This window comes from Clarias gariepinus, chromosome 5 (assembly GCF_024256425.1).
Source record: "Clarias gariepinus isolate MV-2021 ecotype Netherlands chromosome 5, CGAR_prim_01v2, whole genome shotgun sequence".
NCBI lineage: Eukaryota > Metazoa > Chordata > Actinopteri > Siluriformes > Clariidae > Clarias > Clarias gariepinus.
The window spans coordinates 7,988,085-8,050,493 of record NC_071104.1 but is presented as its reverse complement, the minus strand read 5'-3'; the positions used below and the strand labels follow the sequence as shown (position 1 = coordinate 8,050,493).

The 62,409-nt window shown below is 37.4% G+C and overlaps 4 protein-coding genes across 6 annotated transcripts; 2 read left to right on the top strand and 2 right to left on the bottom strand.

Annotated features, from left to right (window-relative positions):
- The first annotated feature begins 9,088 nt into the window (after positions 1-9,088).
- faima (Fas apoptotic inhibitory molecule a) lies at positions 9,089-12,987 on the top strand. Of its 2 annotated transcripts, none has more exons than XM_053497247.1 (5): positions 9,089-9,150; positions 10,283-10,438; positions 11,321-11,549; positions 12,246-12,295; positions 12,569-12,987. In XM_053497247.1, exons 1-5 carry the CDS (start codon positions 9,133-9,135, stop codon positions 12,716-12,718), a joined length of 603 nt encoding a protein of 200 aa, XP_053353222.1. In that variant the 5' UTR covers positions 9,089-9,132; the 3' UTR covers positions 12,719-12,987. The 2 variants fall into 2 exon arrangements, with proteins under 2 accessions (XP_053353222.1, XP_053353224.1); XM_053497249.1 differs by lacking the exon at positions 9,089-9,150 and adding an exon at positions 9,738-9,896.
- Positions 12,988-14,904: 1,917 nt separating this feature from the next.
- parp9 (poly(ADP-ribose) polymerase family member 9) lies at positions 14,905-19,740 on the bottom strand. Its single transcript, XM_053497246.1, has 8 exons — positions 18,865-19,740; positions 17,983-18,204; positions 17,664-17,882; positions 17,471-17,546; positions 16,649-17,080; positions 16,445-16,548; positions 16,111-16,267; positions 14,905-15,853 (listed from the first exon to the last, which is right to left on the bottom strand). Exons 1-8 carry the CDS (start codon positions 19,738-19,740, stop codon positions 15,552-15,554), a joined length of 2,388 nt encoding a protein of 795 aa, XP_053353221.1. The 3' UTR covers positions 14,905-15,551.
- Positions 19,741-24,620: 4,880 nt separating this feature from the next.
- On the top strand, positions 24,621-36,884 carry parp14rs1 (poly(ADP-ribose) polymerase family member 14-related sequence 1). Of its 2 annotated transcripts, none has more exons than XM_053496550.1 (17): positions 24,621-24,804; positions 26,584-26,687; positions 26,801-26,834; positions 27,397-27,654; positions 27,836-28,063; positions 28,274-30,558; positions 30,661-30,897; positions 30,974-31,192; positions 31,756-31,822; positions 31,909-32,058; positions 32,262-32,324; positions 32,425-32,601; positions 33,555-33,761; positions 33,923-34,570; positions 35,585-35,730; positions 35,837-36,011; positions 36,086-36,884. In XM_053496550.1, exons 1-17 carry the CDS (start codon positions 24,624-24,626, stop codon positions 36,367-36,369), a joined length of 5,463 nt encoding a protein of 1,820 aa, XP_053352525.1. In that variant the 5' UTR covers positions 24,621-24,623; the 3' UTR covers positions 36,370-36,884. The 2 variants fall into 2 exon arrangements, with proteins under 2 accessions (XP_053352525.1, XP_053352524.1); XM_053496549.1 differs by having other exon boundaries at positions 32,422-32,601.
- A 1,807-nt stretch (positions 36,885-38,691) lies between these two features.
- Positions 38,692-62,168, bottom strand: esyt3 (extended synaptotagmin-like protein 3). The gene is made up of 23 exons (XM_053495783.1): positions 61,346-62,168; positions 57,719-57,760; positions 56,071-56,205; positions 55,796-55,872; positions 54,400-54,469; positions 53,970-54,059; positions 53,804-53,859; positions 53,288-53,408; positions 52,918-53,094; positions 51,624-51,706; positions 51,457-51,505; positions 49,423-49,512; positions 47,143-47,205; positions 46,743-46,802; positions 45,365-45,436; positions 45,088-45,174; positions 44,252-44,401; positions 43,599-43,951; positions 40,443-40,541; positions 40,100-40,231; positions 39,910-40,015; positions 39,757-39,806; positions 38,692-39,656 (listed from the first exon to the last, which is right to left on the bottom strand). The coding sequence occupies exons 1-23, from the start codon at positions 61,637-61,639 to the stop codon at positions 39,617-39,619; spliced, it is 2,496 nt and encodes an 831-aa protein (XP_053351758.1). The 5' UTR covers positions 61,640-62,168; the 3' UTR covers positions 38,692-39,616.
- Positions 62,169-62,409: the final 241 nt, after the last annotated feature.

The following is a 62,409-nucleotide window of genomic DNA, read 5'->3' as shown; positions in this document are numbered from 1 at the left end:
CCTACTGTAACTGGCATAATATTATGCTATATTTTATATCAGGAGTCCCAGAACTAGAGCAACATTTAAAGATTTTAGTAAACATATCTGTAACTTGCATTTGGCAGACACCTTTATTCAGAGCAACTTACATTTTATCTTATTAAACATCTCAACAGTTGAGTGTTAACGGCCTCGCTGAAGGACGCAACACTGGCAACTTGGTGGTGCTGGCGTTTGAACCTGAGACCGTCCAAACAGTAGTCCAGCACCTTAACCACTGCACTACCCTAGCCCTACTTTCATAACAGTATGTGTAACCCATAGATATCACATATCATATATAAGCTATGTATGGTGTAAGTTGAGTGACTGATTATTTCCTGTACTTTAAACTCTCCAGGCTAGTGAATATCCTTGCCAGGGTAGTGTGATAAGGCCCAGCATGAAGCAGGGTAGTCTAATCTCTACTTGACACATGACTTTGCATGTGCACGTCGAAACAACAGTAGTGCAAGTGGTATTGTTCACATACTTGTCTGTGTATCTTGGGTACATCTCATCTAGAGGAATAATAGAGACATTCACTACATGGCACGTCAGTGCCAAAATATCCCTGTCCGTCTGGTTTCTAAGTCGAAGTGCAGAAAAGGTTTGGTGATTTCATGCGCTGCGGTGTTAACAAGCAGACTGACAAGCTCTGTTTCTCTTAAACCTTTTGCTGTTGTTGTGATTATTGGCAATGAGCTGTGTCTCAAATCAAAAACAATCAGAAGTATTTACTAATCTATATAATGCAGAAGACAGATTTGCTACAGGTATTGCTGCATGACAGGGTAGAACACTAAGTATATTAAAACAATGGTCTAGATTAAAAAAATAATTATGCAATTTAAGTTAAATTACTTTTTTTTTTTGTGAAGTTACCCGGAGACACACAAGGAAACTTTATCTTTTTTATACAGTATACAGTGAAACAGACTGGTTTATTATATACTCTTTTAAATTCATTTAGCTTCTTAGAATACAACTCTTAGAAACAATTAAAAATATTAGCATGTAAATATTTGTATTTATTATTAAATTTAAAAAAAAAAGTTTCCCCAGGACTGGTTTCAGCCAAATCACCACTGCCTGGTGTCTCTTCAATATCAAACAACTAGTTAGCAATTAAAGAGGCAATGGCTATCACATGCTTTTTCCAAGATACATACTGTAAAACCATTTCGATTCGTGATCTGAGATCATTGTGAATGGTTTGTGAATGCTAATGTTTGTTTGCTGTGGCCAAGGAATAATTCATTTTGGTGCTAGCTAGCAAAACGTGCTTATTCCTGCCCAACATTGCAGTCGATGCCAGTTCTTTGTGTTGAGATTTTACCATAAAATAACATGACTACATGAGTCAGGTTTACTATTTTAAGTTGCTGAGTTTTACATTATATGCCATTTTGAATCAGCACTAGCAATAAAAATAAATAATGCAGCCTTGCTCCATGCTAAAGTGACACTGGCCACCCCTGACCACCCCAGAGCTTCGTCCCTTCCATACAACAAATGGAATAAGATAATACTTCTGATACATATAAATAAGTAAACAAACAAATAGCATTTAGAACATGCAAACTTCATGAGCCTGGTCGGGATCTGGGACAGGATCTACCTACCTACAGGGTGTCAGAACACACAGTTATAGTACATCACTGTTATGGTGGCAAAATGGGAGGCCTACTCAATATAATGCAGAGATTTAAAATGTTTTGGCTGATCGGTGTATGTCTCATGGGGTCGTTTTTTTTTTTTTTTTTTTTGTTCCAGAATGAGAAACTTAAACAACTGAGTATTTAATAATGAATTCTGACAAGATTGCTTTTCCGAGCCTCAATAGTAGGGGTGGTGTGAAGAGCCCTTAGGAAAGTGTCAATAATGAAAGAGACATGTCAACACATCTAAGGGTTAGGGTTTTTTTTTTTTTCTCGAATGTTTTTTATTTGTAATAGCAGGAAAATCTAAATTTAAACAATTGCACCACTGAGAAAGGTACACTGTTGTCCACTAGTGTAAGGTACACTGCCGATTAAAATGAGAAACACTTCTGGATTTTTTTCTGGTCTCTCGTCATACTTAGTTCATCATTATGGAGCCTTTTTAATGGGCAGCATTTGTAAACTGGACCATACAGATCCTCCAGCATCAGTTACTCATTTTATTTCAGTTAATTACGTAATCACGGTTACATGCAATCTTTGTGCAAATTTGACAGATTGGCATTTTCCTGGTTATAACAGTAAGTAGGTACTGAAATTGAAAAAGATAAACATTAACCTGTTGTGTCTTGTATCCTGTCAAAAGATAACAATAAATGAGTAGTATGAGTAATCAGAAAGGACGTTGATTAATGCCAAGAAGCTAATCACAAGACGTGCTTTGAAAGACAGGTACACAAACGCAGACAGCGAGTGTCGAGATTGTTGTTACATCGTATTGACATGCTCTCAGAATAGCTGTCTTCAGTCGGTACATGAAGGCCAAGAAAGCATCTACAAAAAAAAAAAAAAAGAGTTTTTTTCCGCTATTGTTTATAGAGATGTATGAGGCTATTGCATGAATACGTTCATTAGAATTTGGTTAATCTGTTAGGGTTTAATATTGCAAGGTAGTAGCTGTCCAGCAACAAGACAAGTTATATAAAGTGCTGCATGATGTAGATTGAATGGGAGACATGGAAGCAAGTATTTTACTGTGACACTCTATAAGTGCCTAAGGATCAATTTAAAAATAGATTTTTATAGAACAACCTCAGCAGCAACCTCATTTCCCCTCTCGTCTGTACTGATACTAATCACCGGCCTGATCATCTGTCATCATCTGCACCTGTTTCTCACTGGTTCATGCCTTCAGTTGGATGTTAAATGATTCATATGTCACTGTGTGGCTCAACAAACAATCATCTGAAACTGTTCAGGTACAAGGACTGGAAGAAAATGGGCTCAATATGTTGGGTCTTTAAGCAAGGCCCTTAACTCTATCTGCTACATTCTGTGATGTGCTACAGTAAACATGTTTCATGAAGATGGCCTTGGACTGGGCTGATGTGGGCAGTTTTTCTGTAACGGCTTGTGATTGCAGTCACTCTACTGTTTTAGAACTAAAATTACAAAGATTTTTTTTTTGCTTTGTACCCATGCCTTTATCAGCGTAAGTGAACTCTACTGTATGTTACTGTAAAACACAATAAAAATATATTATTTATACATTTAATAAAACTGTAAACTGACAATTATAATTGGTACTTTTTTCTTTCATTATTCTAATTTTTTTTAAAGCTGCCTTGCAGCAAAGTTCAGCATCAAAAGTTCTATACAGATAAATGTAAATCGAAGTGAATATGAAAAAGAAATTTCCCTCTGCTGAATTTCCGAACTCCCCACTCCTTGCTGCTTTTAGTTGCGCAAGAACATTTGAGAAATGAACCTGAATGCAGTTCAGAGCCTGAAAACGCTCACAGGTTCCAAAGTCCTCTGGCACCTGTCACAGCTGTTCATATCACAGGTTATAAATTATGTTTTGGCTTATTAATCTGTGTGAAGCCTTGTTCATGTTTTCTTGCTCATCTGGCTTTTTCATGTACAGTTGGCAAAGAGGCTTCAACTGCACTGGAAAACATATGGATATACTGTATACGGCTTTAATAGGACCCATGAAAAATCAACAAGTTGTAAAAAAAAAAAAAAAAAAACAGGAGCCAATTGGTTCCACTGCTGTGGCTTATGACTTCCTTCCTTATGAAATAATTAGCTTCCTGAAGGCAGTTAAAATGAAATTGACTATGCCTGTGAGAGTTCTACAGGGCATTGCTGACCATTGACCTGACCAACTGAAGTAATGAAGCTTGATCGTGCTGTAACACTACTGAACCTCCAGAGGCTTGTACTGTACCGTGAACTATGCATGATGGGTGCATCGCTTTATGCACTTCCCATCTTATCCTGTTGATCGCTCTGAAATAAGGCCCGACCACATGACCTTTTCCCTTGCTCCAAATACCATTATTTATGCTTCCTATAGCAAATTAAAGCCTTTTATCCCAATTAGCTTCACTAACTAGTGTTGTTGTAACAAGATCCTGGACTTTCTTCCACAAAGTTGATGGTTCAGCACTATCCTTTCAAGTTAAAATAATGTCTTGGACAGTTCCAGCAATTCCCAGCAATTTTCTGCTCGGTTGTTTTCATTGCTTGATGCAAGCCAATAATTTGACCTTTTCAAAAGGCCTTTTTTTTTTTTTTTTAAGCCAGGCGTAGATACTTTTAAAATCCTACATTTATTTCATTTATTTTATACATATTTAATTGCACCAAGGGTGTTGTTTAGCAAAACCAGATTACACTGGAGAAATCTCAATTTGCACTCTTCAACTTTTAAATCTGATTAATCAGGAGGTGTTAAGCAATTTTCAGCATAGTTCTGACCACATTTAGCAATTTGTGGGCTGAAAGCGATCACAGGCATGGGGCTCTCCCACATCCATTGTTCTTTGCGTTTTTCATTCCCTTTTTTTAATCTTAGAATGTCCTTACATTTTAACTTTCTTCATCAATCCTTATCAATCTGAAAATGCCATCCAGATCTCAGTATTTGAAGTCGACCGTATTGATATATATCAAGAACACAGATAAGGTATATATATATATATATATATATATATATATATAGTTAGTTAGTTAGTTAGTTAGTTAGTTAGTTAGTTAGTTAGTTAGGCTTTTAATTGTTAATTAAATATCAAGTATGATTGCAGTGATATTTTGTTATAATTTGCATTCATTCACACACACACACACACACACACACACACACACACACACACACACACACACACTACAGGCAATTTGGGACGGCAATTAGTCTAATCTGCATGTCTTTGGACCATCAAGCACAGGAAAAACATACAAACAGACCCACAGTGCTAACAATTTACAGTAGCTTATTATCGGTCTATCTTTGCACGTCTGCCATTTGATTTGCGAGTGATGATCCTTTCAGCTGAGAGCGGCTAACAAGTTGCTATCTGCTCTGGGTTAACAGGGACAGTTTTGAGTGAGAGAGGCCGGCGGTAACTTACAACAGAAAGAGTGACTGGATTTCATGGATATGAGAAGCTAAAACATTGGTTGTGTACCGTCTCACTGTTTGGCTGGATTAAACAAGTTTGTTGCAAAATAAACTGTAGCCCGGCTGGCTGGACTACAGACTGGAGAAGACTAAAACACATCTAAAAAATCTGGGTTGCACAACGTTAATGTACTGTACACCTGGATATTATATGGAATTTTATAAGATTCAGATAAACAAAATAAGTTTGTAGTGAGAAGAAATCTCCAGCAGCAGCACTTCACGGTTATAGGTTGGAGGTTCAGGATGAAGGGTTTTATTGCTTCTTCTAATGTGACAAGCTTCATTTTTTTTATTATCCTTTACTTGTTTATACTGGTTAGACCATGAGTGACAACGGCATTTATTTATTTAGCAGATTCTCCACTACATCAAAAGGAATTGCAAACAGATAAAACATCCTTCAACATGCTCGAAAAGTCTCTTTCTGGTGTGCCCTGGGCGGCAAATGTTCAGGTGCTTGGGCCCGATCATCGCTGCTTCCATGTCATTTCTTTTTTTAGTATTTTAGTTGAAATGTTAGTTTTTAAACATTTTAAGTTTAAAAATGTGAATCAAACACTTCGGGATGTGCTTTTGTTGGAAATACACACTACTCCACTGGCTGCTGATTTAGCCGTTCAGTTCAGTTAGTGTTTGAGCAGTTCTTTATCATGCTCCAGTCTGTTTATTTGTATTCAGCCTTTGCTGGATGTTTAATAGAGCTTGGCTGTTTGCTATCATAAACCCATTTTTAATATTTCATACAATATTTCCTGGAACATTAACTTCAAACAGAATAAAGTGCCATATGTGAATATGGCCCAGAGCGTAACGGGTGAATGCATGGCAAGATATGGCCAGGTTATAAATATGGTTTATTTTGATCATAAGGGAAAGAAGCAAGAAGGGAGGGAGAAACGTCAGGAAGGAGGACGGTGACTTGCCAACCTGAAGGTCACCAGAGTTTTTTGAGAGGTTGTTTATTCATTCTGAGAAAGAAGGCGTCTGACAAAGATGGATGTTAAGCCCGGTTATTTATTAACACTTTTCAGCAATGAAGACATCGTCAAATTAAATTTGACAAGGACAATGGCTTTGGCTTTTTCATTCACTTAAGAATTACTACACACTAAAAAAGTAATATATTACAACATAACACTAATACTGTACATCACTACACTTAATAACTCGATGCTCAGCTCATGCAAACTTTAAGCATCTTCAAGCACCATTTTCCCCTCTTCCCATCATCAAGACATTTTTGTGCACCATAATAGACCTAGTATTCCTAGCAATTGATGTCCCTATTATTATAAAAGTCTTATCACTCCAGAAAGTGACCTCAAAGAACATTATCTCAAAGCAGGTACTGATACACTAAAGAAATCCTTACAGACTCTATAGTATGCATGTTACTCGATACTAATCTGTTGAAACTCCTCCTAATAAAACAACCCTTTCTTACATACAAATAAGGTGTTTTTCAGTGGAAAATACCTAGGAAGTCACAAGATGCCAAGACAAGACTGAGGAAGTATGAAAGAAGACACATACTTTCAGGGTTGTATCAGTGCAAAGGACATAGTAGGTTTGATCCCAAACACGTCTAAACAAGTTTTGCCCCCACGTTAAAAGAAACCTGAGAAAGTGGCATCTCATGATTAAATCTTTAGTTAGGGTACTTCCTGGCAGTCATACTATACTATATATACTATACTACTGTATATCCACACTAGCACAAGAGATAGCATTACTCCAAGGCCCAAAGTGTATTCGTATCTTGAACCCCAAGGGGTTCCTGGATAATTTACACACCCCCTTCAACTAGGATAAAGTATATTAAAGATTAATGAATTAACAAATTAAATAAGCATTAGGATCACATAATCATTTTTGGGGCGGCACAGTGACTTAGTGAAGTACTGTCAGCTTGCACCTTCAGGGTCCGGGTTCGATTCCCACCTCGGGTCTGTGTGCCACACTAGCAATGCTACCTGCTGCGCCAGAGTGGGTATAGAATAGACCATGTTCTCCCCATGCTTGGAGGGTTTCCTCCGGGTTCTCGGGTTTCCTCCCATAGCCCAAAGACATGCCTATTTGGCTAATTGCTATTTCCATAGTGTGTATGAATGAGTGTGTATATGTGTGTGTGCCCTGTGATGTATTGGTACCCCACCTCGTGCCTCCTGGGATAAGCACCCAAGCCAAGCGGTATAGATGATGAGTGAGTCATTAGTGGTTAGCACTAGCACCTCCAGCATGTCCAGCAGTGAATGGGTGTGATATACTGTACCTACTAGTCCTGACCGGTGCCTGGCAAAATTAAGGTCAAAGCAGCAAGAAATATTACCAGCTCTTGAAAAGCTATTCCTCTCAATAGAGTGGGAAATAGCAGTGATAAAGATGTTGATGATAAAGATAGTCATTAGTACAATCAGTTTCCATAGTCTTCTCCCTTATATTTTATTTTTATATTCTAATTAATTGGTTGTGTGATAGAACTAATGTAAGGCCTTGAAACTTTTTGCAGCTCTTGTGTTTGGATAAATGGGATGTTGCAGTGCCCTCTAGAGTTACATGTAAAAAGCAAACCAACAAAAAAGGGGATAACTGTAAAAGCTTTTCACTATCAGTATCATCAAATAGTAACAAGTTATATTTTGTTTATTAGTTATCAAGTAATTGTTGTTATTCCTAATTATCATTACTATACTTTAGTATATCGCACACACCAACATGTGTGAATTTTGGAAGATTTTGCTAAATGCTGTAACTCTTCCTGCCACAGATATATCAGTCTTAACATGAGTTGCAGTAATAGTCTTAGATGAGTTTTACGAGGGGCGTTCAAGTCAAACCGGGACTTGTGATGAACTTTCTCGTGAATGAAGGTGTAAAACTGATTAACATTGACAGAAGACTTCATGCACAGTACATTGATGTGACTGTAGCACATCAGCCGCAGTAAAACATTTGAATAGTGCAAAAGAGGCCTTACATCAATGAATGATGATCCAGGCCGAGGTGGCTCTGAGCCAACTGCTGTCGTTCCCATGAACATTCAGGGAGTGGAACACCTGATCCTTGAAGATTGACAGATAATTTGTCGCCAACTGGTAGAAGAGACATATCTGTCTGTGGTAACTGTACACACAATCATTCACCAACACCACTTGCACATTACAGGAGCTCGGCTGAGAGTTACTTCCACATCCCAGTCTTGACCTTAATCCAAGCCATTTTGACATGTTTAGGCCATTTAAGGAGTTCCTGAAAGGCCAGGGTTACAGATGTGAATCATTCAGCCTGATCATGGCTCTGGCATATTAAGAAAACATTTTATCTTGATGCTATGCAAGCACTACTGAAAAATCTAGTGGACTGAAGACCAGACGCTGGACAGATGGTAAGACGTAATGAGATGTAATGCTCTGTGATGAGAACTTCACTAAAGTTGGGTATAAAGGGCAGGTGTTCACATAGCTTTAGCCACATAATGTAACATGGGTTATGAGATGGATCACAGTGTCTGTGTCAAATTCTTTACATGTACTAATGTTAAATGTAATTGTGATCTGCTAGGCGTTTGTTAAAATCCTGTCCAGGATATACCCAACCTTGTGCTCCAAGTCTCCTTGGATCGGCTTCAGGCCCGTGTTGCCTAGTATACAGGATAAAAGGGTATAGAATATGAATGAACAAATGAAATATGTTAAAAGTGTGCAAAACGTTTTGTGGGGGGTTATGATCAAAATAAATAATTAAAACTTTTGCATGAATCCATTTAAGTTTCAGATTATCTTATATCTCGTATGGAAGAATGAGGTATATTAAATATGCCAGAATAGATTTATTGCGGTGACATTACCACACTCAGTTCATTTACACATTGCAAATATTGTGGTTGCAGCACAGTGGTGGAGTGGTTCGCACCGTGGCCTCACGCCTCCTTGGTCCGGGTTTGATTCCCACCTCGGGTCTTTGTGCGTGGGAATATCCATGTTCTCCCAGTGCTTGGTGGGTTTTCCTCCCGTTATTCGTCTAAAGACATATTGTCTGTAGTGTGTTTGTGTGGCCTGTGATGGATTGACACCCTGTCCAGGATGTACTGTACCCCTAAGCCCGTATGTACTGTACTGTACCCCTAAGCCTCCTGCTTTAATGTTATTTTAAAGCAGACTAACCCTGCTTTAAACTTCTCTCTTGTTTCTTGGGCTTTATGATGCTGTTTGTTCACTAATGTTCTCTTACAAATCTCTGAGGGCTTCATAGAACAGCTGAATTTGTACTGAGATTAAATTACACACTACTGTATTTACTCATTCGATGATTTCTGAAGGCAGTTGGTTCCACTGGATTGTAGGTAGGCGTATCAGAGTAAATACGAATTCCTTTCTTCCACTTTACAACTATGACTATCACAATTACGTATGTGGTTGTAACTCGATAATCTGTTAAAAAAATAAAGGGATACGAATGACTACTTTTGCAAGGCACTGTACAGGATAAAGCAGCAAAGAAGATTATATAAAAACATTAAATACTACGGCCGGTAGAGGGCAGTAGCGGGTGCTTCTTTTTTTAGTCGGTGGTAATGGCGGATTGTTACCATGGTTACACATGTTGTTAGCGGACAAGATTGTTGGTGTTAGCTTGCTAGCTTTTCTGGGGCTACTGAGCAAAACTAGACGAATTATCGAGACTCCTCTGGTAATTTAAAGGAGAGGATTTATCAGTTGTGTCCGAATCATCGTATAATCCAGGTAACAAACTGTTTTTAATCTGTGCAGTATTTAGCCTGCTAGCTTACGGCGCTTAAACGCACATTGGCCGAGTACCGAATGGCTCATCACTCTGTGTGTAGGGGCGCTTTGTAGTGTATGACGTAATAGCGCTGTGTGACGCACTAAGTGTGATTCTAAGAGCAATTTGGGATACGGCCATAAGCTTGAGCGAAGGTGTTTGCTAGCTAGCTTTAGTTAAAACTGATAAAACCATTAACTGCTGGAGCAAAAGCAGCAGCTCAGGTTTAACATTAAAATGCATGGATTATGTTCCCATGGTAATTGTGTATGGTTACTGAAAAGTCTCTTAAATACACATATCTGTCTCACTGCTTGATTAAGTCTAATATCCATGCTTTCTGAAGGTATCTTGGATCTCCAGTGGTGATCTTTGGGCAAGAGGGATCATGTCTGGGGACCTGGTCGGGGTTTGGGACGTGGCCCTGAGTGATGGGGTTCACAGGATCGAGTTTGAGCATGGCACGACCACGGGGAAACGGGTCATCCATGTTGATGGCAAGGTGCGGATAATCATGACCTGTTACAGGCCAAGAATTAAGTTTCTTTGAAGTGAAGGAAGCACTACATGGCTGAAAGTTTTTCACCAGCCCATCTCATTCACTCACTTATCGTTTATACCCCTTTATCCTGTATACAGGGTCGCAGGGGGCCTGGACCCTATTCCAGGAGATTTGGGGTACAAGGTGCGGTAAACCCTGGATGAGCTGCCATGAAAATTAAGCAATTTCTCATGGAGGTGTGGGTGCAGTGGCAGCTCAGTGGTTAAGGTGTAGGACTACTGATCGGAAGCTCCCGGGTTTGCTTAGATATATATTGAAATAAAAATAGTCACACTGGATAAGGGCGTCTGCCAAATGGCAATTCATCTCATGTCATTCACACATTGTGGGAAATTTGGGAACACCAGTTCTGCCTCATCACACTCTTGTTCCTTTCACCTACACTTTTTGATGCACACAGTATTGCGATGTCCCTTCGCTTGGGACCTAATTTTCCTGACCTTAACCACAGTGATGAACTAGAACCCTGACCGCACCCCAACATCATCAGCACTTGACCTCATTAATCCTCAATTAAACCTTTTTATCTAAATGAGCACATATTCAGAATCAAGTGAAAAGCATTCCCAGATGATTGGAGTTTATTATAAGCGAAAAGGCAGGGATAAATCTCTGATGGATGTGCTGGTCGGGTGTCCACAAACTTTTGGTCATAACGTGTACAAATCTCATTTAATATTTTAAAATGTGCATGCTATTTTGTATGATAATAGTGATAAAGTTGAAGTGGTAATTATCAGATAACTCCTCAGGTATGATGTTTTTAACCGATTTGTGAGTGTAAAATTAATGTAATATTCATTTATCCATGTGCTTTGTCAGGAGGTCTTAAGAAGAGATTGGATGTTTAAATTGGTCGGTAAGGAGACGTTTTATGTAGGAAACGCAGACACAAAGGCCACCATCAACATTGATGCGGTGAGCGGGTTCGCCTACGAATACACGCTGGAGATCAACGGAAAGAGCCTGAAGAAATACATGGAGAACCGGTCGAAAGTGACGAGCACATGGCTGCTTAACTTGGATGGTGTGGACTGCAGAGTCGTCCTAGGTGAGAGGATTTCGACATATGAAGCTTTACTATGAACCATAGTGTTTAATTGTTATGATGTATGATGATGTGTTCATTTCTACATGCCAAACTGAGAGTTTGGGTAAGTTGGTAATGCACAGTGTTTAAGTAACAACACAGAAATTCCCAGTTAGAGAAGACCCAAGTCGGAAGCTTATTTGCTATGATATGATATCTATGATTTTAAAAAGTTGATTTCCTCCAAAAAGAAAAGTAGAAAAAAATTGAGAAGTACTGGTCTAAATAGTTAAAGTTTAAATAGTTTAGTTTGTTAAAGTCCAAATTGCATTGCTCCAAAGTTTAAGGGGGTAAAAATTAATGCAAGGCTCTGTAGTTCAGTGACGAGGGGTGTTCGTTTGCAGCTTCACACAACATGTCGTTTGGCTTTCCTTACAAAAGTGCTGTAAAACACCTTTTACATTCCAACATACTTCATTTAGAGTTTTCTTAGTTAGTCATGACTGGTTAGAGCAGATGCCATTAAAGCTACAGGGACTTTACAAAACCATATGCGGCACTAAGTGTCTGAAGCTTTTATTGTGCTTATGAAATAATTTTTGCATGTAGTTGTGGGTGAAACAGAAAGTGCATTGAGCACTATTATTGCATTTATCAGGATTTTACAACACGTTAGTAAATGACTGTATCGCTCTGTTTCTCTCTCGTCCTGAACAGAAAAAGACACCATGGACATTTGGTGCAATGGACAGAAAATGGAGACAGCCGTAAGTATCAGGAAAGAGTTAAGAGAAAGTATCGGAATGCTGAGAAGCAGGAACGTTCATAAATCCATAAGTGTAAATACTTTGCTTTGCAAATGCTTTGCAGTTAGCTTTGATCCGTGTTTAAAAAGTATGGCAGAGACAGTGACTAATGAAGGTCACAAAACTTTATAGATACGTCCTTACCTTTGGTCTCACCACAAATAAACAGCGCTTCTCAGTAGCAGCTTTAGTCGCACCATAAAATTGTAATATACTCTGCTGATTGTAATGCAGGGTGAGTTTGTGGACGACGGCACAGAGACACACTTCACTCTAGCCGACCATGACTGCTGCATCAAGGCCGTGAGCAGCGGCAGGAGGAGAGATGGCATCATCCACACCCTCCTGGTGGACGGCAACGAAATGGCCGAGGCCACCGAATGATTGTGTGGGATGTAGGAAGTAGTGGTTTTAGCCCTCATGTTCTTCACTGCAGTGGTTGTCCTGCTGACTCAGGCCATCTCTTTAGAATTTAAAGCAATACTGTGGTATACATGATACCTTTAGTTTAAATTCGCAATACATTCCCAGTTATTAAATTAAGAATTAGAAATGATATCAATAGAAGCACGAGAGCACTTCCTGTTTTCTGAGCGCACAGGCGTAGAGAGGTGTAAGGAATGAGACGCCCAGTAAAATCTCATCTGCACATCAGGTTTAACACTTTTCAAAGTGGGAGAAGTTTTTGGTATTGTTTTTTTTTTCTTTTTTGGTTTGTTTTCCCATGAAACTGAGTTAAAATCATCCTGTCAACATTACTTTAGTATTAGGAAAATGAAAGTGGCTAAAAAATCGCACACAGAGATTAAGCTGAGCTGGCCCCTGTACTGGTTTAATGTCTTGTCTTTTAGCTTAGTGTTTAAGGGGTGTCAGTAGAGGTATATAAGGGTTGAGTATCTAATATAGTCCACACATTATGGCCAGACGTATGTGTACACTTGAGCATCACACTTCCTCAGACCATTGCCTGAAAGTTGGAAGTCGAAAATTATATAAAATGCCAATGTGTGCTCACTCATAGTCTATACCACTTTATCCTGTATTTAGGGTCGCAGGGGGCTTGGAGCCTATCCCATGAGACTTATGGCAGAAGGGTGGGTACATCATGGACACTATACCAATCTATTGCCGGGCACACACGCACACACTCATTCACACATTACGGGCAGTTTGGGAATGCCAGTTAGCCTACCCTGCATGTCTTTGGACTGTGGGAGGAAATCTGGTGGAGGAAACCCACCAAGCATGGGGAGAAACTCCTTACAGGTGCACAGTGCTAATCACTACACCACTGTGCCACCCCAGTGCATGCTGTAGCTTTAAAAATCTTCCTTTAACAAGTCCAAACTTGTGCCAGCATGACAGTGCCGCAGTGCATAAAGCAAATTCCAGGAAGACACGTTGTGATGAGGTTGAACTAAATAAACTTGAGTGTCCTTCACAGTGTCCTGACCTGAACTCCACTAAACATCTTTGAGATAATCTGGAACGCCAACTGCAATCCAGACCTCCTCAGTCAACATCAGCGCTTGACCTCACGAATGCTCTTGTAGTTAAATGAACACAAATCCCCACAATCATGCTTCAAAATCCAGTGGAAAGCCTTTTCAGAAGAGTGGACGTTATTATAATGATTAAATCTGAGTCTGGAATGGGATGTTCAGGAAGGTACATATAGGGTGTGATGATCAGATGTTTGCAAACAGTTAGCTTTATTGTGTAGGTGTGCGTCTTTATGGCACCTGCTTGTAGTAAACTTGTAAAACTTGTACCATAAGCATATCAGACCCGATAAGACCTGCTGTCAATGATCAGATTGTATTAGAGCAGGCCAAAAATGGTATTTCATACATCATGTGATTTTTATGATTGCATATCGTATTATGTGCAGATGTTAAAAAGTATTGAAGCAATGAGTAGAAATGAGCTGCCTGGGCCAAACAAAACTGTCTGGTGCACCTTTAAAAACCTACATGCTTAGGGACCAAATTTTAAATACAGGTGTTTACATATATACTGTAGTTTTAAGGGTCCCAGCAACCTTTAATGTGTACAGTAGAGCCACAGTCTATTTACAGTACAGACATTGTGTTTACCACATCCAGTGTTTGGCAATGCTTTTGTGGTAAACCTGCTTTAAACAGTTCTTTATGAAAAAGTTTAGGGCTTTATATGTATTCATATGGCAGACTGTAAAATTTGTAAAGTGCCTACCTACAGCATATTCACTATCCACCTTCTGTACAATCTATAAAAGGTTATTATTATTATTATAAGACTGATTTTTCTTTTCAGATCAGGACTACAAGCTTTTATCACTAAATAATTATCTAAATAAAGCCTGAAACCTTTATTGGGTTTATAAACAAATGATTGCATGTAGTTTTGTGTTCTTACTGTAAATTAAAAAGTATGCACAATATTGTTGTGATTCTAAGTGTGTCTCAAAAGAGTTCATACTGGGTTTGGGTTACAAATTAAACCTGTCTGTGTATCATATTTATTATCTGCCTGCTTATTCTTTTAAACACGTCTAACATACATCAACTGAACAGAGAGTGAATACAGAATTTGAAATCCATTATATTTTATTTCTAAGATCAAACAGTACACAAAAAAATTACAAACCTTTAAACCATTACCTAAATAAGAGTGCAATTAAAAATATTATATAATTCTGTATATATCATGCAACTCATTAACGTAGTGCCTACATTTATAAATCATCCCGTCTCTTATCTTTCTTTTCATTTGTAACTTCAAACCTATATAATTAGAATGTATTTTAACTACTCATATTACTGTAGTACATGAATTGATATTGTAAGTCAACTCTTACCTCAATTTACCCTAAAGCTGAAACAGGCACAGAAGACTCTAAAGAAAAACATATACTGTATACAGTATGAAAGCCTCAAAGCTAACCAGAAAAGAAATGAAGAACAGAAAAATGACAGCTCAAAGTATTGTAAAAAGTATTACTGCCAAGTCCTGCCTGATAATATAAATCAAAATGATTATGATTTTACCGTGAAGTTTTCAATCACATCAATGTATCCACAACTCATTGGCCTAATTTATTTATTGCCTGTATACTAACAGTTTTGTTGTGTTTAGGTTTAATGCTTGACTGTTTTAATTTTGAATGAGGCATTGATGCTCAGTGAACGTATGCAAAACTTTTTTTATTATAAAAACAACATGTAAAAGAAAAAGCTTAGACAGGGCTCTGCATGGGTTTGTTTGTATTGCTGCATATAATAAGCAACTCAGGATACGCCTGCTGGCCATTAAAGATGACATGGATGCCTTGGTCATTGGTCACACTGTCATAACGAACCAAAGGGTCATTTCCAATTGGAGGAGGCACAATAATGCCTGGTGAAGCAAGGGTCTCTTTTCCAGTCAGTACTTGAGCTTCAATAAAGTAGATATACTCTTCTTCATCACTGTCTGTCCACAGTGATTTTGCTTTGTCCACTTCAGAAGTAAAGTATATTCCAGCTCCATACTTTTGTTCTGGAGGTAAAGAAAGAAGTATTAATGAAGGGTGATGATAAACTACAGTATTAAAAGAAAATAAATTTTTATTTTCTAGTAAAGACTTAAAAAGTCTTTTTTTGGACTGGCTCAGCAACAAAGCATCTTCTTCTGGACTTCTTCTCACTCTCTGATTCTCATGAGACCTCTGATTTAAGTCTATACTATGTACACTTGTTTGGTTAAGTGTTTTTTACAAGCCTATCCCATTCAGTACAGCAGTGGTAGTTTTGTACCTTTGGGTGGTGCGTAGTCCCTCTGGAAGCCCACTCTGCAGATCAGGTCACAGAACTGTGCTTTCACACACTGGTACAGATGCCGAGGTGGACATTGCATACGTTTTTTGTTCAACTCAAAAAGCTGCTTCAGAGCATGGTTCTGTATTACTTCCATCTACAGCAACCATAACCAAGAAAATCACACTTTTATAGTACACACTACCAAAAACATAGTCAGATTTAATGCACCTTCAAAGAGCCTGTTATTCAACCATGACTGGTGTTTTATTATAATAACTTATTATTTTACCCCTTTATACAAGGACACAAGTGTAAAACACTCGCAGCTTACCTTTATAATCCGCAGGCCACATTTTCTAAACTCGCTCAGCCTTTCATGTAGTTTCTTGTCATTAACGCTGAAGTCTATTTGAATCTTCTGATATTTGCTGATTGCTAATATAGACAATAGACACAGATGAAACTGTACATACACAAAAAAAACGTTTACATTTAGTGTATTGTCTAGTAATGCAATGCACTAAAGAAAACATACGTGTCCTCTCAATCTGTTGTTGTTGCCCAGAATCTTCTGCCATATATATATGCTTCAAATCGTCCTGCATGTTTTCCTCTTCACTCCGAGCAAATTCCTCTTGAGCCTGACATAACATGGCTTCTATCTCCAGTGCTGCACCACTGACCCCTCCAGGCTCACCTTTAATGATAATTCCTCCTTTTCCTTCCTTAAAGAATTCTGTGATTCTGACATTAAATAAAACCTGAAGGGACATCAGCTTTTCATGATCCTCCTGGCCCAGGTGCATAACGTGATTATTAAATATTTTCATATTGCCAGGACATAAATGCAGCACGTCTAGAGACCACCGTTTAGCCTCTCGAAGTGCCTCTGGAGAGGGGGCAAAGAGCTCAATGCAAGGTGTTGTTCCATGCAAGGTGTTGTTCCAACTTTCAGGAAAACCTGAACCTGTCAGGAAAAAAAAAAAAAAAACTGTACATATTATTTGTAATTATGGTATGAAATACATGTGTGTAGATGTGAGACTTTCTTTTATGCTATATTATGCTACAGTCTTTGATTTGTGCAAAGTATTGATCAGTTTTCACCCTATGAGGCACTACTAGGGCAAAATGTATGCCAATAGTGTTGATTGGGCTGCTTGTTATTGAACAGTATGCCAGAAACACCCTAGTAATAGAATTAATTTCAAATTTAAGATTTGACCTGTTGTCACATTGAACCTCTTTGTATCAGATCCAAATTTAATCAGTTAATCTGCTGTTTACAGTGATAGTTCCAATTAAATTCTACAAACATTTAACCACTTATTATACTTTTAATAAAAAATGTTCTCACTTTTGTCACTGCTGCTGGAGATTTGAGAGGTTTGAGGTCTTTTTTTTTTCATGGAAGTCATTTCCTTTTCAAAAGCCTAAAATGCATGAAAGACATCAACTGTATATACCAATGAATTGACATTCTGACATTTTATGTGAGTAATGTCACAGCTAATATGATATTAAATATGTTAGAATAAAAGGAAGTGCACCTTCAGTGTCTCAGTATCCGCCGGAAAAATGACAAAAAATACTTCTATTTTGAAGCCTTTATGAGTTTTAGAAAACTCCACTACTGCCTGCGTCATAATTTGAGCAACTTTATCTTTTGCAAGGCCAAGTTTGCCGGTCCCGAGAGCAGGAAAAGATATGGATGAAGCACCTTTTTTACTTGCCATTTTCAGGCAATCTCTGACCACCGAGGAAAGAATCTAGAAAAGACAATGTTATATTGTTTTTTATGAGAGATCACAATTCAAGACAGAAACTTAAAAAAGACATGCTGAAGTGAATACATAAAGGAAATCCCACCTCATTGACCCTACTGCTGCTTTTATGTGCACAGACTGTGTGGAACACTGCCTTACAGTTCAGGTTATAGCCAGCAGTTGGAATAATGGCACCCTCGGATACATAACTATGTTGTTTTACTTCCTCTTGAATCATCGGGCCTGCTTTATTTAGTAGAGCACGTGAAACCAGCCCTGGTGATAAATCTAAGTCCTGGCCTATTGTGTTCACGATCACATCTGTCTAAAACACAAAACAATGGTCAAACAGAATTAGAGGCTAACAATGATGTTAATCTCCTAACAACTGTTTTGACACAGCAAAAACTATAGAAATAAAATGAGTGCGGTAAATCATTGGAATAAAAAATTATATTTACAGGATTTATTTAAAATGCTGTAGCTCTCATGAGTATATTCGCCTAAATGACTTAATTAAGTACTGTACTTAGTAAAGTAGTAAAGAAATATAATATTTACTGAATTATTTTTTAAAAACGTTAATCATGATTAATCCACCACTTATTTCCGCACGATATAGGCAAAGGTATGTGAACATCTGACCATCAAACCTATGTAGTTCCTTCCCTAATCTGTTGGCAAAACCTTTGAAACACATAATTGTATATAATGTTTGTATGCTGTAGCTTTATAATTTCCTATGAAGTCAAAGGCAAGTGTCCTGCAAAGAGCCCCACTGAAAAAATTTGGGATAAAATGGAACACCGCCCATACCTCATTTTTGGGAAACTATATGTTCTGTAAACAGCACATACAGGTCTGATTGGTCAGGTGTTCACAAACGTTTGGACATATGATGTGTCTAAAAGTTTGTATAATATAATTAAAAACTAAGTGTTAAATTATATTTACATATGTTTTTATTTATTTATTTTTTACTTACTGTCTCATTCTCAATCGAACCATTTTTGAGGTGAAGAGTCACATTCCCCAGATGCAGACTGGGAAGTGGAGACTGGGTTGGTGCATTGCCCTGGTTTTGCAATGGCATTGGGTCAGGTCGCCCCAGAAATTCTTTGCAAGCTCTATGCATCTCTTGAACTGAGGCATCATCATGATTCACCAAACGAACTTCGAGGTCCCTGGCTCCTAGACTGCGTTCAATACTGAAATCCTTCACAGTATTTACAATAATGTTGGCACAACGTGACAGGGGGAAATTGAAAAGTCCTGAGCTTATTGCAGGGATTGCAACAGACTGCAGGTTGTGAAAGTCAGCTGTTTGCAAAATGCTCCAAATAGTTTTCTGTAAAAGGTCTGATGCATGCTTAAGCTCTGCCTTTGTCGCATTTGGTGATACACAGGGCCCAACAGCATGTATGATAATTTTACAAGGAAGATTTCCAGCTTGAGTTATAACAGATTCACCTGTTTGAATTTTACTCTTTAATTTTATGATTTCATGACTACATCTTTGGATTTCAGGCCCTCCAGCTTGACATAGCGCTAGAGCAAGTCCTGCTCCATGACTTAAGTACTCATTGGCAGCATTCACCACAGCATCAACCTTATGAGTTGTAAGATCATCTTTCCACACTGACACCTTCAGGTTCTTAAACAGCCGTTTACTGTATTTCATCTCAGGCACAATGCTTGCTTTCCTGTGAGAAAAGGATGAAGCTGTGTGATCCTCCACATTGTGGACCTGAACTGCGCAACCAAATTTTCCTTCTAGCACACGGCAAAATGCAGAGCAACTTTGTCTCAGAATCTCAATCCCTCCTTGCTGCAAGGGAATAAATGCTTTGCCATCTTCCATGACTAAAAAGGAAAAAAAACATTAAAAGAGAGAAAGCATGAGAATTATTCTGTGGGATTTTAATTTGATATTAATTTGCTTAATTGAAGAGAGATTGTGGCTGGAGATTGTCTTCTGTGCACAATAGTGATTGATTAATATAACTGAAATAATTATTTATACATTCAGTATATCTTAGTGTGATATATACAGTTTTTGTATTTCCATTTTATCTAAAAATGATATATTTGATTGAGGTAAAAATGTAAAGAAAAAATATTCAAGCATATTATTTTCTAAGGTAGCATGGCTTTTACTTTAAGATTGACAAAAAAATATTAATGACATGCATGTTAACTTGGGACACATTTTCATTGGTTAAGGCCCGAGTAACATTTTAAAATGAGCTTCTCACCCAAACACAATAATGGCTTTGAAAATCTTCTGTATTTCCCAACTATTTTTTTTGTTATATTCTGTATGAACAGATTACACCGAATACACAGATTTACAACATTTGGCAGACGCTCTCATCCAGAGTGACTGATTTTTTTATCTTTGTGTTTTCAAGGGCGCAACAGTGGCAACTTGGTGGTGCTGAGGTTTGAACCTAAGACGTTCCTATTAGTAGTCAAATTCTTTAAACACTGAGCTACCCTCTTTGTTGTTTCAAGGCAGTTGTAATACAGTAGGTTGGTTAAATTACAGGTCTCATTCTCCCTCACCTGTACAGCTGTACAATTGCACAGAAAAAATAGCTCCAAAGGGTAATTACTCAGCTTAGAAGATCATTAGGTGCCCTCTCCCCTTATTGGAGGAGCTATAAATTTCCTGCTGCTTCAATAAAACTAGCAGTATTATTAAAAGTCTGTCTCACCATCAGGCAGACAGTACAGAACATTCAAACTTAAAACAAATCTAATGGAGCACCGTTTTCACCCTAGAGCAGTTTAAGCATTAAATGCTCAGTGAAATTTTTGGTACAAATAATTTTTGCAATATGTGTAAATCTTGTGCAATGTGTCATCATCTGAGCAATATGGGTAAAAGTGCAATACATTTAACTTTTTGTGCGGTATGCGTAAATTTTTGTAAACTCTATCTTGTTTTATATGTGTAAATAACCTAATTTCATTGGACATGCCACATGTTTTAATGGGAATAAAAAGATTAATTCTATATATTCTATTTTATTGGCCTCTTAAAGCAGATTTTCCAGACCAGTCTTCCTTGTCTGCATTCATTCCTAATGCATCCTTCCCTGATTTTGTCTTGACTTGTTCTGTGCCTTGAACTCCTCGCCTGCTTTATCTGGTACTTTCACACACTTTTTTTTTTCCATCTTAACACATTTAACTTTCAGTACTACTCAGCATCTAGTTGGAGTTCTGTAGGTTGCATCACCGTCACAGTCTCACTTTCACGGCATTCCTCACAGAATCCTGTTGAGTGTTTACATAAATGTGTAAATATTGCACAAGTAAATTATATGTGTAAATAAATTATATGTGTATGTAAATATCGCACAGGTAAATTATATGTGTAAATAAAATCAGAAATTGCACTTGAAAAGTGGTATGACCTAAAAGCATTGGTAGGTATTGCCCAAATTGTCCAGGTACGTAATAATACTATATTATTGTTACTAAAGGCAGACGTTAAAGGATCTGAGCCTTCTCAGGAAATACAACCAGCTCTGTCCGTCCTTTTAGAATGCCTTTGTGCTATGTGACCAGTCAAGTTTATTGTCTAGATGAACTCCCAGATATTTGTATTCTGATACCATGTCCACTTTTCCCCCCTGGATACAGTAGATATAGGAGTCACAGGGGTCTTACTTCTCCTGAAGTCTACCACCATCTCCTTTGGTTTCCTGGTGTTAAGTTTTAGGGGATTACGCTCACACCAGAAAACAAAGTTGTCCACCACAGACAGACACTCAGAGATGTTGCCATTCTTTATACATATAGCCCATGATCCAGGAAATGGATGTGTCAGAGACAAGTGTCTATGTGCATGTTCTTCAGTTTCTCCCCCAGTACTGCTGGTTGAATGGTGTTGAAGGCACTTGAGAAGTCAAAGAAGATCATCCTTACACAGATCCCAGGTTTGTCGAGATAGGAGTAGGTTTGATAAAGCAGGTGTATTATGGCTTCCTCTACTCCCAGGAAAGGCTGGTAGGCAAGCTGAAGAGGATCCAGAGGACTTCACCAGGGTGAAAAATCAGTCTCTCGAACACCTTCATGATATGCGATGTCAGCGCGACATGCCTGTAGTCATTATGGGCACAGGGACGAGGTATTTTGGGGACTGGTACAATGCATGACGATTTCCACAATGCATGGACTTTCTATAGAGACAGACTTAGACTAAAGATGTACCGGAGGACACCACAGAGTTGGGGAGCACATGATTTCAGGAATCTTGGGTTGATTTTAACTGGACCTGTAGGTTTTGTGGGGCTGAGCTTGCTCAGACCACGTTTGACCTGATCCTCTTGAGAGGAGGGCAGATGTAGTGGCTGTTTTCTGTGTGGGAGAGGACATGGGAACAGGAGAGAGTGGATTGAAGCTAAAGCCAGGAGAAGTGTGAGACAGAGGGTTTTTCGATAAATTGTTATATTTGCATCAGTGCAGTCCTTTTTCATAAACACAGTTTATAAAATGTCATGAGGGATTAATCAGTTAAATCTTCGCTGTGATCACCCTCATCACACCAGCTGTTTCCTCTAGTGAAAATGAAGCCCTTAATACACACTATGAACGTCTCATGCCGTCGCTGTTTTAATTGGAAGACCTAACTGTCTATATAAAACTGCATAGCAGTGTGATTTACAAAATCCTTTTTTGTAATAAATATTGAATTGTATTAAATAATGTCCCAAACCGTAAAATACATTTATTAGTCTTAGAGTAGGGTTTTTGTCACTTTGATCTAGAAAAAGTAACTTTTTTAATGAATAGAAACAAAAAAAAAGAATTATATTAAAAAGATGCTTTGTTTAATTACATTAAAAGAATGTTTGTCTATATTAATAAATTTGAATAAATAGCCTAGTAGCTATAAAACTTTAAGGGGTTGAATAGAGAACCTACTGTCTTATTTATGTAGCTAAAACACTAAATTAAACTAGATAACATCATGATCAAAGTTTTAATATTTATTTTTAACTAAAGGTTTTTAAAGTCACATGAAAAAAAGATGTTCTATTCTCACCTGCTGCTCATTTGGAGACCTACTCCTATGTGACTTGAAAAACCTTCCATCTACAGTTCTCTCTGAAAGGGCAGCCTCTCAGGCACATTAACACTGTGATCCCAACATTGATTGAAGTCATATTGCATCAGAAACTATTTTTCAAATTTTTTATGTCTGCCAGTTTCCAACAAAAAGCAGCAGTATTGTCAAAGAATAAACAGATAAATGTTTGGCATTATTGGCACCCACACAGTTTATTCCATTGTCCAGCCTCATAGGTGTGTTGTTCATATTGCGAATCAATGTAAGTTTAAAGTTATATGCTGTTTATACGGTAAACAGCGTGTGTGATCAAGAAGACTCATTTGAGTACTAATTGTGAACAAGCCAAAAATGTGTTAAACATCTATGGGGGCTGAGCCCCCCTGAACTGAAAATCCTAGAAACGCCCCTGATGTACTCCCTGATAAAATGAAATAAAATTCATTTCATTATATCGCCTATTTTGTGCTGACAAAAATGGCACTTTACTGCACAATCCCAAGCCCTACATGTTTATAAAAATAAAAATAAAAAAACAGCAAGACAAAAATTGGCTAAAATGCTTTGTGCTTTAAGGGCCTTGCTCACGGGCCCAACAGTGGTAAACTGGTGGTGCTTGATGGAACCTGCTACCTTCCCATCAATTATCCAACACTTTAACCACTCTTGATAACGTAACACTACCTAAATACCATCTTGCCAGCTGAAGTCTATTAAACACTGCAGTAATTATCCAATGGAAGGCTCTTACCTGCTTGCTTACTTCAATCCAGATTGTATGTGTTTTTTGTTGTTGTTGTTGTTTTGGCCTGGTAGAGTAATTAGGTCTATTAATTGCTAAAGATGTTCCACAGTAAAACTCTAATGAAAGATTACCACGTAATAGGGTTTTAACAACAGTGCTATCGAAAACGTCACAATTAAGTTTAGCAGACGTTCAGACGTTAGTGTGCAGGAGATTCAGGTCTGCTTTGACGACAGGAGAACTCGGTCACAGATACAAACACACGTAACACAGTCGACACAAGTGGTATTCAGGCTTCCTGTGGGAATTTGACGAGAAGTATTTGTAGCAAATATTTGAAACGAGATCGATGTCCTGTGGTGAACGCAGAAGGTGTTTTACTTAAACTACACGAAAAGTGTACATTTATACTTTTACAACTTGTGTTACTACAAACACAGGGCTTTATGTGGTATTTCTTACCTGATTTTTTTTGTGTCAAAAGCAAAATACACTTGCAGAAAGTCGACAGGAGAGAAAGAAAGAAAGAGAGAGAGGCTACACGAGTGTGAAAAACAAAAAAACGAAAGTAAACTCGCTTCCTGGACTAGACCTCTGTTAGATTTACTGGAAACCGGGAACTGTTAAGCGAAACTCCCGCCTCCTCTGTACACAACACGACTCGGAACATTCCCAATTATCTCTATTATTTTCTTTTTTTTTTTTTTTTTTTTTATAAAACACGCACTTTACATACATGGATGTTTTAATTCATGGATATATTGCATCTAGGCTTTAAACCACGGATCTACTGTATGCTTGAACTTGTGTGTGTGTGTGTGTGTGTGTTATGTCGCTGTGATCTCCCGCCCTGTTGTATCGAGTAAAACAAAAGCGAAACTTTAGCACATGAACAACTCTGACTGAAAGTCCCTCAGCCATGGACGAAGAGTTTCCCTTCGCCCTGTTTGTGGAAGGAAAGTGGGACCCCAGGACCCCCAAGCTGAAAAACAAACTTATTATTTACTTCCAGAGCAAAAGGTCCAATGGAGGAGACTGTCTGGTTCAGTACGAGGTGTCTGACGGACAGAAAGCGACTGTGCGCTTCAAAACGGAAGAAGGTAACATTTTGTTGTCTATAAATATGTTTTGGTTTGATGATGATAATAATAATGAAACGTTGTTCAAAAAAATAATACAGACTATTTAAAAACTTTTAGAGATTATAAGGTAACACTGTGGACGGTTTTGTAACTGCTAGCCTGGTGCCTTTAACTGGACATGTTTTTATGTTTAGGATTTCTAACCTGAAAAAAAAAATGCTTCATTAATGCCTAAGAAACGTATATATTAAAGTCTTTCCTGTAAAAGCTGTTAGTGTCACACACAAGTCACATGCATCCTCCCAGGAAAGAGACTTAGTACTGCTTGGTACCTTAAAGGAACAGTAATGCATTTTCTCTTAAACCAATAAAAGATGAGCCAGAGGGCATGGTGTTGTGTCGTCACACCTCCAGCAAAGGTTGAGGGTTCGATTCCCACCTCGAGTCTGTGTGCATTGCCTTCATACAGTATGTTCTCCCCATGCTTGTTTCCTCCAAGTGCTCCGGTTTCCTCCCACAGTCCACAGACATGCAGATAATGTTACTGTAACTGGCGTTCCCAAATTGCTCGTATTGTGCATGTGTGTCTGTACCCTGTGTAAGTGGAATACTGGGATAGGTTCAAGCCCTCCCCCCGACTTACACAGGATAAGCTGTATATAAGATGATAATGATGATGATGATGAAGAAGTTTATGCAATTGTCTCTAAACAGATGAATTACTGGAATAAACAAATACAAAACAAATGATTTAGTAACCTTATAGTGTGGAATATTTGGTCATATTTGGATTAGCCTCTTGTCAGTCATTTCCCACATCCCCACACACACACACCCACACCCACACACACACACACACAAGCTTTACACCCTGGTAATGACATATTTTACATTATATAATTCAAATGCATGTATAATCTTCACTCACTCACTTACTCACTCACTCACTTATTCTTTATGTGACCTACCCTGTTCAGGGAGAGAGAGAGAGAGAGAGAGATAATGTGACATATTAATCTCTTAGATGACTGTGATGTATTATTTGATAGCTTTACAGCTCCAAAAAGCATTAAATGCATCTTATTTCATGTGTGCACAAAAAACTTGTGATAAGTTGAACGACTCTTTAAATCATCATAAGGAGTTTATAATGTTTTATATAATTGTTAGTCTCGATTCACTTATTTAATTAGACAAGTGATATTTTATCTTATAATAGTATTACTGTTTTATTTGGTAACAGTCCACTGAAACAATTACCACAGTAAAGCCAGCAACATCATCATCAGCAAACTTTATCACCAGCATGGCATCGTTACTCACTCACCGTCTATACCACTTTAGTGTGTATGTAGGGTTGCCGGGGGACTTAGGACCCTGGCACCCTGGACTTAGGACACTTAGGGTGTACCCCTCAACAGGGTGCCAGTCCATCACAGGGCACACACATGCACACATTATGTGGGATTGTGGGAGGAAACCGGAGTACCCGGAGGAAACCCACTGAGCATGGGGAAAACATGCAAAAGTAAATAATTTAATGCTATTTTGCTGCACTAATTGTAATATCTATAGCATGTTGTTTAGGTATGTCTCCTGGGTATCACCTCTACATGGGTGAGGATCGTGAATGTTAAACCCGAAGTTACGCACTTGTTTACATGAAATGGAAATTGGAGAAGTGTTTAACTACTGAGTAAAATATTCAAGTCTTATTGAACTCCACCTATATATCCATAAGAGGCTTATTTTTGTAATGGTACCTAATGTTTTTTTCTTTTGTTTATTGTGTTTCAGTGAGACAGAATGTTCTTGAAAAGCAAGACCATAAAATTAAGCTGGGTAAAGAAAGCCTGAGCCTCAGTGTTTATCTTTCTCCAAGTGAGGCCAAATCCAGTCAGGTATGTATTTTATTAAATTAGGTTTCCCCCAAAGAATAACTGAAATTTATGAGGAATTAACGAATTAAAATGCTTAATGGGGGTTTGATTGCTTAAAACAATTGTTTTTCCAGGAAACAAAGTCTCCAGTTGACACAGGCCAAACAGGTAACCCCTCTTTCATCATGCTCTAAACCATATTTTTTTGTTCATGCTTCCCTCTAGAGGTAAAACTGTTATGGGAACCCGTTGGATATTTTCCCCAGAAATTTGCTTTATCCAGTTAAATGTATGTACAGCACATATTTCACCCTGTATGTAAATCTGGACCAAATTATGTTTCACAGGAGTGAATAATAAAAAGGTTAATACTGTAATAATTCTTGTTATATATTGCTCTCTTTTGTATTTATAAACTCTTGGTGTAAAATTACCACGTTCATGATAACAACTAAAGATCATCTTAGATTATCTTAATTCACTGAAATATTATCTGTAGTTCCAACATCTCTTGCACATGTTTAAGTTGTTTCATGTTCTCAGTCTCAGTTTCTCAGATTATGGCTTGTCATACACCCTTTTACCCCAGATGTATGTTATGAATATTATTTTCTAATGCAAAACAAACATAAATGTTCGGTACATGTTGTTTTGAAGATTGAAAAGCACTGGTCTTTATTGCTGTGTGAATTGCATCTGTTTAGGAAAAAATCATGCGTTATCTTTACAGAAAAATTACCAACCAAAGATGAAAAGCCAACATCCACTGAATCTCAAATAAAAGAAGAAGAGGACACTGGGTTGAGTGAAGACAGTAAGGACTCAGCTCCCACATTAGCTGTGATCAAAAACATCCAGAACGTGAAACTCGAATTTCTGGAAATGCTGGTGGAGAATGTCCTCAAGGAGACCCCTGAGTCAAAAGGCGTCAGCATAGAACTCATCCCCGAGTGTAGTTGTGCTGTGATTACCTTTATGAACAGAAAAGGTGAACCATTACTCATGACATAAAACACTTACGGGAAAAATGTTCAGTACCTAAATAATTTTAGATTGTTAAAGCTCATTCACCAAAGAAAAGGAAAAAAAAAACACTAACATATTCCCCCTTTAGCCAATTTGCTATTTTTATCTAAAGTAAATGTTATAACCTTCCTTCTGGGCTTTAGATGCAGTGGACTTCATTATGTCTGGTCCAGAGAACTCAATTTGCAAAAGGAAGAATCTGGAAATCAGTCTTCTTGATAAGACCACAAAGGTGAAAGTAGAAGATTTACCTCCAGGCATGAACTCTGACTATATCTCGCTTTATTTTGAAAAGTTTGGTGAAATAGTGGGCGACGTAGAAATGCTTGAAGATGATGAATCAGCTATAATTACATTTAATGTTCATGAAGGTAAGTGTAAATATTATATAATACTATTAATAATATTATTATTATATTTTTAATAACATAAGTATTAAATATGATAAAATACTATTTTAAATATAAATTCTTTATAAGCAATGTCACATTTTATAAGCTATAGCAGAATATTTTCTTAGCATGCAGAGTAAGCTTATGTAATATTAACTTTTATAATAACAATAACTTTTTTCCGCCCAGATGCAAACGCAGTTCTCAGACATCAACACATGATTAAAAAGCACCCTATCAAAGTTTTTCCATACCATGAATCACTAGGAGTTGCCCTCTATGGTAAAGAAAGACCTACTTTAAAACTCCCAGAATTTTTCATAGAAAATATTGATGAATCTGTCTGGAAATATCTTCAAGAACATCAAAAACCATTGGACCAAATTATGCAAGATATGCAAAAGCATTTCTGCCACCTGGAGTTTCAAGACCCGGCTGTAAGAATTTGTCCTCTACCTTCCATCCTTCAGCAAGGTGCACAGACAAAGAAACTCATCCAGACCTGGAAGGAGAAGGCCTCTGCTCAGTTCACTACTGCAGTGTCCCAATATACATCACTAAAAATCGACAAGATTGAGAGAGATGCATGGCTGGAACTTGAAGCAGAAATTCAGAAAATGTTGTCATCTGAACCTGTAAGCCTGATCCTTCATGAAGGTCAAGGAACAATGATAATCGCAGGGCTTGCAGAAGATGTACGCAGAACTGGGGAAATGGCACAGAGCACTGTTAACCGGATTACACAACGAATACAAAGACAAAAGAGCAGCATTGAAGATGAGGTCTCCATGACTCCATCTATTTATGAGCTCGTCATGAAAGATGGGTTGGAGGATGCACTCTACAACACCTTTCCAGAACTGAGGCTGTGTTTCAATGCTCCTAGTGAAAAATTAACTCTATTTGGGGTAAAACAAGAAGTTTTAGAGTCAAAGAATAAAATTTTGCAAGAGGTTATCGGCCTAACCCGTGGAATAGTAGAACTCCACTCATCTGTTTTGGAGTTTCTCAATATGGCGGACAGAGAGGAACTGACCAAAAAACTTTTTTTATCCAAGGGAATTCGTGCATCATTGGAGATTAACAAAGACCAGGTGTTTCTTGTTGCTAAAACAGACAGAACTTTTAAAGATGGTGAGAATGAGTTAAAAGTGGGGCTATACCATGCATGCATTGATATAGATGACCCCAGTGTAATCAGGACAGCAGAATGGCACAATCTTGTTGACCGACTAAGTAACACAGTAAACTCGTCAGTAATGATGATGCTAATAAACACTTCAGACAGACAAGTTGTGATTTCTGGATTTGCTGAATCTGTGCAGTGGGTTCAGGAACAGCTGTCTGATTATGTGCTAAACAATTCCTGTATTACCTCAACTCTGCAGGCCGATAAAATTATTGTGAATTTTATTAAGGAGCACAAAAAGGAAGATTGCTCTAAGCTTCTGCAAGACAAAATTGATGTTAACTTTAAAGGCAATACCATCACACTGACTGGTCCAAGACTTTATGTCTCTGAGTGTCAACTTGCCTTTGAGGACCTATGTGCATCTGTTTACTGCTGTAACTTTAAAGTAGATAAGCCTGGTGCCAAGAAGTGTTTTAAGATTAAAGGAGAGATGATGGTTGAAAGAGCAAAGGTCAAAATGGGCTGTGTAGTTGAACTGGTTGATGAACAGAATTACAACCAGATTTCTTCTAACCTCACCGAGAAAAAGAGAGTTCGTACACCTGATGGAGTGGAGATCGTAGTTAACAAAGATGACATGTGCTCCTATCCTGTAGATGCTATAGTGAATGCTGCTAATGTAAACCTGAACCTAAACGGAGGTCTATCCAAAGCACTTTCTGATGCTGCAGGACCGAAGCTGCAGGAAGCCTGCAAGCAGATTATTAAAAGGCGGACGTTAAAGACTGGTGATGTTGTCCATACTGAGGCTGGACAGTTGCCCTGCAAGCATGTAATTCATGCAGTAGGACCAAACTTTGATAGATCTGATCCTCAGGAAGCAATTAAATGTTTAAAAAATGCTGTAAAGAGAAGCCTGAATCTTGCTGACAGTTTGTTTTGCCAGTCATTGGCAATCCCAGCCATTAGTTCTGGCAATCTCGGATTTCCACCAAACCTTTGTGCAGACACCATTGTTTCGGCACTGGAAGAGTTCTTTAAATTTGTCAATGGAGAAACATGCTTAAAAGAGATTCATTTGATTGACAAAAATGATAACACCATTGCGGCTTTAGAAGCTGCAGTGCAGAAAGCGTATGGAGGCAGTTCCACAAGTCAGGACTCAACATTCAGGGGCAATTCCAGCAGCCATCAGCAAAACCTGAATACAGCAAGCTCTTCAAACCGCCATCAGCAAAACCTGAATACATCAAGCTATTCGAACCAAGGGTCTTCTCAAAGTGTTAAGACGAATGAAGGGTTGACTGTTACTCTTGCAAAGTGTAACATTCAGGACACTTCAGTGAGTTAAATTATCCTACCTAGCATGCTCTTTCTTAACATTTATAATTCTTCATGATCTACAGTATGTTTTGGTAATATTTGTGTGTTGTTTTGTCTTTAGTTGGATGTGCTTGTGAACTCTGTAGCACCTGACCTGGCACTTAACCATGGAGCTATTGCACAAGCCATTCTTGCTACAGCAGGCCCCCAGATTCAGACACTTCTTAACCAGCAGGCTAAAGGCCCTGCAAATGATGGAGCAGTTTTCATCACTAGTGGTTGCAATCTAAAAAACAAGGTGGTCTTTCATGCTGTAGCTCCACACTGGAAACAAGCACAAGGTTCAGCACAGAGCACGGTAAGTTTTGTCTGTTCTACTACACCTGGACACCTGGATGGCCTGTGTAATTTTTAATGGATTCTGTTTTCTGCAGCTGGAGGGCATCATGGATGAATGTTTACGTCAGGCAGAACAGCAGAAGCAAGGCTCTATTGTGTTCCCTGCTATCGGCACAGGGAACTTGGGTTTTCCAAAGCCATTGGTGGCTACCACTATGCTGGACTCAGTCCTCAAGTTTAGCAAGACCAGGACTTCAAGTCATGTACAAGAAGTGATGTTTGCTCTCCATCCCAGTGACCATCTCACCATTCAGGTAAGTAAGGATTCCCAGAGTGTGATCTCAGTGTAAGAGTAATAAAAACTTTTTATGCTTCACGGGGAAAAGGACATACAAAAATCAACACCACAAAAAACGTGCGGACAGGAATAGATGACTGACGAAGCCTTTGGAGGGGTAATGAGCAGAGTCAAGAAGCTAAAGTTTTAAACTGGCTTTGAACATGGATAGTGTGTAACATGGTCTGGGTAAAAGGAAATTCCAGAGATAAGTAGGTAAATTTTAATTATATAACATATGTCCAGTGTCATTCACACACTGGACATAAGTTAGAGGGCTAAGGAGCAGGAAATGAAGATCTGAAAATGCAGGCAAGGTGGTAGAGTAGGAAAAGGAGAAGAAAGGAGTAGGAATATCAAGGACTTGGTGTATATGATAGGATAGGATAGGAGGAACTTGAATTATTGCTTGCAAGTTGACTTCATTTTAAAGAGATTAATGAAAAAAGTGTGAAATGTGGATTCCTGTCTAGACTGTTCCTGTGCCCACAGGCTGATCATATCTCATCCTTATTATTGTGTCTTGTTTTCCATTCCCAGGCTTTTACATCTGAATTCAACCAAAAGTTCAACATCCAGTCATCCTCAGCAAGTGACTCGAGCGAAGGTTCACTGTCAAACCAAATATATAAAATATGTTTTTTCCAGAGATGTTTCCGAGATGTTTCTTTCATGTTTATCATAAATTTCTAGGTCCGTTTTCAAAGGTCACCTCACCAAAAACAGGGATGTACGAGACTACAGTGGGAGGAGTTGTGCTCCAAGTTCTCAGTGGTGACATCACTAAGGAGACAACTGATGCCATCGTAAACTCAACCAATGATAATTTTACTCTGAAATCAGGTGAGCCTGGTAATGTTTGGATTCCATTTGTAGCAAAATGCAGATTGATAACTTGAGAATTAAATTTAGTTTAAATCTTCTTGTATAGCTTAGGTATAGTTTTATTTATACATTTGAAACTTGAGTCATTCTTTATTTATGACATGCTAAACAATGTGATTTTGAAATATAACATCTTACATAATGTATGTGTAATTTTTAAGGTGTCTCAAAGGCTATTTTAGATGCAGCGGGTCCAAATGTTGAGGCTGAGTGCCAGCAACAAGGTACAACCTGTTCTCATTAATGAAATCAGAGATCTAACATAACAGAAAGCATGATCAAAGCAATTTCCTGAAATTTACATATCACATTGCATATTAGCAGGAGCACAGCCGAACAAGGGACTGATAATGACTCAGCAAGGCAACCTGCAATGTAAAAAGATCATCCATATTTCAGCAATGAGTAATCTTACAACAATCCAAAAACGAGTTAGGCAAGCATTAGAAATGCTTGTGAAGCAAAAGTTTACCTCCATTGCCTTCCCTGCCTTTGGAACAGGTGAGTGCCAAAACTTTTATTAATTATTTATGTCCGGGGAAAATGTACTGTATTTTTTATTTTTTTATTTAACATCTGAAGCTTTGGGCAATGTCGCTTTAACCAGTAATAACCAGTATTTATGTATTACAATTGCAAGATTACAATAAAATCACTTACATTTTTCTGTTGGTTGAGAAATTAATTCCTATTAGTTTTATCCATGTGGTGAGCACAGTTTAATAATCTTTTTATAATATTTATTAATGATCAGTGCATCAGGCTGCAATTTCATCTTAGTTATCATATTGTAAAATAAGAAGATAAAAAATAGATGATAAACAATAACATTTGGGTAAATAAGAAGTCTTAGCTTTGCATGCAGGCGATGATGCTAAAACAGTTTACTTGGACTACTATTTCCACAATTTAGCTTCCACTGGATGTAACCATAACCTCTGCAAAACAATACAACATGGACTGCTCATGTTCAGGTTTATAAGTGATAAACCTTCATAAGTATTACTTTTATTCAAGCAAATGGAGGACTTCTACTTTGCTATAGTAATATTTTACCTACGGTATCTCCATTTTTACTCAAATACATGATTTGTATACTTCGTCTACCATTGTGTACAATACGCAACTAATTAGTGTTGTGATGGTGTAATGAGGCACAACAAGACATGGATAAATAATGATATGGAACATGTGATATACATATGTGGTTAATGGGTAATGTAGTTATGCATTTCTTCAGTGCTACCAGGACACGTGAAAATATTTTTTTTATTGTTTGGTCTCGTGCTGACATCAGTGGGGAAATAATTCAAAAACTATTTTGAGAATAAATGCAATAAAACTTATTTATGAATAATTTCTGGTAATTCATTCATACTGTACACATGATCCTTTAAGGACCATAGAAATGTGCTAAAAATATCTAAAAGAAAATAAATCTGTATTTCTTACAGGTCAGGGTGGAGCTAACCCTGGCAATGTTGCCGACGCCATGATGGATGCAGTAATTGACTTTTTGACCCGGACTCCACAGTCTTCACTCAAAACTGTGCGCATAGTCATCTTCCAGGCCCCCATGTTGGTAGATTTTCATCAGAGTATGTTGAGAAAAGAGGTTACTGTAAAGCAGAAGACTGAGAGTGCCTGGTCAAGACTTACAAGTAGGTCTTCCCTGATTTCCCTTTCTTTTTGTTTCCTGGTTCAGTTTAGTTATTAGAACTGCAATATGAAGCCGTTTTAAAGCTAGTGATCAAAGATATTTGTAGATAATGTGAGAAATCTGTTTTCCCAGATGTTAAACACATATTTTTAATTTCAACAGCATTTACCAAATCATTTTTTATGCCCAAGTCCAAGGATGTCACGTCACCACAAGAGAAGGACTTTTTAATGGAGAACAAGTCGATGCCTGTGTTGTGCTTCTCTATCTGTGGGCCTTCCAAGACTGCTGTGGATGAAACCATGCAGTTTATTGACAAGTTTATCTCAGAAGAACAGGCTTTTCAGTCCATCAGTGATGCAATGATCCTCAGTTTGTCTGAAAAAGACAAACAACGAATCCGAGATCTGCAACGAACCATGGATGTTAATGTGAAAATCGAGCAAAAAGCTCAGGCAGCTACAGCAGCGGACTCCGAGGAGGTCACACTTATAGTAGAGGGTCTTAGCAGGGATGTTCTGGTGGTTATAGGTGAAATAAACAACATGCTGAAAACAACCAGAGATGATGTGAACAAGAAGCAAAGCATGGAACTAACAGCTGAGTTTGTGGATTGGCAATACCAGCAGGGTGGCCAGTACCACAGCTTCGACCTAGCTACAAACTTTAAACTAGAGCAAGCATGTTCTCTGAATAGTCAACAAGTGGACATCAACTTTCAGGGACAAATTTACAACGTCAAAATACCTGAGGGTCCTGCTGTGAGTGGTGGGACACAGATGGAAATCAGGCGTGTTGACAAAATGAGCGGTATGTATTACTTCTACAAAGATTAAAATTATCTAGGTATTTTTGAATGATGAGTACAGGGGATGGGACTTAAAAAAACTACAAATTCCTTTAACAATTACTGATGAGATTGTGGCTAGTGCCAAGATGACAATTGCTTAACAGTATCACTTTTGAATATCGCTATGTACGCCAAACAAATGTGGAAAATAAATGAAAAGTCTTCTCTTCCTGAAATTAGTTTCTTTAGCTCTATAGCTAGTTTCTGGTCTTTTGAGCTTTTTTCAGCTAAATAATTTACATAAATAAAAATGCAGCAGAATATATATATGTGTCATTATATATGTTTTATATATGTGATCAAAACCTGCGGTGGAGGGAGGGAGAGAGAAAGAGAGATGGATTTAGAAAAAGGCTACTGTTTTGATGCTTAAGTACATTTTTAAGTGAGTACTTTTGTACTTTAAATTTTTATTTTTTCATTAGCTGAGGCTTAAACAAGCAAATCAGATTTTCCTCGTATTGTGACCTTATATACCAGGAGTCCCTCCCCCTGCTCAGTGCTCAACTCCGCTCAGCTTTGCTAGTTGTGCCCACTCTGGTATTTTTTAAACAGCTACAGTAAATAAGGCTAGACTAGTAACTAACTTGGCTCAGAAGAAGGCCAAGGTCAGTCCTTGGTGGCTGGTTTTCTTTAGCCCAAATGATAAAGACGTTGAAGCTTTAGCTGTTAGGAAGGGAACATAATAATTAAGAATCTTACATACTTTTCCCCTTATTTTGTTGATCATAAATGTGGGTGGGTAAACCTACAAACAGGTAGAAAATGCTTGAAAAGGTCCTTAACATGAACTTTTCCAGTCCCTGCATTCTGATTGGCCTAGGAAAATGAATTTCCTCAGAGGGGATCAGACACCACAACAGCACATTCATAAAAGGAGAAAACTGTATTTCAGCTGGAAACAGGATGTGATCTTTTAATGCCCTTATAACTGTAAGCCATTTCTGATTATATTAAAATATTTGATTTTTCAGTTGCAGCTGCTGACACCCTCCCACAAGAATGGGAAGTTATGGCATCTACTGAGCTGATTAAGGTTTGTCCACTGAAAACTGGCAGCAAAGAGTACAATGATGTCCTGGCCGACTTTCGCAAAACCTGTCCCAATAATGTTCTTAAGGTATGCTACATACATTCTCTGGCATGTGAGCTACGATTTATATAAATTTCCATTGTCTTAACTTTCAATGTGGATTATGTACATTTATATTTTTTGTTTCTTGTAGATTGACCGGATACAGAATCCTAGCATGTGGAAGAACTACCAAAACAACAAGCAGTATATGGAGAAAAAGAATGGCCATCAGAACAATGAGAAGATGCTGTTTCATGGAACCAGAGAAGACTCCATAAACCACATCAACCACAGTGGCTTTAACCGGAGCTATGCAGGATTAAATGGTATGGGCAGTGTTTTAGTTTTTGCTTTAAGCTATGTTGGTAATTTCACTAATCTCTATGTTAATTCATTGCAGCTGCAGCCTATGGAAAAGGCACATACTTTGCACTTAATGCAAGCTACTCTTCCAGCAACACATATTCAGTACCAAATGCACAAGGACACAAACGCATGTATTACTGCAGAGTTCTCACTGGAGACTATGCACCTGGAAACGGTTCCATGATTACTCCGCCTGCCAAAACCACCAATGGCACAGATCTCTATGACACTGTGGTGGACAACACAGCTCGTCCAACCATCTTTGTAGTGTTTCGTGATTACCATGCATATCCGGAATATTTAATTACATTTACCTGAACTTCAGACCAAAGAGGGCTGCATGATTCATCAACACAAACTCCATACTATGCATTTTATACTTGCATTCAGCCACAGTGAACTTTATCCACAGTTTGTGGTGTTGCCTGGAACCGAAATGGATGTAATTTGTCATAAATCAGCACAAAATAATCCAGGATGTTAAAAGCCTAATTATTTACTATAAATATATAAAAGTTGTTTTTTTCTAAAATAGTCTAAATTAATTCTGGTTCAAGAATATAAGGTTAGTGAATTGTGACTTTGACTAGAGGAGGATGTCATCCAAAATCTTGTAACCAGTTTGAAAGGGGATGAGCCAGAAGATGCCATGGTAACTCTGAGCACATTGCTATCAGCACCATGCTTAACCATGTGGAATGATGTTTTAATTGTGAACAGCAAGACTGACTACACTTCTCAGGAAATCTCAGATGAAAAACATTTTTTTCCCCATGTTTTGCTGAGTCTCCAACATGAATTTTGTCAAACAAGAAATAAAGATATTTCTCCTGTCTTATGGGTCATTTCTCCTGTAGGCAGAGCCACTGACGTGCCCTATAATTTTAATTTCCAAATTTTAATAATGAATTTAATTGTCTTCTGCAGGATATATATATATATACTGTATATATATATATATATATATACTCATTGTCCATACCGCTCTATCCTGTACTCAGATTTGCGGGAGGCCTGGAGCCCATCCCAGGACAGGGTACATACATTCACTCACATACTACTGGCAATTTGGTAACGGCAAGTAGTTTAATCTGCATGTCTTTGGACTGTGGGAGGAAACCGGAGCACCCGGAGGAAAACTAACAAGCACGCGGAGAACATGCAAACTTTATGCACACACAGATGGGAATCGAACCCAAACCCTGGAGGTGCAAGGCTACAGTGCTTACCACTACACCACTGTGCCACCCACAATTAAAGTCCTTTCTAAAAAAACTAATAATCAAATTTCAATTAACACTATTATAAGGGATTCACAGCAATGGGAGTGAATATTTATACAGTCAAACCTGTTAGTTTTAGACTATTTTATTTTGTATATTTTTTCCCTTTTTTACTACATTTTATTGTTTTATTTAGATTTATTGAACATTTAAGTTAATTTCTGTTCCAGCCTGTAGCACTACAAACTGTGGCAAGTACAATGCTGTATCTTACAAAAGTTTGATATAAAATGCTTGAATTATAATGTATCAGGTGTGTTTTACAAGAAAAAAAAACATGCAGCGCTGCTTTTAGGTTTGTTGGTCTTTTTATAGATGACACTCAGGGTTGTGACCCTTGTTTGAAGTGTTCTATGCATATACACTAGTGTAGTGTACTTGAATATCACAGGATACCATGGACTTAACATGGACTACCATGGACTTAACCCTGGAATTGCTGAAAAACCACCACTGATGGCTCTAGACTGTAAGAACTGTTACTCTAGGAGACAAGTTTATCGCATATTTCTCTTGTGTTTTCCAGATGATGCTTGTTATGCAAGTCAAGTCACTGATGATATGACAGTGGTATTTTTAGTTATTTTACTTGATTGGATTTTGAAGCATAGAAATCTCTTTATAGCTTCCTTCCAAATACTAAGAAATGTGATATTGTACTTCGAGTTTTAGTTTTTGAATGTTTTGTGATGCTCTCTTCATGTTGATTTTCAAATTGTGATGTACTGTGATTGTTTACATAGGATTTAATCTATTATCTGTAAATGAACAACTGCCTTATTCAAACCTTTCTTGTTCTTGCAAAACACTTTATGATGCACAAATTAAAAATGCATAAAATCAGCTATTCATTCTTGCATAAAGTGGCCAAAGCTGCTCTGATCATTCATGATGGCACTGTAATTCACACAGTGGCAGCGAAGAATATTTTACCGAATGAATGAATTAATAAATAAATAGTAACCTCTGCTTAAAAACAAACAAACAAAAGGTTATCTTAGAATAAGGTCCCGTAATAAAATGACAAAACCCAGTAAGCTTAGCATATAACAATTATGCTAACTACCAGTTTTCAAGCCTACTGGGTTTTGTCATTTTTTTAAGGGACTTTATTCTAAACTAACTAGCCAGAACTATTTATTTTATTTTGCAGTGTTGACTTTTTTAAATTCTTAGATTTTTTCATTCTGTAAAATATTCTGTTTTGGAAAAAGAAATTTTTTTTTTATGTGGTTATAATATTTATCCTTTTGCTCATAATGCACATTTTCCTATTCAGCAACTTTAGACACTCAATTTAACTTCAATAAAAGTTTATTTAATATTTGATAAGATTTTTTTTATTTACATTTCCCAGTGTCCTACAACACAATCACAGTTTAAATGAACATACAGAAAAAATACTGAGGAAAATAAAATAGAAATATACCAACACTTTAATTAACACGTTAATTCATTAAAAATTATATAACTTATATGATTGCAAAATTTGATTACAGAATATATTTTTTGAGAAAATTACTGCATCCATGCCAGTTTTTTTTTATTTTTTATTATGTATGCAGGACATTGACATTTCACTGTGCCCAAACATTTCCCTGATATATTTTTCATATATTGTCCCTTCTAATCATAATTTTTAAAACCGTTTTTTTTTTTTTTTTTTTTTTTTTGCTACAATAAATTGCTCGGCATGTTACTGACTACTTGCCTTTGGTTTGTCAAGAGCAGGAATGTAGATCTACAGAGGTGCATATTAATTCAGATTAGTAAACATCACATAACCAATGATCAATGCATTAAAATGTGCAACACAATTATTCATAAAAAAAAAACATCATGACAGTGTACAATATGTGTCACATGAAGGTTCACACCAAAATGCCTTATTAGAAAACAAATATATGGAAGCTCATCAACAAAAAGCAGTAAAAGTACTTTCAGTATGGTTTAAAAATAAAAAGTGGTTTGCAAAGAAGAAAACCTGCTTCCCATCAACAAGTGAAAACACCACTGGGAACGGGTGAGTAAAAAGAATTTGTAAAAAAAAAATAATAATAAAAAATACAGTGCACTTTTTATGTTCTTTTTTTTTTTGGTCTTTATAGTTTTTTGAAAGTTTTTCAGTGTTAAAATAATAAATATTCTCATATGTGCCACTACCTGAGAGGCAGGATGAATTTAGATGTAAAATCAGAAATGAGTGTAAAAAAAAATACATTTTGAACTATATAAAGAGTCAGTTTGATCAGTGATCCTGTATACAGTTGACCTTCAATCCTTTAGATAGCTTTCTTCAGCCCTGGGATAGTGAGCTCATACCTGAATTGGAAAAAAAAAAATAAAAATGTATACATACAGTAATTTAATGATGCGCTTGAATTAAGCAATGTGTGGAAAAATGTGGTATGCCAATACTAACCATTCTGTGGAACCTTTCACAATATCCACCTGGGCCAGATCAATCAAGACCTGCAGATACATGACAGAAAGCATTTTTATTGATTAATGATGAAAGATATCCAAAACAACATTGTTACTTATTTATGCATGCTTTTTTTTTTTTTTTTTTTACCATCCCAATCTCTTTTCGCTCTCGGGTATGGAACATCCGATTGTTCTTTACAGAAACATCTAACATCCGCGTCTTGGCTTCCTCCAATGGCACCGAAAAATCGAACCTGAGTATACAGAGTACTGTTAATCAGTGAGGCATAATTAAAGATGCTACAATACCCACTTAGGTCATTTAAACAAATCCTCACTTGTCATCAAAGGTAGGATCCACGGTTTTCCTCTTCACTTTTGTTCGCATGCGGTTTTTCCATGTTTGGTCAGGAAGTAAGTAAAGGCGGACGTAGGTGTCTGAGCTGTGGCCATTACATGGGAACAGGTTCCTAGGATACAATGGTATTCTTATAAATTTATCGCTACAACATAACTGTACTGTCTTATTATGGCCTCATACAATTGGGCAGAGGTTTTTCCATTGTTAAAGAATTAAGGTTCAGGATTTAAATATTTAAATGATGATTTATTTTACTATAAGCAATATGTTATGTTTTTTTTTTTTCCCCCTGAAGCAGAAGCCAGTGTTTAGAAACTCACCTGCAGTTAATGACTGTCACAGTCAGCTTGTTCCTTAGCGTAACATAGCGAATAGTTAACTGAATCTGGCCAAAACTGCCCTGGTGATTCATGATGGCGCTGAAATTCACAAAATAAGGATTAAGGATATTTTACCCAATAAATGAATGACTGAATAAATAAATAAATAAATAAATAAACAATGAGCTAAAACAAGAACATGTCAACTAGTTCTAGCTAGTTAGCTTAGAATAAGGTCCCTATGGGGGAAAAAAAAACAGTACGCTGGGTGGATATTAGCTTATGAAAACTAGTAGTTAGCTTACAACTGTCCTATTTTGTCTTAAACTCTAATCAGTATGTTGCTGTGACCTAATGAAAATTAACAACTAAAATGTGGCTATGAGATATTAGAACTAAAAGCTAGCACATGGCTATAAGCTAATTAAAGCAAAAAGTTAATGCAGTATATGGCTATGCGCTTATAAAAAGTATTACTTATAATACGTATGTGACTATGAATTTCTCTAAAGTAACAGTTAGCATATGGTTATGAGCTTATGAATACAACATAGTGTACAATTATCTATATATACTGTAGCTTTTAGTGTCATACTGTGGGGCGTGTCACAGGTGATTATCAGCTTTTATGTCATACTGTCAGAAACACCAGAACACCATCTCAGGCAGAATAATCAGAATCAGCTGGATAGAAATAGTAAAACCCTGAAACAGAATGCAGAGCATCTACAGTGCCGCTGCATATAGTGGTTCACTTATCAGGATCTGCACCAGGATGGAGCCGCGAGTAAACCTCATGTACACAGGCAATGTTTACCTCAAAAATGAATAGAACTCATAGTAAACTCAGTTACCGAAACCCCTGTGTCTACATATGGAGTGCATACAGGGTAAAGTAGCGATTGCCAAAACTTGACCGCACATTCTATTTGCAGATAATGGTCAGGAATCGTCAGGTTTGCATGCAGGTGCAGCTATGGGATAGCCGCGAGTAACCTCTAGTGAGCTTATAAAAACTAACAGTATGGCTAAGATCATTAAATCTAATGGTTAGCATATGGCTGCAAACTTGTGGAAACTGGTAGTTAGCATACAGCTATGAGTTCAGGAAAACTAATAGTTAGGATGTGGAGGTGATCCTATAAATAAAAATACATCATTGAGCTTAAGAAAACTAATACGTAGTTTGTGGCTAGGAACTTATGAAAAAATGAAAAACTAATAAGTGTACAGCTATGAGCTCATGAAAACCAATATTTAGCATGTGGGTACAAACTAATAGTAAGCACATATAGTGTCCGAATCTCCTTTAGAATTACCATGAGAGTATAAAATTATTATTGACATCTATAAATCTATTTTTAAAAAGTAGATGTATATAGAAATTATATACAGATGAACTTGAAGAATTAGAATATCGTGCATATAAGTTCATTTATTTTAGAAATGCAACAATTGAGATAGTTATGGCTTACAGCTCAAGAAAACCCTAAATCCACAATCTCAAAAAATTAGAATATTGTGAAAAGGTTCAATATTCTAGGCTGAAAGTGTCCCACTCTAATCAGTTAATTAAGCCATAACACCTGCAAAGGGTTCCTGAGCCTTTTGGTCTCTGGTCCAGTAGAAAGCACAATCATGGGAAAGATTGCTTACCTGACAGTTGTGCAAAAAAACATCATTGACATCCTCCATAAGGAGGGAAAGCCTCAAAAGGTAATTGCAAAAGAAGTTGGATGCTGTATCAAAGCACTTAATAGAAAGTAATGTGGAAGGGAAAGGTGTGGAAGAAAAAGATGGACAAGCATCAGGGATGATCGCAGTCTGGAGAGGTTTGTCAGGAAAAAGTGTTGGGGACTTTCACTAGGAGTGGACTTCAGGAGCCAGTACATCAGGAGCCACACACACAGACGGATCATGGACATGGGCTTCAAATGGCGTATTCCTCTTGTCAAACCGCTCCTGAACAACAAACAACGTCAGAAGCATCTTACCAAGGCAAAAAAAAAAAAAAAGAACTAGTCTGTTGCCCAGTAGTCCAAAGTCCTATTTTCTGATGTGAGCAACTTTTGCATCTTATTTGTAAACAAAGGACCCAGTCTGTGTAGATTTGGGGAGCCATGTCATCTGCTGGTGTTGGTCCACTGTTCTTCATTAGGTCCAGGGTCAACGCAGCCGTCTACCAGGAGATTTTGGAGCACTTCATGCTTCCTTCCGCAGACGAGTTTTACGGGGATGCCTCATTTTCCAGCAGGACACACCGCCAAAAGCATTAAAATCTGGTTCAATAACCGTGGGATTACCATGCCTGATTGGCCAGCAAACTTGCCTGACCTGGACAAGGTCAAGAGAAAGATGTGAGACATGAAACCGAACAAGAGCTAAAGGCCGCTATTGAAGCATCCTGGTCCTCCATAACACCTCAGCAGTACCACAGGCTGATAACTTTCATGCCACGCTGCATTGAGGGAGTAATTGCTGCAAAGTACATATGCATACTTATACTTTTCAGTGGTTCGATATGTTCTCTGTACAATCCTTGTTTTATTGATTGCATGTAATATTAAAATTTGCTGAGATTTTGGATTTGGGGTTTGGATAAGCTGTATGCCATAATTATCTCAATTATGACAAATCACAGCTTGAACCATCTTGCTTTGCATGTACAGTAATGCGTCTATCTCATATACTACTGTAGTTTCACCTTTTACGTTACATTACTGAAATAAATGAAGTTGTGTACGGTATTCTAATTTTTCGAGTTTCACCTGTACATAAAGGCAATTTCTGTTTTGATTAAACTTTTTATTATATTGTGTGTGTACACACACTGGCCTAAATAAAACAAATCTGTATTATTAAGTTTTTTTTTTAATAAAAAATAATAATTATTATTACTTTTTCCTATTTGTATTTTAGTTTGTGTTTTTATTTAAATCCCAAACCTATCACCTAAAATTTTTAATTATGTGTTTTTAAAGGAAATCCACTTAAGTTGAATATATATATTATAAGAATAATAATAAAAATATATATACTTATATATATGCTCTATAGCTCTTGTAATATCCTGTAAAAAGAATGGTAATTTTTCTTCAAGTTTCTGTCAAAAGACTTATTGTGTGTATGGTGTTGTACTGGTTATCACACACTCACTCTGGGTAAGGAACACCCTCGGACAGGTCAAACCGCGAAGAAGCGATAGAGTTATCTGAGAGGAGGCTGTGCGAGTCGTAGCGGCGCATTCGAGCGGAGCTCGTAAGACGGCTCTCAGAGGCCACGAGAGAACCTCTCCGGGCCATGTTCTCAGTCTGGGGCCCATTTGAAGAGCTGACTGGAACCTGCATCTGAGACAGTGTGGAGGCCTCAGGGTTTGAGGGGTTAAGAGGAGGCTCGGTTTGGGATTGCAAAGGTTGCTGGAGCTTAGTATCCGTGACCTGGTTTCCTTTTCGAGGTTTGGCAACTGGGGGATTTAAATCTTTGGGCTTCGGCTTCTCCAGTTTCAGCATCTGGGATGACAAAAAGAGCTTAGTAAAAAAATAATATCGGTACAATATTACATACAGTTGGAGAGATGGTAATCTAACAGTGAGAACTTGTAGGAAGCATTAAATAATAGCTAAATGAATGGGAAAATTACAAATTTGCATCTCCTAGAAAAGCACGGATTAACTTTAAATAGAAACAAGTGCAAGTTGTCGTTCATATTTGAAAATTGTTATGGTTTATCAGGATTACAGCAGACATACAGAGGATTAAAATTAAAGCATATGGAATGAAAAATGTTTCAGTTTACTGTAGCAGCTCACCCTGAGGATGGCTTTCATCTTGAGCTGGCTGTTGGAGCCGGAACGTTCGAGCTGGAAACACTGGTCAAGAGTCAGGTCTGAGGCATTAAGGAGCCGCATAAGAGGCAGAGTGAGTGTTCCCAGTGAATTTTTCTTTTCAGCCAACATCACCTGAAACCAAAAGACACGTAAAATAATCATCAAATTGGCTTCCTATTTAATGGGAGACAAATATACAGTGCCATGAAAGTATTTGCCCCCTTCCTGATTTAATATTTTTTTGCATAATTGGCATACATAAATGATTAAGATCATCATACAAGTTATAATATTACACATGTATAACACAGGTAAATACAAATGCAGTTTTAAAATTATTTCCATGAAAGTGTATTTCAGTCTTGCCTATAGTTAGACGCATATGCATAACACTGTTAAAACTGTCACTTTCGGTCTACCGCTAGATGCTGTGGCATAATCTGCCTGGACAGACATACAGATAGACGGAAATTTTCCGGGTCGTCCGATGTATGAACTGTTTGCCATTTGACATGTGGCTTATGTTTGAGCTATTCATGTCTGTGCCGCTTATCGGGTCTCAACCCCTTTGCAACCAGACTAAAACTAAACAGATTATTGGATTATGTTTCCATTCCCCCTATGTTGCTTAATATATGTTTTCATTTATCCACAAATTCTGATTACAGTTACTTTGCAAAGCAAGCTTAGTCACCCAACAGTCTCCTGAGCTAAATATGAAAATGTAGTCATTTAACTTCTCCATACAAAAACAATAGTAAAATCTACTATGATGCACCAGATCATGTCCTGGATTAGGCAATTTATTCCAAGCATACCTGAACGTTAAGCACTTGGTTTTCTACATTGTGCACAAAGAATGTAAAGTACTGCTCAAAAACAGGATCTCTGGAGCTATAAGCAATCTAAAAGAAAGAGAGAGAGAGGGGGGGGGGGGGGTTAGAAGCTTATAAAACTGGGAAAATATTGCATTTATAAAAAGCTTATTAAAAAATGACATTTTAAGGTTTGTTTTCCTTTGCTAATATTTCCAGCAGAGGGTGCTGTACCTCCAAGTTTCTCACTAGTGGAATGCAAATTGTATGCAAATGGTACCTTGCTTTTCTGGCTTTGTTGACCTATGGAAAACTTCACATAAGAGTTGGGGTTGTTTTGCCTTCTTGTCAGCTGCAATGATCAAAAAAATATATATATTTGAAACATTTCAAACTTTTACCTTTAAATACATATTGGTTGAATAAATTAATGGTTAATGGTTACTGGTGATACAAATAAAATTAAATAGAAAAAACATTCCAATCATCAGCTGTATTTGTGTATTAATGTCTGGTTTGTATGATGCATATCGCAAGAGTTGTGCAAGCGAAACCAAGCTGTAGCTGTGTCTATAGTCATATGTTCCTCAAAGAAACCGGTTCAGCAGGTCCCAGAAGTGATTTACAAACCAAGCCCGCTTCTAAACCTGGTCAGTCAGGGTTCAAGATATGTCATGTCTGTATTCATTCTTGAGCAAGGCAAAAAAATTTCGATGCAATGCAAGGCAAAAAACCCACTTCAAAGTCACGATTGATTAAACAGTGGAACTTTTTTTTGTTTATTTTTGTTCTTCTCCTATATATATATATATATATATATATATATATATATATATATATATATTCATATATACACGGAACTATATATATATTCATATATACACGGAATTCTTTGTCAGGAATTTTTTTTTATGTCTCCTCATTTGCTTAACAGGCCACACCATGTTGAAGTCCCCTAAGCAGTATTCGGGGACTTCAGAACATGTGACATGCAAATAATGTGACAGGAAAGAAAGCTCCTCTTAAATGTTTTCCAATTTTTCAGCTACCTGCAAAACTGGGAAAACATTGCATTTAAAGAAAGCTTTTTAAAAAAAAAAAAAACTATATGAAAGTATATTTTGTGCTCTAAAATATTCTGTGTTTCTGAAAAATTCCTTTCTGCCTCCTCATTTGCTTAACAGGTCACATGTTCCAAAGTCCCCTAAGGAGTATTGACTGTCAACTCTTTCTTTTTAAGCTAAAAAAAAAAAAATGAATTTTAGGCAAAAGGACACATACACACAAGTTGAAACATTGCACTTGTAAAAAAAACTGGAAAGACAAGTGCTCGGCAAACTGGATGAATGGTAAATTCTGGGTTGGTTCATTTAGCCCCGAGTTGACTTTGTTGGGATAGCAAGTGATTTTAAATCAAACTATGCAACTGACTGTAAGAAATATATCCAATAATCACAAATAATCCAAACAGTAGATGTAGGCCTTAGTGTACTGTTTTGCCAGAATGGTTCTTCTGTTTGATCATATGAAAAAAAAATGGAAGCACCTGGTCAACTTTGTTGAATGATTAAGCGGTAGTTCAGCCAAGACAAAAGAATGATACAAGTAAGTTCCTGTTTATAAAAGCAAACAAATAATTATAACTAATGACAACTTACCTTCACCTCTTTGGGATGTTTGCCATGTTTCTCAATCTGGCTTAATTCATTTAGGTCTTTCTAAATATATAGAGACAAAGGGAAAAAAAGCATCTGTGTGACAATAAATTTGAATCTAAAGAAATTTACGGTCATACAAACAAGTTTTGGGTTTAGTATTTTGTAACAATATTATATATTCAAATAATTTTGTAGCATTTGTCTGTGTAAAACCACAACATTTTTGTCTGGTGAAGTTGCAAGAAGAATGGAATTGTTGCAGCTGCTCGATTATGGATATATTTGCAAAATGCAAAACAGCCTTCACAGGACAAAATAAAGAAACCATGGAGACAGTTGTAGTCTATTGTATCTATAAAGCGATGTCAAAAGAAGAAGTAAGCTTGATGGTTTTACTCACAGGAAGATTAGAGGCACTGTCCAAATATATGGCAAGCATGGCGCAGGCACAGCCACCAGTTGCCTAAAGAAAGAATTTTTTTTTTTTAAGTAATGCTTCATATTTCAAATTTATTAATGTAACATAGACCGTGTGTCTTGTGTTTACTTACACAGAAATAAAAATAAGAAACAAGATTAATAAAAAAAACAATAATTACATAAATACATATTTAACAATTTTAACCCTCAAATTATTCATCATCATTTATTCATCTTCTCTACCGGTGTACAGGGGTAAACACTGGATCAGGATTGGCCTGGGTGCCAATCACAGGACACACACAAAATGGACAATTTGGTCAATTAACCTAATCTGCATGTCTTTGGACTGTAGGAGGAAACCAAAGTACCCTGAGGAAACCCTCCAAGCATGGGAAGAACATACTCCAAGCACACAGATAATTTATTGTTGTAAATGCCTATTAAATATAAAAGTTGTTGCCTTTTATTGAATATTTGTATAGGACTAAAGCAGGTTATTTTTATCAACCATCAGTCGTGTATTTCCGCATAATGTTGATAAATCCAGGTTTATCATGTCAAAAAGCGAACTGATCATTTAAAACCCTTTCACATTAATGACAGTGCAGCTAAAAACATTTTTGATGATTAAAGAAGCTGTAAAACTTATGCTCTTTAGCCTAGTTGAGTATTTGGAGCATAATCATGTGCGAGTTTAATTACAGACTTAAATTGGCAAGGGGAAAAAAAAAATCAGTCTATTCTTGTTCCAAAAAAGGAAGGCTATTGCATGTGACAAATTGTCAAGAAACTGAAGATTTCATACAAATGTGTTTATTTTTCTCTTCATGGGAGTCTATGGTGCACGACTTGGTCTAAGGACAAGCACATCAGAGGCAGCATCGTTGAACAGTCTCAACAGTCTCAACCTTAACACTCAACAGGTGACTCCAGGATGCTGGCCAATAAAAGGAAGAAATTACAAGTGGCCAAAGAAGGCCAAACACCAATAGCAAAATTTGAGGAATGCAAAGAAGGGCATTTGTGGGATGCAGAAAAAAAAATGTTAAAGTATTGCCTGGGACCATGTAGCAGTATCATGGTAATATTTTCTCGATGACCCCAAACTTTTAACCAGTGGCGTACAGCCATGGCCATACGTTTTGAGAATGACACAAATGTTAAATTTCACAAAGTCTGCTGCTTGATTGTTTTTAGATCATTTTGTCAGACGTTACTATGGATTACTGAAGTATAATTACAAGCATTTCATAAGTGTCAAATATAGTCACAATTACATTAAAGTTAGGGAGAAGAGTCAATATTTGTAGTGTTGACCATTCTTTTTGCCCTGGAATGCTGTCAATCATCTTCTGGGCCATACTGACTGCAGCCTATTCGTTCTTGCATAATCAGTGCTTGGGGTTTGTCAGAATTTGCAGATTTTTATTTGTCCACCTGCCTCATGAGGATTGACCACGAAGTCTCAGTGCTTTATCATGCTGGAAATGACATTGTTAGTCACCAAACTGTTCTTGGATGGTTGCTCTTAGAAGGATGTTTTTGTACTATTCTTTAAAATTGTGAGTGAGCCCATTCCTTCGGCTAAAAAGCAGCCCCACACATAAATGGTCTCAGGATGCTTTACTGTTGGCATGACACTTGATCAGTTTCAAGTGATGGTAGCGCTTACCAGGTAGAGCATCTTGCCATAAGGCGAAAAGTGGCTCAGGGAACAAAACATCGAAATCTTGGTGTCATGGCCAGGAAAGCCCCAAATCTTAATCCTAGTGAGAACTTGTGGTCAATCCTCAAGAGGTGCACAAAATACTGAAAATCCCAAAAAAACCTCCAAGTATTGATTATGCAAGAACGATCAGTCGGAATGTGGCCCTGAAGTTGACTGACAGCATGCCAGTGCGAATCGCAGAATTCCTGAGAAAAAAAGGGTCAACAATGCAAATGTTGACTCTTTGCATAAACCTTATGTAATTGTCAATAAACGACTTTGACACTTATGAAATGCTTAAAATTAGCTTTAGTATACTATAGTAATATCTGACAAAAAGATCTACTAAAAAAATATATTTTTGTCATTCTCAAAACCTTTGGCCATGGCTGTAGATTTTGTTTATCAGAAAACATTGAAGCAATGCACACACACACACACACACACACACACACACACACACACACACACACACACACACACACACACACACACCCGTGGGCAGACCACTTGATTTTCATAATATCTAAAATAAGCATGCCAGATTACCTCTTTCAATAGCTCCTGATCAGTCTGCAGAGAGAGCCACTGCAGTTTCAAGTGGAGTTTTCCTTTTTCAATCTGCTGCAGGGTGTACCACTGTAAGAATTGAAGACAATATATAAAGGATTGTGTCTAAATACCATCAACAAATTATAACTGCATTATTGAACAGCATTGAAGTGTATTTTATTGTACCTGTACTGGTTATCCCTAAGCTAAAATGTAAAAGGTCATTTGTTTTTTTTTAGACACCTGACACATACATTTATTAAAATGATTACAGTTTTAAATGTAAATCTAGGTTCAAATCTAATTAGTGAGTCCTTTTCTATTCAACTGGGCATCACCCTCCTGATTAATAGTCTCAAACCATACTATTGCAGTGAGCAATCATAGGACCCAAATGGTATGAAAAGATCTGGTTTCTCCTTTTGTGCAGAAATGAGTCAAGATCTTTGAACAGAGACATGGTCGAGAAAGTGAAAGTGAGAGTTTAAAGTCGTGAGACCCTTTCGTGCTAATAATGGACCCAAATCAGTGAGCAGCAGGTGGGGTTAATCCGCTGCATGGTGGAGGCGAGCAAAAGCCATACAGCACATGGGTTAATTATCTTGGTGATGGTGAAGGGTCCGGTAAAGAAATGTCTATCCATTTGATTGGGAATGAAACCCTGATGATACTGTAGGCTAGGCATGGCATGCACATGGGTCATATGCCTTTGAGAAAGGATAGCTCCAACGCTAGCATTGATGGCATCGACCTCTACTACAAACTGATAGGATGGGTTGGGGCTAACATGACAATGATCCTGCAAACTACGAGAAAAGATGGGGTTATCATTTAGGTAGATGAACACAAAAGAGTTAAAAATCCCTAAGGACACTGTTGATGAGAGCTGGAAGACGGCTGGCACGTTAGTAAGACAAAATAAGACCACCACATATTCATAATGCCTGGTTTGTGTATTAAATGCAGTCTTCCACTCATCACTCTACCGAATTCGGACGAGGTGGTAGGCATTGAGCAGGTCCAGTTTCGTGAATATACTGTATCCCTGGAGGAGCTCCAACGGCGCAACCACGAGTAGGAGGGGGTATGGGTTCTTTACTAATATCTCATTTAGATACAGTAAAATCCCTCTGTTTGCTTAAGAAGGAAGAAAACCAGAGAAGAAATCTGAAGAAGATATACAGATGATCCCAGCAGTGAGAGTGTCGGTAATATTTGTTTATAGTCTCCTTTGATGTGCTAGCGAGTAGAGGCGGCCAGGACAAGTGCCAGGGAGTAGGTCGATGGCACAGTTATATGGTCAATGAGGTTTTGAAGACAGTGGTGCGAGACTTGTTTGAGGTTGTGGTATTCAGCGGTCACATTCGAGATATCGGGGGTGTTTCTGATCAGGTTTTGATTTGACTTGAAAATTAAACAGGAAAGTTTAGGTTGAGCATCAAAAATTAAAAAGAAAATGAGAGGAAAGAGGGAGAAAAATGTCTGCAATTTTTTGCAACTTTCACTTTAATCATTTTGTAGTTCCATCCATAATATAATAATTTCACATTCATAAAGTCATTCTATCCTAAATAATGTATTCCAAATATGACAAACATTTGTAAATCTACACTTTCTGTGTTCGTTTAAATATCTTTTGTGGTACTTTTTGCAGAAAGGATTGTGGTAACTGCAATCCTTTCTGTCGTTGTCTATAAAATTTACAGAATTTGTAGGGAACCAGTACTCTAAAAAGGTTTCTTTGTTTAGTGTCACATCCATGACACTGATAAAATGGTAGATATTTTTAGGATGCAAGTAGTTTATATAAAAACCTAAATAAAAAAGGATAAGTTTATTTTTGCTGAAAGGGCAACGTTAAAAAGCTATATAAATTAATTTAATGACATTATGCTTCTCCATTGTTTTGAGGATGTTTGTATCCCAATACGAGTCCAAACATCACATCTGTAACACCGGAACGACTGGATCTCACAGCATACTGATGATTCTATTCCTAAATAATCTGGCGGTTTACACTATGGCACATACCTTATCTATCACTTTTTCCTGTTTCACCACGCCAAAATCCAGATTGAGCCTGTGTTAAATAAATACAAGTATAAAATATTATTTCAGGTTATTATTTCACAGTGCCTCAGTTAGTCAGCCTTATAATTACATTGTACATCACAGAGAAACAAAACAAGAATAGCCACCTGCCCATAAAGTCATCCTTGTCCGTATCCTCATCATAAAGCTCCACTTCAAGCTCTTGGCCAGGAGCCTCATGGACCACAAACTGTACTCAAAAGAAATAAATACAGACTTACAAAAGAAATCAACATGGTTGTGGAGCCCCAGATCCTGATATGTCTTAATTGCAACACAATAGTTACTCGATTTACCAGGACATTTTAGCAAATTTAACAAGTGAACTCCAAGAAAATTTATTTGTAGCCTTAAAACATTCACAGATACAGTATACAGATGTACAAAATATGTACAAAATACAATTGTACTATAATTGTTCAATATAGATCAATTTGCAATATAAGACTATGCAAAATGTCCCCCAAACAGCAGGTACTGAGTTGTGTCCCTGATGTGCACTGGTTAGTGGTCAAGTGAAGCACAAGTGAACTGGTGACAGGGTTATGGGCACTCAAGGCTCTTTAATGAATGTACTGTAGGTAGTGAAGGCTAGTCCATCTAGTCCAATTCCACAACATAGCTACTGTATATAAAAAACAAAAAAACAAAAAAAAAAACCTTGACTGTCATAGCCGTCACAAGACACATTGCATTGCAGGTTGTGGCATATGGATGCATGTCCATGCTGATTCTCCATCCACCACTGCAGGCACACAGTGGGCACATGTGCATCAGAACTGGACCATAGTGAAATGGATGAAGGTGGTTTGGTGCCATTTCATTTTTAACTTTATCTTTTATTGTATCATATATCATATAGCTGGCCGAGATGTATGTGTCACTTACATGGGGAACAGATGGCACCAGGATGCACTATGGGAAGAAGACAAGCTGGTGGAGTCAGTGTGAGGCTCTGGAGAATGTTATGCTGGGAAACCTTGGGTCTAGGCAAACCGTAGATGTTACTTTAACTTGTACCAGCTTCATGCAATAGTATTTCCCAATTGCAGTGACCTCCTGAACTCCACAATTGTTCAGGAATGGTTTGAGAAACATGACAAAGGAGTTCAAGGAGTGAACCTGGCCTCCAAATTCCTTAGATTTTAGTCAGACTGAGCACCTGAGGGAGTTGCTAGACAAATATGTTCGATGCATGGATCCCCCTTTCAACTTGCAGGACTTATAGGAACTGCTGCCAACATCTTGGCAACAAATACCAGAGCAGCTTCTGAAGTCTTGTGGAGTCCATGCTTCAACATGTTAGAGCTGTTTTAATAGCACAATCTATCTAATGTTAGCCAGGTTGTTTTGGTGTAGTAGCTGATCAGTGTATGTGCAAAGCATGGAATTGGCGATTACCTCATACACCTCATTCCATTTGGGGTTCAAGGTCTCTTTTATGGTCTTTGTTTGAAAACGCTGGTTGCCAACCATAAGGACTGTATAAGGATCAGACTTGCCCTTTCCTAGACCCAACATTACTGTGTCCATGGCCTTCAAACCCTCAGCCTCCAACACATGGACACGTACCACGCCCTAGAGAATGGCAAAAAAAAAAATGAATGGTTTTAGCAGTTGCTAATATTGTGTTATGTTAATGCAGTTTATGTCATTTATAATAATTTATAGATCTCCAGTTTGATTCACAACTGGTCAAGTTTTGGTAAATTGGAATTAAATCCTGGACAAAAAATATGTTGCAATACAATTTCACAGTGATTACACTCACTCGAGGCAGAGGAAATCTCATTTGATCCACCTTGACCTGGTCTATTAATGGGAAACATAAACGATTTGGTAGGACCATGATGGAAGCAATTATGTCCATGACGGTCGTCTCTGAAAAGGATCTGCAGAAAAATGTGTGAATTGCATACATGAGTTTCAAACAGTTGACTTAACCTAAAACCAAACTATAAACAGGAGTTTATCCGAGTTCAGGGTTGTGGAGCATAGGCTGAAAATTCTCGCATGAGTTGTTAATACACCATAGAGTGGAGGACCATGCACATATACATATTTACACACTTATTTACACCTTGGGAAATTTAGCATGGCTAGTTCTCCTTGTAATGTGTACTGTTTTTGAAAGGAGAAAGGAAACCAGAGAACCAGGAGGAACATGGTGAGAAATGCTTAGACATTAACCCAAGCTTATAAGGGATTGCAGACCTGTGAGGCAGCAACACTACCTGCTGCAGGGCACAAATTTTATATAATAAAAGCAAAGTCAAGAAGTACATACCGGAATGCTGGACTATCAAGGAGATTGGTCATACCAGTCCAATTTAATTGCAGGGTCTGTGGAATTTTAATAAATGAAGCTGATCAATAATTTTTGCAATAATGAATATTGCAATGAAATGAAAACCAATATGATAGATATCATGTATAACAAAAAATTTACCCACTGGTCTACGGATGAAAAACATTGTGACCCCGCCCACAAGTGGGGACTGGCCAATCAAGGGGCTCAGAATCACACGGAGCATTCCCTGAAGCTAATAACAGTGAGGAAAAAAAATTATATGTCAATTTAATTATAGATCATGATCTCTACTCATTTGTTTTTCGTCACTGATTCTATATACAGTCTATACATACTATATAAACACTGAAACACTAAAAATGTGTGTTAACGTTTTAACTTTAAACAATTATCTAATATAACCAGAATACCCCATTTAAAAATACCTCTCTTGCATATCTAATTTTCTCAGCTTAGGATTTAGATAAAAAATATAAATGGAATAATAATAATAATAATAATAATAATAATAATAATAATAATCATAACATACTGAACCAAAATTAAAAATAAAAAAGGCAATGGGGGCCAACCTGAAGTTCTTTAACCCCTGCTGTCATGTGTGACTTTACATCTGCATCAATGTCAATATCCCCTGTGTACCTAAAAAATAATTGAAGAAATACTTATGGAATGTTTAATGAGTAATAGCATTCTATGAAGGAAATGTTGATGGATCATGAGTGAAGATGATCAGGTCCATTAATGAATTGTTCAGTAATTTGGGTTACATTTCATGTCTGCTGATAGTAAGTATATTTATTTTAAATAAATAATTTTTATAAATATCATATTTTACCTAATCAATGTTACAATCTTGCACAGATGTTGTATTTTATATTGTATACAACATTCATTGCGGACATTCTTTATACATTTATATACAAGTAGACACACTCTCACAAACGTGTGTGTATGTGTATATACACATGTATGCATATTTGTGTATGTGGATATATATATATATATATATATATATATATATATATATATATATATATATATATATATATATATATATATATATATGTGTGTATACATGTATATTGTATATATATACTTGTATTCACATTTATTTGTATTCATTTCTTAATTTAAAAAAATCATATTTTTTTATACTTGCACAATATTAATACTACTGTACTTATACATATGCATATTTATTTACATGCATATTTATTTTTATAATTATGCACAACTATTGCTTGTGTAGCTTGCACACAAGAATTTCACTCACATGTACTGTACCAGTGTACCAGGAATGTGATGTGACAATAAAAGTGATTTGATTTGATTTTACTTGTCAAAATTTTTTAAAGTTTCAAAATAATCAATAAATACACTTAGAGTTAGGAACAACTCTAATTTAATTCATGTTAAAATAAATATTGGTTTTCTCATTTAAATAATTTAATTATATGAATTTATAAATGTCTGCTAATTACTAACAGACCTCAAAAATGATGCGTCCGAATGCCAAACGACAAATTCTGTTAATAACATATTGAAGTTAACAAACTGAGTTGTGAATTCGTTCCATATTTTAAATTGTCAATGATTACGCTTTACAACTTGCATATACAGTACACTGAAGGAATTTAACAACTTAAACCAATATTTGTTTTATTAGGGAAGAACATTGTTTTTGCACTTTTTACTGATGTCTATCATAGCCCAAATTATACAGTGATTCTAATACAGATTGACCTTAGAATTGTTAAGTTGTACATATTGTTTAAAAATTACTTTCATGTTCATGGTTGAAAAGTTGTATTTGCTCTGACCTCTTTAAAGGCTAGAACTTTAAGCCTCAAATATTTAATTTTAAACCAAAAAAGTTTATAGTTTATATAGATCAATATTAAATAAGTTTTAGTTTAAAGTGATTTTTAAAGTGTAAGAGTTTTAATTTTTTTTTTTAGAACTTACGCAATGTTGAGGTCTAGGATGACTTCCCTCATGTCTTCTTCGTGTGTGTACACTTGTATGCCTGTAATTGTTGGAGCCTAAAAAACACCAGCCAGTGTGGCATACAAGTTCATAAACTTACAGTTTTCTAAAATTGATTAAAATTAGTTTTTTTATTTTTAAAGGAAAGTATCAAGCCCTATTAAAAAAATGCCCACCAATGTATAAGTCATCATGAATCTTTATGCATTGTTAAGTGTACATATTGTCGTGTCTGTTAGAGCAGTTCTCCTCACCCTCTGGCCAAAGTGGACCTTGGTGAATTTGAAGGTCTTGAGGTGGTTGTTGGATTGCCTAATCAACGGCTGGATGCTCTCTTTCAGAAGTTTGTCCATGTAGATACCAAAGAAAGGCCAGGCTTGTTGAAGAATCTAAGAATATTCAGATATCACGTCATTGTTTCGAAATCATGGCAGCAGAACAATGCCATATTTGCAAAGGTTTGCAAAACCATTTTATTTATGTAAAAAATGTCTAGACATTCTTGACGTTGTATAATGGAAAAAATTCAAAATCATCATACCAATTGTTTTTAAAAACCACACAGTTATAATTTGTAGCTGTTTACATTTTCATATTTTAAAATGTAGCTGACCTTGACATTCCACAATAAGCAGGTTTACTGGTACAAAACTCAAGGACAAAAACCATTTGATCCTATTATATGGCACAGTAAAAAAGTGACACCCTTTGACAATGACACAATAAAACACTCTCGCTAGTCATTCCATTTATTCTTGAAGGATATTTTGGTTGGACTGCCTGTCTGAGTCAAGTGAATTTTATAAAGCATGCCAAAGCTGCTATTTCCTGGTTCTTCCTGACCTCATGTTTGTTGAAGAATATTACATTTATGAGTAGTACCCGAGTAAAACCGGGACTTGTGATGAAATTTTTCCTGAGCAAAAGTTCAGTGAGTGGAGGAATTGCAGGAACTCGGCTGGGAGTCCGTACTGTCCTGAACTTGGCTTCACTTTTGGGCCATCCTTAAAGCAGTTCCTGGGAGGCTGCCATTTCAGATGTGAAGCAGACAGTCCGATCATGGCTCTGAAATACTGAAAACACTTTCTACCTTGATGGTATCCAAGCACTAATGAAACGCTGGATAAGTGAATTACTATAGCAGAGGATTATATAGCTGCCAGTGATCCAGACTCCCTCTGCCCTCCGGACCTGTCTGACCCATCCTGGTGCCCCGCTTCTGGTTGGAGATCTCGTCACATGGATGTCCTGTGTGTCTCATTGGGATGCGTCTCGTGTCTGGGGATGGTTCTCTCTACCTAGAAGACGATTCTGGTGTTGGCAGCTGTTTCTCTGAGGACTTGACCGTTCGATAGTTCAGGACTGGAACTTCATACAAGTCTACCTGAGTTTTTAATAACTAACTGGACTCCATATTAACATCATTTAACATCACCTGTTATGCTGAACTGCCTGCCAACTAACACACAGTATGAATGCAGATCAATTCCTGCTCTCTGTTTTACCCAGATGAGGATGGGTTCCCTGTTGAGTCTGGTTCCTCTCAAGGTTTCTTTCTATTACCATCTCAGGGGGTTTTTCCCTGCCACTGTCCCCCTCGGCTTGCTCACCAGGGACAATCTGACCATTTTGATTCATTCACATTCACATTCCATACAAACTTAAATAATTCTTTTGATTGTGTAAAGCTGCCAATTGTTAAAAGTGCTATACAAATAAAAATTGAATTGAATCGAATATAGAGAAGTAAGGGTAGTTTTTACTCTCATAACTGTGGTCTGTTATTCTGCACAATAAAAGTCCCAGTTTCGACGTAAACACCCCTCATATGTACATTATAACATGGGGTCCTTATAATTCAATAGATATTAATGTATATAGTACATTCTTATTTTTTCTTACCTTGTTGATCCAGGAAACCTTCTCAACTTCGTTAAATTGAACCTATTGAGTAAAAAAAATAAATAAACAGTTTAAGGAATATGAGTAAGTTTTATCACACACAAATTACAGCTTGTATACAGCTGTGATAAACTAAAGCAAAGCCCTGTAGCTCTGTTTTGCTACCAGTGGTCGGGAATTTGGAGCAACATGTCAAACAGCACCACCACCGCCATCTAAACATCGACATTATTTGGAAGAACTGTGCTCACACCTTCCGTCTAGTTCCAAAAACGCTTCACTTTAACTCTGAAGTGATTGGTTTGTAGTGGCCCAACCCATTAATGTAGGTTCATACTTTGCCATGGCATACAATCAATTAGATAAGTTCTATTTTAAATACGTTGATTATTATTATTTTTTAAATACAGACAATGGTAGGGAGCACGATGGAAGAAGCAACAAGTGAATGTACTTTAAAGTTGACATTATCCTAAATTCTGCCCTCGACTCTCACAAACATCTGCCTCGTATCCCCAGCGGAATTTTAAATTGAGTGTCAACCAAGAAGGCTTTCTCTTTGAAGTGATATCAATTGTTTGAAACTAGATGAAATGATCCACAGCTAAGTTCTGGCATCCTGAGTAGACTAACTTTGAAGGGTTGAATATTCAAATTTCTTGCTTTGAAATGATCTCAGGTGTGAAGGAGAACAGGAACCACACTCGCAGCCACTACATCATAGAAACTATAAAGGCCAATCACAATTACTTCGAAACAAGTTAAGGACTTAAAAAATTACATATGTACATGTACAGTGTTTTTAGTATATATATATACACTTCATTGCTATATATATATATATATATATATATATATATATATATATACATACATACATACATACATACATATGTATGTATGTGTGTGTATATAAAAATGTTTCCATGGAAGGAAGCGCAGCTTTCAGGTGTTGCATCTTAAACTATGGAAAATTACTGAATGGTATGGCTTGAGTGTTTTAACACCACATTATGGCAACTGTTCTGCCACGTTCTCATCAATCACACCTTCTTTTTTGTTTGCATTAACCCAATTATGTTTCAATATGACCATTATGATAGTTGCCAGTTGCAGATGGTTACCAAAATTAAGCACTGCTCCTCCAAAAAATACTTATATATACATCACATATAATACACATAAACATGCTTATATATACTGTACTGTATAGCATGTGTTTGAACAGCTCTAGAGAAGAGAAGATCTCTGCAGTGAACACATTTCATATGCTTTCTGTTTTGTTTGACAAGCAACATTTTTTACATGCATGGACACATGCACACAAACAAAGAGGACTGCGCTGTGTACATGATATCAAAAACACCAAAAGGTAAAGGTGGAGCTTAGAAATGAAACCTGCTTTGCCTGTAAGTTCCCAGGCAACGCAACAAAGACCACACCTCTGTAAATACACAACAGTGGAATGACACAATGCCCTGAATCCAAATCCACACCACACTAAAGCAAAAAGTTATTCCATACTCCACTACTTCATTGCTCTGACTTAATCGGGTTATGAATTGAAGCAGGAACTTTTTCCCAGACTCCATGTATTATAGAGATACATACATCAGATTTCCAGCTAGCAAAACAATGCCTGAATGCTCAGGAAAGTATACGACTAACAGGGTTACTTATGGAATAACTTTGCAATATTTTGATAAATGTGTTAAAACACTATAATGATATAATTTACTCTATATGATCCTAACCAAAACTGGAAATGTGGAAAATGCTCAAATCAAAACACTACATGATTTTAAGACTCCCACCAAAAAAAAAAAAAAAAAAAAAACACAAATGAAAACATCTCAACTGTTACTAGTTACTGTTACCAGGGCTACCAGCCTCAATACTGTAGAATGATGAGTCATAAAATCTAGAAATATTTCATATTTACTATTTTCCAATGAAATGACAGGCATGACTGGACTTTGAGCAGATCAGAAGGTTTAAGATTGACTTGTGCACCCCGCCACCAGGGAATAATTTGGAAGGATAATTGTTAAGCATGATTAAAAAAAACAGGAAACCTTTATGCACTACGAGTTTTAAAACTGGCCTGATTATTCAGTTTGTTATATGCATTTATAAAAGCAGGGACGTTTTTAAGACCATGAAGGTTGCATATATGTGTCAACACTTCTGCGTTGCGTTTCAGAATACTACAAATTTACCTGGTCAGCCACCAAACCTATGAAAAAGCCTTTAAAGTTCAAAGCATTTTCTTTGGCTATATATACAGCATTACTGTTATTCCTGCATTAGAAGAAGTAGTAGTAGTAACAGCAGTAGTGTAGTAGGGACAGTAGTAGCAGCAGTAGTATAATAGCAGTAGTAGATGTAGCAGTAGTAGTTCTAGTAGCAGTAGTAGTAGTAATAGTCGATTTATATGATGCAGAGCAAATAACCGTTGTGTTATAACTACAAAGGTGAGGGGATTATGGCTGAGAGCTGGATTGCCATATGTAAATAGGATACTGATGTGGCATATCAGACTGACTCAACTCAGGGCCTGACTGGTAGAGCTGTGAATAATAGTATAGCCAGGGGTAGCTCAGTGGTTAAGGCATTGGACTACGGTTCAGAAGATCGCAGGTTCAAACCCCACAACCACTAGGTTGTCACTGTTGGGCTCTTGAGCAAGGCCCTTAACCCTCAACTGCTCAGATGTGTAATGACATAAAAATGTAAGTCGCTCTGGATAAGAGCGTCTGCCAAATGCCTAAATGTAAATGTAAATGTAGTTTGACTCTAAACTTAATCAAATTTTGGGGTACTCTGATTTTTCAATTTGATTCGATTCAATAGCATTAATGTTTACTTTCTGTACTGTACTGTGATCTGTCTCAAATGTTTGCATTTTGAAACTATATTAAAAATGACCTAAAAATTATCTAAGAAAATTTTTACATACTGGTTAACTTGCTTTTTGGATTGTTTAAATTATTAAAATGTTTAAATGTGTGTGTGTGGGGGGGGGGGGAAGTCTATACTACTTAATCCTGTATACAGAGTCGTGGGAGGCCTGGAGCCTAACCTAGGAGACTTGGGGCACAAGGCGGGATACACCCTGAACACGGTGCCAATCCATCGCAGGGCACACACTCCTTTACACACTACGGGCAATTTGGGATGCCAATTAGCCTAATCTGCATCTCTTTGGACTGTGGGGGGAAACCGGACTACCCGGAGTACACGGAGAGAACATGCAAAATCCATGCACAAAGACCAGAGGCGGAACTCAATCCCGAAACCAGGGGGTGCAGGGCGACAGTACTAACTACAGTACTATACCATTGTGCATGTGACAAATAAAGTTTAAATTTGATTTGATTTTAGTATTAGTTACAGTAGTGGCATCAGTACTAGTAGTAGTATTTATCTAGCATTTTTTTGTAGCTGGCAAAAAAATCTAAACAAACAAATAAATAAATAAATGCTGGCTGCGTATGTTATGTCCTGTTTGCAGTGCCACATTTTTTTCTATTGATGTGGATTAGAGTTTTGTGCCACCCCAAAACACCGGGTCTAACCCGGCCACCCCATAGTACAAGCCCTGGCCACGCCCCTTGTTTTACCCACCCAGGTGGGCGAGTTGAGCGCCTTCATCATCTCGCTCTTGATCACGTGACTTTCATTGTCCACGAAGTCGATGGCGGCGTCCACGCGCGCACCCTTGTGCCGGCGGTTCCTGTCCCACAGTTCCCACAGCAGCACGGTGAGCAGGATCCAGCTGATGCTCAGCCCGAACGCGCCGCACACGTACACCGGGTAGAGCAGCAGCGCGCTCCGCGCCACCATCAACACGAGCTCCATGAGCGTGCGTTGCACCTCGCCGGTGCTCAGCTCCTTCACCGGCTCACCTTCCGACGACATGTCCACACGCGTCTGCGATTTTTAAAAGTCCATCAGGAAAAGAAGACGCATCTTTGGAAACTCGCTGCCTTTTTTAACCTCCTGGATGTGAAGCGTCGGCGCTCACATGAAGCGCAGGTTACAGATCACAGCTCGATCGATTCCAACAATTTCTTATAAATAATACATTTAAAAAAAATTACAAATATTCAAATATTCCTGTCTCGAGTCCGGTCTCACTGTTTCTTGACTTCCGCGTTGCAGACATCCAGTTTGTCCGAGATTTTTTGCTTCACCTGAGACTAATAGGTGGGGAAACGCCCGTGGTTCTTCCCACTCGGTTATTTATGGAAGCTGCTGGTACCAGTTACAGAGTGCAGACATCTCCACTCACATTAAGCCACCTAATCACTAAAAAATGCACTAAATGCATGGAATGTAGACTGCCATGCACTGTTCATCACCAAACGGCGTGCATATTACCTTGGACAAGATAATAGAATAATGCAATACATTTATGCACTACAAACAAATAAATACATTTCATGGTGTATCAGTAATCCATCAACAGATTTGATTTCCTACACAACACTTAGTAGATGATCTATATCTTATAATCTGTTTTTTTGTATATTTTATTAGCCATATGTCATTATTATAATTATTATTATTATTATTATTATTACAACTGTAGTCATATAGTCTGGTGGTATCTCACTTCGGCTTTGTTGTATTCATAACCCTATAGGCTGAGATATAGCTTACAAAGACAAAGCTTCTTAATGTAAATT

What these genes read in the sequence shown, in the direction of transcription:
- faima (XM_053497247.1), top strand. An exon ending in TCATCCATGTTGATGGCAAG is followed by an intron (nt 10,439 to 11,320) that starts GTGCGGATAATC and finishes GTGCTTTGTCAG; the next exon opens with GAGGTCTTAAGAAGAGATTG. An exon ending in GACAGAAAATGGAGACAGCC is followed by an intron (nt 12,296 to 12,568) that starts GTAAGTATCAGG and finishes ATTGTAATGCAG; the next exon opens with GGTGAGTTTGTGGACGACGG.
- parp9 (XM_053497246.1), bottom strand. Translation starts at nt 19,740, where the DNA reads ATGGAAGATGGCAAAGCATTTATTCCCTTGCAGCAAGGAGGGATTGAG. An exon ending in GTTCGATTGAGAATGAGACA is followed by an intron (nt 18,205 to 18,864) that starts GTAAGTAAAAAA and finishes TTTGTGTTTTAG; the next exon opens with ACAGATGTGATCGTGAACAC. An exon ending in CGGATACTGAGACACTGAAG is followed by an intron (nt 17,547 to 17,663) that starts GTGCACTTCCTT and finishes CATGCATTTTAG; the next exon opens with GCTTTTGAAAAGGAAATGAC.
- parp14rs1 (XM_053496549.1), top strand. Translation starts at nt 24,624, where the DNA reads ATGGACGAAGAGTTTCCCTTCGCCCTGTTTGTGGAAGGAAAGTGGGAC. An exon ending in TACATTTAATGTTCATGAAG is followed by an intron (nt 28,064 to 28,273) that starts GTAAGTGTAAAT and finishes TTTTCCGCCCAG; the next exon opens with ATGCAAACGCAGTTCTCAGA. An exon ending in TAATTTTACTCTGAAATCAG is followed by an intron (nt 32,059 to 32,261) that starts GTGAGCCTGGTA and finishes GTAATTTTTAAG; the next exon opens with GTGTCTCAAAGGCTATTTTA.
- esyt3 (XM_053495783.1), bottom strand. Translation starts at nt 61,639, where the DNA reads ATGTCGTCGGAAGGTGAGCCGGTGAAGGAGCTGAGCACCGGCGAGGTG. An exon ending in CTTGATAGTCCAGCATTCCG is followed by an intron (nt 53,409 to 53,803) that starts GTATGTACTTCT and finishes ATTTTTCTGCAG; the next exon opens with ATCCTTTTCAGAGACGACCG. An exon ending in AACATCCCAAAGAGGTGAAG is followed by an intron (nt 45,437 to 46,742) that starts GTAAGTTGTCAT and finishes TGATCATTGCAG; the next exon opens with CTGACAAGAAGGCAAAACAA.